The sequence below is a fragment of the Mytilus edulis genome, chromosome 7 (assembly GCF_963676685.1).
Source record: "Mytilus edulis chromosome 7, xbMytEdul2.2, whole genome shotgun sequence".
NCBI lineage: Eukaryota > Metazoa > Mollusca > Bivalvia > Mytilida > Mytilidae > Mytilus > Mytilus edulis.
Window position 1 is genome coordinate 54,262,452 of NC_092350.1, and position 72,089 is coordinate 54,334,540.

Below are 72,089 nucleotides of genomic sequence, written 5' to 3' on the forward strand. Positions count from 1 at the left end.
CAACGTACTGCTTGTCCCAGCATTAGTGTAAATGCCTCCAAATGAATGTAAATATATCAGGCTATAAAAGATATGTTGTATTGGAGCTACAGAGCTGTTCAAACTTAAAGTAGGTCGCATTTCAAATCATGTTTTTACCAATAAACAAAATCTTAAATTGAATCAACAAATGCATCATATGTATATGAGACATGCCAATAAAAGGTACTCGTCGTATACGACTGTTAAAAGATTACACACTAAAGCCGAGGGAAAACATCAATTATGAGAAGAAAACAACGGAACGACAGAATCACTGAACCGAGTCAAATACTTAATTGAAATATTTGTAATTTCAAACTTAATTAAGGAAATCTTCAATCGTTATAAATATTAAACATATTGATATATTGTTGGAAACTAATGGAGTACCTGTATAAGTAAAATCCCATCTTTTTATAAAACCGCAAAAATGGAAAATATTTTGGTCGTATATTGGTATTTCGTTGGCGTCGTCGTCCGTCGTCGTCGTCCGTCGTCGTCCGTCGTCGTCGTCCGTCGTCGTCGTCGTCGTCCGAAGACATTTGGTTTTCGCACTCTAACAGGCAGTTTATGTTATACTTCTATTCATATCTTTAGAAGGAATCAGGGGAATAAGACAGTTGAAATATGCGATGGATCATGGTTCAAATGTCAATACCCCCACAAAAAATTCAACCCCACCCCCCAAAAAAAAATCCCCTTCCCAACTAAATGTTCATTTCAAAATAACTGAAATGAAAATCATTAATATCTCAGTGTCGGTTTTTCAGACGTATGTATTTGCATTTTGTTTTGCTATATGTTGCCTCTCTTTTATAGACGCCAATGAGAAACATTTTTTAGCAATTATTATTAATTTTCTTAAATGAGAGACGTCCGATTTGGCGGTTTCAATAAATATAATCTTCGAATGAATTTGATTGGAAGTGTGCAACATGGTTCAAATTTCGATTACCCGAAAACTTTTATCATTAAAAAAAACCCTAAAATACATTTAAATGTGTAGTATGTTTGTGATGTAGGTCAGATACTTAATACAAATGTATGTATCATTTTTTTTTTAGTATGGAAAGTCTTCAGTCGTTACGAATATTAAACACATTCAAGTCTTTCAATAGAACGTACGATGTGAATGCCTTTTTATATGACATTATTCTTCCTTTTATTATTTAGATATTATTTTAAATGTATAAAAGCAGGCAAAAGATACCAAATACACACATGAGGAAAACATATTGACAACGCCTTTGCAACTCCCCCTGAAAAATCGTATTGCAAATTAAAGTTTATACCACAGAACATACTTTAAATAGTAAACTAAAGCAAAAATAACTCCACAAAAGTTGGAATTATTAAGGTTTTAAATACCCCCCCAAAAAAAACTTGTTACATTCATTTTTAATTAAAAGAGTATTACTGACAATTCAGAATTTTTAAGATGTTTTTATAACCGCGAAAATTGCCTCGATACTAGTGTCGCAAAAATTCGAAGTTTGCCTTATGGAATTAGATGGCATTACTATGTTTGAAGTAATTACTGAAAATGCAATGATTAAAATCGCATTTGAGTTGATCGTTTACAAATTGCAATGATAAACGCATGCATGCATTAATTTTTGAATTAATGGACCATGAATAATAAAATTGATGGTTTAAGACTACTATTGGATATATAACGGCGGTAAGTTTATATTGTTGGGAAAGCCGTGCACAGAGAGAAGCGACGATGTAATTGAACACACATGTCACGTGAGGAGTTCAACTTTAGTGTTGATAGGCTAGAGATACAGTAGATGAAACACTGGGAGCACTCGAACAACGAGGTTTCTGCATTATAGGTGATATAATGTTGATTGGTTGTTCTTAAGCGTTAAAAGGAAGACAACATGCATATTTAGGACAAGAAACAATAATGTAATGTGTATATAAACCAGCTTTTAACTAGACTAACACGCTAAACTAGATTGAAAAAAAATATAGTTCACAAAACTACAGTCCACAGGAGGACAATTTGGCCTACCCGGAAACATTATGACTCCGTGCCAGCCATTATTCACTTTTACTCATACAAGCCGTGTAGATAGAGGAGAATCAGCAAATACCAATTTAAATGTCGATCGGAGTTTGGATCTTTGACCTCCCGCACCCGCGGGATTAGACAATACTCCATTTAATAAAAAATCAAAAGAGAAGTGGATGTCAACATCAGATATTAAATAATCATCATCAGAACGCTCGATATTAAAAGTTTTTAGGGCAAAATACAGTCAATTGGGTATATAGTTTTCTATTAACATAATTCGAGTTGGAGCTATTGGCATGGGGTGCAATGTAAGAGAGCATTTTGGTTGATTTCATGATGATTAGTCTGATTAAAGATCCTAACTTAATCTTAGTGATAAACCTCACAGGTCTACTAACTATTGAGAAAAACAATAAGTCATAAATCGAAAATAAACTGACAACGACATGGCTAAAAATTGAAAAATAAGACAAACAGACAAACAATAGTACACATGGCACAAAATAGAAAACTAAAGAATCAGCAATACGAACCCCACCAAAAACTAGGGGTGATCTCAGGTGCTCCGGAAGGGTAAGCAGATCCTGCTCCACATGTGGCACCCGCCGTGTTGCTTATGTGATAACAAATCCGGTAAATAGTCTCATTCGGTAGGTCACGTTCATGAAAGGGAAGGGGATTGCAGTTACGACGTACGGAACATATCCGATATCATTTGTGAAACGGTTATTCCATAACGGTCAACCTACTCGTGATGGCGTCCGTAAAATTTACGAAGGGATGATTTCAACTTCACCATTTGGGACTCTTGGTTTAATAGGTTGCTTGTGAGCAGCAACCCTCTATCAAGAAATCATGATAGAAAATGCAAGCACGGGAATATCGTATCAATTGGGAGATATATACCCCGTATGCAGGTGCTGCTGGAATGTTGCTACTTAAAAATGGAAAGTTCACAATTGGAAAGCTGAAATCATCTCTTTTGTCGTTTTTGTTTTGTTTTCAACCGACCCTTATTGTCAATTTCTAGATGTAAGTGAAGATATGTTGCCGACTTAACTGTATCTGTAGCTTCCTTTATCTCTAGTTCAATTGGATAGATGCGTTCAACATAGTCACCAAATTTTGAATTATTTAGTGAAAGAACATCATCTATATACATGATATAGCGGAAAGTAGAGTTAAATGATATTGCTGACTTCTTATCTGTATTCCTAAGAAGTTTCTGTATGAATTTTGCCTCATAATAATAAAGAAACAAGTCGCCAAGTAGAGGGGCACAATTTGTTCCCATTGGAATACCGACAGTCTGTTGAAAAACACGTCCTTCAAACGTAACAAATATGTTGTCAATTAAGAAATCAAGCATCTTGATAATGTCAGTTTCAGAGAATTTTTGTTTGAAACAGAGTAATCCTTTACAAAGTAGGATTTATCCCTCCCTAAGACAAGATACTTGTATCTACGTTGGCCATTCCTTTTTATAAAACAAAGCAATACCAACTCTTTTAATGTGTCTTTGAGTTTGGAATGTGGAATACTTGTGTAAAGTGTAGAATGTCAAATGTTTAAATACTATTACAAGATGAAAGAGAGTTAGATTGTATGTACTCTAAAAGATCTTTGGAATTTTTAAGTATTCACATCTGATTCACGCCACCTCTAGAATAGGCAGTTCACAATAACAATAATAGTCAAGACATTGTAATGCAACTTTTTCTTTATCATTCCGACAAGTTGACTCCACATAATGATTTGATTCCAGCTTATAACACACAACTTAACTAATAATTCCGACTTAATTGCAACAAAATAACTTTACAAGGGGTGTACCATATGCGCTTCCATACAATACAGTGATGGACGATCAAGTTCTTCATCTTTGGTTGAAATTCCAAAGGAACATAGAACTTACCAATGATTATCCAGGATCCTAAGTTTAAGGTCAGGAGCCATTGGTTTATTATGAGTTACTGTTTATTATGTTTCCCTCCATTACAGTGGCGAAGAGAAATAAGTCTTACTCTACTTACGTCTATAGGATACTATCAAACATCGTCAAACACTTTTCTTGTGACCCCTGAAATCGTCGTTCTAACATAATTTCATACTTTATTATCTAAAATCATAGTCAAAATGTATCAATCGAGTAACATGTAAGTCAATACATATTGTGGCAATTAAACTGATGCTTATATCATTTTGGAATGACAGTCCACAAGTACAACACCAAATGAAAATAAAACCTTATAAATTTTGTTCAAGCGAAACGCCTTCTGAATTCACCTTTATAAGGAAGGTTCAACGCCACAAAAAGTTAATTAAAGGATAAAATCAGAGCTTTCAAATCCTGATTTCAGTTATGTTTTATAATTTTATTCAAAAGTTTGTTGATTGTAGATTTGTAGAACTACATGAATAAATGGAAATTTTGGAAAACGTAAATACGTCAGCAACTAAATCATAAGAACACTCATATAAAGATCCAGACAATCACAAAGCATATGATAAAACAAACACCAGCGAGGATTTCAATTAAAACATTGTTGGCTTAAATAACAGCATTAACTGAACTGTTAAATGGAGCAAATGCACTGTGTCACGGATATTTAAATCACACAGGACATGTTTAACCCCGCTACATTTTGTATGGTAAGATATCATTTAATCTATATAAATTATGTGCAAAAGTTTTGTGTTGCAACACACGAATAACAAACACTCACTTTCTCCCAATTTTATAAGATATTGGAATAGGTCAGTTAATTATCGTTTTTGAGAAGAGCTGTCGTGTAGTAGTTAGCGCATCAGACTACAAACACAAAGATCCCTAGTTCGATCCCCGTTCCGGAGTGAAAATTTCAGGGACTTGATTTTCGGTTCTCAATTGACACCATTTGCGAGTATGGTTTTGGTAAACGATGATCGTCCGTTGGAAGAGGACGCCAATTTGCTGACCTGTGTTACGAGAGAGCAATATCTCTTGCACCTAAAAGACACCCTTGTAGATTTCGAAAAAGAGCAAGCTTATGCCGCTACATAGCAGCATTTGCACCCGCAAAGTGGAAATAGATTAATATAAGTTGTAATAACTTGTATCCCAATCCATTATAAATACATACGGTTAACTAATTATCATGTTAGTTCTAGGTCGTTACAGAATGTCTAAAATATTTATGTATAGACACATAATACAAGAGTCTATTGCTAGAGTATTAGGACTGTACAATTTATTCAATAATGTGTAAATAGAACAAAAATGTATCCGTCTGTAAACGGAGGAAATGCCTGCTCCAAATCAGGAACAAGACCGTTGTTTTCCATTCGTTCGTATTTGAGTTTTTAATTTTGCAATACGAATAGGTATTATGCATTTTGAATTCTCACCGGGTGAGTGTTTTTGTGTTTTTACTTTCTAGTACAATATCAGGGTTGATATTCATGTTAAATTAAATGTTAGACTTTATCAGCTATCCACCATCATCAAAACACATTATGAATCATGTGCGGTACATTCATGGACATACACTTTTTGGTCTTTTAAAACATGCGTACCTTGAGTGCAATTAGCGTTAAAAGCCGACACGACGGAAACAAGCATCTTAAGAAAAGGTAAATAAGATTCGAATTTAATATGTATTAGTGATGCGACATGATCATTGAGTATGAACAAAAAACCCTCAAGTCTGTCAAATAAACTATGTTTAAAACATAAACGATACCATTCTTTTTGCACCAGATGCGTATTTCGACAATCGATGTCTCATCAGTGATGGATTCATGCTTTTTGAAAATCCGACAAGAACGAAGTGTATTTCTTAAACCGACAAGGAATCCGAGCTTTGCATGAGTGAATTACATTCATAATTTAAGAATTTTCCCCTAATTTGAAAAAAACGTTATTGAAACATTAAAGAAATATTCGTCTGAAACATTTATAATGTTTAAAAAGTTCTTTTATTGCAGCAGATATTTGAATAAGTCTGCATATATTAATTTTTTTTGCAGTCCGGATTCTGATGTCGTGGTAATTTTGAGCTAAGCATGCAGTATATAAAACTGAAAAGAGATATTTGTTGTGGTTTTCTGTGTTATGTTATAACCAAAGACAATTTTCCATCGTTTTCTTTTTATTTCTTGGTACTGTAGATTTTTCTCTATATGTTCTGTATTATTTCCATCTTTGATATTAAATCATGTTTTAAAAATTTACTTGTACTGACTGTATATAATTTTTGTAATCTTAAAAACAGCAATACAATACATATCCATCAACACACACTACATCGAAGCACTATGAACACATAGGTGTTCCAGAAGTGTCTACAGCTGATCAAGTGGACGTTTTCTCAAATAAACTTTATTCAGCAACTGAAGGTAGTTAAATTTTGTATCTTTCAATACATTATAACAAGCTTGTTTGACAGGATTGACTGTGTGCGCGATAAGGTGATTTTATAGCTCTCCCAAAATATGTTAACACCGCCATTTGTCCCGCGTGCTTGAAGATTAGAAGGTTGTAAATCAGTAGTTGATTTTGATTCCCATATGTTTAAAGCATCCCATATTTTTTCCCTATTAATCTGTTTTCTGTTCTGCTAAACAACTGCATAGAAAGGATTTTTTTCATTGTTTATTAATGTTAATGTCAAGTTTTGATTCATCTTTGGTCATCACAAGACACATATAGCACAATATCTTTTAACTCAGTAATGAATACTTTTTTCGCCTCATTTTCATACAAAAATTTAGATAAAACCATGTTGTCATTGGCATCATTCTCGCAGGTACATTAAATACTTGTGTACTTAATTACTGATAATGTCATGTCTTTATCAGTCCTTCATGTAAAACCAACTGACACAGTTCTCAGGTATGATTTATTTTCAGAACAAATACTTTACAATACTTTACAAATTAGCATTCAAAATTAAGACAATGAAAACGGTTTAATTTTGTAGCGCCATTTGCATGCCCTTTTTTCGAAATCTACAAGTTTGTCGGGATATTACATTATAAACATGGGCCAGCCAGTTATCGTCCCATTCCGACAGACTTTCAAGACCATACTCGCAAATGGCGTCAAGGGAGAGCCAAACATTCAGTCCCTGAATTGTTCTTCCCGGAACGGAAATCGAACAAGGAACCTTTGGTGTTTGTAGTCCACTGCGCTCACCACTACACTCCGCCTTTGATAACATAATCTGTACAAATTGATTTAAATTGTATAGTTCCGTATCAAGTAGGTGAAATACCTCATTAGTCATCTATTAGACTTTTAAAGAGGACTTCAAAATTGATATAAAACAAATGATTTTTTATTCAAGAGTTACACTCTGATTCCTTGCCAGGCAGTGGCTATCTTTTATTTGTCTTTTTTGTTGATCTCTCCTCATCTTTTTACATGTTTTAATAAGCTTTGGATTTATTAGATATGTTTGGCCTCGAGCATCACTGAAGAGACATTGATTGTCGAAATGCGCAACTTGAGCAGAACACATTGGAACCGTTTATGTTAAAACTCATATTCGGTGTTTTTATCGTTGCAGTATCCCAACGGTATCTAGTGTCGAGAATATAACAACATGAACTTTAATAAAAATTTTTCACCTGCATCCTTCCTGATTACTTTCAGATTTTTTTTATCATTATGATAATATTACAAACATTAAGTAATACAAACATCATGTTGTGTATTTTAGAAGAATCCCTACGGAAAATGATAAGCACACTATTTTCATAATTTTGTAGATCTGGAGATATGATAGCAAAATATTGTGAACCATGTACTGCACGCAGTATGACCCAAACAGCCTTCCAATGGTGTACCGAATGTGAAGAAACACTGTGTTCCGAATGTACAGAAGCCCATAAAGTCCAAAAAATGTCACGAAGTCACCATTTGGTTGAGATATGTAAATTACCGAAGAACATTCATCTATCCAATAATTGTTCAATGCATCAACATTTGCCTTTAGACTACTTTTGTGTAGATCATGATATTGTATGTTGTAAGGAATGTTTGCCAACAAATCACAGAGTATGCAAGAACGTCACATCAATTGATATTGCATCAAAGAGTTCTAAACAATCAGAGACGTTCCTGAATTTTAAAGAACAGTTGTGCTTTATATTAGAAGCTTTAGAAAGACTAAACACCAATCGAAAGGAAAATGGTAGTCGAATTGAACAAGAAGAAACACAAATTCGAAATCAAATAGCAAAAATAAAAGAAAATATCATCCAGCGTTTGGACTCTTTAGAAGAGTCACTCATTTATCAACTAACCGAACTAAAAAACAAAAATGTCACTGGTATTAAAAGACAGGAGAAAGATATAGGTGATTTGGTAGCATCTACAAATGCACAAAAAGAAGTGTTAGAATTTATAAGAGATCATGGTTCTGAAAAACAAGCATTTATTTCAATTTATTCATCTAAACCTATCTTGGATGTCATTGAAAACAAAGTTAAAGAGCTGACCGAATCGTTTGTAGACACTAGTCTTTGGTTCGTCGAAAGTGTCTCGATAGAAAATTTAACGGATCTTGGTTCAATAGAATGGAAGTACACGCCAAGTTCCGTTTCGATTGACACAAACAAGCAGCGGCAGTCACAGGCACCAGTCGTCCTGAAGCGTCAGGTTACCTCTATCACCCATCTCTTCGACATTGATTTGAAAGGAGAAAAATTGGAAGGAGCAACTGGCATCACAATATCCGACAATAACACATTAATTTTCTGTGATGTCATTACGAAAAAACTTTATTTTTGTGATGAAAACGACACCTATCTATCATCTATTTGCTGTCCATATGATCCATGGGATATATCAGCAATACCACAAACAACCACTGCTGTTGTGTCTTGTGCATATAATTCGTACATACTGTTCGCCGACATAAATGGACGAAAAATATCAAAACAGATTCAATTAAAACAAAAAGGAACTGATGGTGTTTCTGCAACAAAAGATGAGATATTTGTAGGAGCTAAAGGAAAGATACATGTCCTAGACTTATGTGGAAATTTCAAAAGAACAATAAATGCGCAAAAAGTTGATCATTGTCCTGGATTCATATCCGTTTGCTCAAATGGAAACATTTGTTATTCATTCAATCATGAAATTTACTGCATAACGTCAAATGGAAATACTGTTTTTACTTATACTTCTCCCGATCTTCGTCAATCACGTGATATTCAAATAGATGATGCTGACAACATATACGTCCTTGGACGCGATTCACAAAACATTCATAAACTCACATCTTCTGGAACACTTGAAGATATCTTATTGAAAGACAATCTGTGCAAGCCTTTTGCATTTTGTTACAATAAGAAAAGATTTAAGATTTACATTGCAAATAATGACGGTAAAACAATATCCGTATTCAAGACAAGCTAGTACCATTTTGAGTGAGTTTGAAAACTGAAGTTTTTGAATGTGTTAATACATTGCATAATCTGTGCTACAGCATTAGATTTTTTATTAAAAAAAAATCATCTAACACAGAAACTTGACTGAATATTTAACTTTGAAATATGATTTTCATAATAGACGAGACTTTTACCGGTATATATAACAGACACGCAGAAAAATTAAAAAGCGCAAAGAACAACACATATTGCTGATGCTAGAGAAACACAAATCCCTCTCAAATACGCTGCTGGAATGTTGCTTTAATTGCCCTTTTTTCTGACGTATACCCCACATCCCATTTTATCATTTCTTACTGACGAAGTCAAAAGGTAAAATTGAGAAAGGAAATGGTGAATATGTCAAAGCGACAACCACCCGACCATAGAGCAAACAACAGCCGAAGGCAACCAATGGGTCTTCAATGTAGCGAGAATTCCCGCACCCGTAGGTGTCCTTCAGCTGGCCCCTAAAATATGCATAATAGTACAGTGATAATGGACGTCATACTAAACTCCGAATTATACACAAGAAACTAAAATTTAAAATCATACAAGACTAACAAAGGCCAGAGGCTCCTGACTTGGGACAGGCGCAAAATTGCGGCGGGGTTAAACATGTTTATGAGATCTCAACCCTCCCCCTATACCTCTAGCCAATGTAGAAAAGTAAAAGAATAACAATACGCACATTTAAATTCAGTTCAAGAGAAGTCCGAGTCTGATGTCAAAAGATGTAACAAAAGAAAATAAATAAAATGACAATAATACATAAATAACAACAGACTACTAGCAGTTAACTGACATGCCAGCTCCAGACCTCAATTAAACTGATTGAAAGATTATGTCTTCATCATATGAATATCAGGTACAATCCCTCCCGTTGGGGGTTTAGTATCATACTATCATAAAATATATGAGAAGAACATAACCCGTGTCATGCCAACAACTGTTTTTTTAGAAATAAATGTGTTTAGTTCCGATGCAAAGACCCTATCAGTGAATCAATGTTAAAGCCAAAATATGCAATCTTTAATGACCTGACAACAGTATCGTAACTATATCCCCTTTTAATAAGTCTATTTAAAGGTTTTGTTAGTTTCTGAGGAGAATACTGACATTTTTGTGCTTTATAAAGAATATTTCCATAAAATTTTGGATGTGAAATACCTGAACGTATAAGATGTCTGCATGTTGAGTTATATTTACGAATTATTTCCTTATACCGGTGATAAAATTTAGTAAATGTTTTGACCAGTTTGTGATATCGAAAACCCTGGTGTAATAATTTTTCAGTAATACATAAATTTCTCTCGCTAAAATCTAATACATTGTTACATACACGAGCGAATCGTACAAGTTGGGATATATAAACACCATAAGATGGTGACAAGGGAACGTCACCATCTAAAAATGGATAATTAACAATAGGAAATGAAAAATCATCTCTTTTATCATAAATTTTTGTATTAAGCTTCCCGTTTATGATATAGATATCAAGATCGAGGAAAGGGCAGTGGTCATTGTTATCATTAGCTTTATTTAAAGTAAGTTCTACAGGATAAATTTCTTTAGTATACATACTGAAGTCGTCATTATTTAGAGCCAATATATCATCCAAATATCTAAAAGTATTGTTAAATTTTTGTATCAAATGTTGTTTTGATGGGTCTTTGCTAATTTTAGTCATAAATTGTAACTCATAACAATACAAAAACAGGTCCGCAATAAGTGGTGCACAGTTAGTCCCCATTGGAATTCCAATAACTTGACGATATACGGAATCTCCAAAACGAACAAAAATGTTATCAAGTAAAAATTCAAGTGCATAAATAGTATCAAAGCATGTCCAATTGACATAGTTCTTTTGTTTATTGCTACTAAAAAATGATCTAAAAGAGTTTGAACATATGTACTCGTATTCCGACTTTTTAAATGCCCAGTTAATTAGGGATGTGAATAAAAGGGACTACATACGAGCATTCTGTTCGTCGTTCCGTCCGTCTAACTACATACGATCATTCCGTTCGTCGTTCCGTCCGTCTATTTGTATGTCCGTTATGTGAGTTTTTTGCACTTTTTGCACTTTTCATATCAATTTGTGTGATATTTGGCACCGATTCAGAAAAGTTACACATCGAGTTTGAATTTCTTTGTTACCTGTATAAACTTGAAAAGCACTTTATGTTTGCACTTTATTTTTATGTAAAGGCCTACATTGGTTTGATATTTGGTTTTAAGCTGTATGATAAGACCTCGTTGAAGTTTCGTTCCAGTTGAGGGATGTTTGATAAAGTGTTGATAATAAAAAAAATAACAATTGCTTGGAAATTAAAGTTGTCCATATTATCTTCTGTAGTACATGAGACAGTTGATTACCTATTAGGCATACAGTTACAGATTTAAGGACACTGCATTGTATACGCAATACCCTTAGAATGTTTGTTCCTCAAACAGTCTAAACATGCGACTTGGTAGGTGTAAAAGTCGTATAATGCATCTCAAATGAGCGAAACAATATGGTTAAAATCCCGTCTAGCCCTCCCCTTTTTCCCAAATGCATCATATGTTAATGAGATAAGACAAATACTTAAGTAAGGCATTTGTCGCTTAGATTAAGGTTGACAAATCTTTCGTCGTTAAATATTTTATTCATATTCATATATTGGTACAAATGCAATTGAGTATTTTTGCCAAGTTTATAAAACAATACACAACGAAATCGTAATTAAGTTGAAAATACTCGTTCAACTTGAATATAAATAGATACCTTATTTTACAAATGATAACCTAGTCCCTGTGTAACATGTTTAATAAGTACTATACAATTGATAAAGAAGAGGTGTTATCAGTCCTTTTGTAAATAACCAAATTCGAGCTCAGGTAAGGTTTTTTTATGAGAACAACTACTTATGAAAATCAAAAACGACTTAAAACTAATAAAACTGAACACGGTTTTATTATTCAATTTTTAGAAATTTATGTTGTCATGTTTTTTTTATCAAGTATCTTAGAATCTAAAATTTGATGAGATTTTTTTTTCTTTTGAACCCTTCATCACCTTTTTTCTTTGCTTATTTCGTCAACAGAAAGATAATCCAATAGATTGTATTTCAGTGGTTAACATTGCGAAATATTATGCTATATCATTTATTTATGTATTTTTCTATCTTGATTGTTCATGTATTTATTTGTAATGTAATCCTGTCATGTTATTTTCGCGTTTTTTTAAACATTACTATTTAGCGCGAGGTTTGGCTAGCCACAACACCAGGTTCAACCCATGATTTGTTTCTTAAGGTCTGTACCAAGTCTGAAATATGGCAGTTGTTATCAAATAGTGCTATGAATGTTGCATTTGCGTTTGTTTTTGTTGCAGTTCAGTATTTCTGTTGTTCCGTATTTTTCTTGTTAGAGTTGATGTGTTTCCTCGCGTTTAGCTTGTAACCAAGATTTGTAACATAAATTGGATTCTTTCCTTTGATGTTTTAATGAAATAATTTGCTTAAAAAGAGTGTTGAGGGAAAACCATTGTATATTATATGCAAATTAATGTTGTACCATACTTTGCTAATTAAATATGAAACTCAACTAGAATGCAAAGGAAAGAAGGCGAAGCTTAGCTTAGGAACTACATACGAGCATTCCGTTCGTCGTTCAAAAAAAAGGGGGGGGAGTAACTATAGAAAAAGGAATAAATATCGGATACAAAAATTTGTGAAAAACTTAACATGATTCTTTTTGCGATCAGATAGGGGCAAACCTACGCCCCCTGGATCCGCCACTGTTTAGTGTTTAATCAATAAAATTGTGTTTACATTTAATAAATAATCTAATAATAGAATTTATAAAATAACGGGAGAAAAGCAGTTTGTACGAACACTTTAAATGTTTAAATATGCATTTTTCAATGACATGAACAACCAGTAAAATATTATTAATTTGTATGATACCTTGAAAACCAACAAAAAAACCCACTAAATCTTACCGTCATTAGAATAATTATTTAATCCTTGTCACTTGAATCTAATATTTTTTATCACTTTCTAATGCCATACGATCATAAACGGGGCGCAAAACTAAAAAATCGGGAAAGTCCGACTTTTCTTTACTTTCTACAATTTCTAGGGCTGTAGTAAATGAAATACGCCGCAGAAGATCTTACATGTACACTACGCGCAAGTGACTTGCACGAGCTTCCATTTCATTTGATAAAACTATAACGTGATCAATTTCCAATAATTTAGTTCAAGGTCTTCAAGCTGTCAATCATTTTATTTATATTACAAATTACCATGTGCCTTATTCATTAACATATTTAAAAATCATGCTTCGGATTCGTTTGTTTTAATATGTTAACTTATAAGAACCATGGTATATATAGTACTTATTTTCTCTCAATCGATTTATGATTTTGAACAGCAGTATACTACTGTTGCCTTTATTTGTTAGCCGTCGCTATGGCCATGGCTATGTTAGTCTTGAATGTTTTATTTCATTTTTAGTTCATTTATATGTATCGGTGTCTAGTGTGACGTCCATTTCTCTGGATCAGTATACATCGGAAAGCGGGTTTTCCTTGCTCCATCAAAGTTAGGTCCGTCTGATCTATATTTCATGCTGTATATACTTGAATTTTGCATGTTCATTGTGTGCATTCAGTTCTAAGAAACAAATTGTTGATGCGTTAAGCCTTTTTCAACTGATTTTTATAGTTTGTTCTTATGTAGTACTATTACAATTGTACACTACTGTCCCAGGTTAATGGAGGGTTGAACTAGACTGACACACTAAGCCGGTCGAGGGGAAGTCAATTCAAATCTCGAAGTCTTTGTTTTGACCTGGTTTTGGTTCGTGGACATAACGTTTCATCGGAACCAACGAGACAATAAAACTCAAATGTCGGGCCAAAGTAGGTGAGACATACATCAAAGGAAACAGATACCGTATGACATATGTAGGTCGATAGCAAGTCTTTAATATTGATATCAATGACTATAATCAGGAACCCCCAGGAATAAAAGTTTTGGTAGAAAAATAATCAAAACGAAAGCATCAAAACGTTTGAATAGTACATACACAAAAGATAGTTTTCAATTGACATAATTTCAGTAATAGCTGCAATGTTAAAGACAGTTGATTTTTTAATTTTACGTACCAGAATGAAACGTGTTGTAGTTCAATCAAATTTGATAAAAGACCTTTGCTAGATCGTAGTGACGAATACTTATAAAAATACTTTATTTCAAACCACGATCCACTCACACACAAAACACATACCAATATTCACACATAAACAATAACATTAAAGAGTATTTCATATAAACATATTTCTATTTGTTTCTTTTCAGGGTATTTCTTTTGCAACAAAGAGGTCATGCACTAAGTTGTTGGAAATAGATCTACAGAACGCAAGTTTAACATTACAAAAAGTGTCAGAAATGGATGAAAGTTAACCGAATGATAATAATAAGTTGATACATGAAGAATAAGACATATATTTTCATTACGTTTTCTACAACTGTCTTTATTTGGTAAACAACAATGCTAAAAATACTTTTACTTTTGATGTCCTTAAGTAACCAACAATATGTACACGTACACGCAGAAAAGTTTATTGCGATTATGGCACAGTCAAAAAGTCACATGTTACCAATGATTGCAATATCGAAGGAATTAGAGAAATTAAATCATTCAATAACATTTGCTGTAGCATCAAGGATGAACACTGACTTGATAAATGATGGATTTAATATTTCAACCGTTATTGCAAAGAGCCTTGATAAATTTTATTTCGAAGACATTATAAGAGAGATGGTAGAAACAATGATGTCAGGAGCTAAAATAACAGCATTGACCGAGTGGTTGAAAGGGACTAACGCACTCTGTCATGGATATTTAAATGACACGGCGCATGTGCACGAACTAGCTGCCCACCAATTTGATTATGCCATTGTGGACTATGCACCTACGCTTTGCTACTCTGTCATGGCGTACAAATTAAACCTGCCGTTTATTTCTTTAGGAGCCTTTATTGACCCTTCAGTGAACAGAGTGCCATTTAATCCATCATTCATGCCAACCCTGTTTTCTAGTTTTACTGATAAAATGACTTTCCGAGAAAGAATTATCAATACTGTTAGATATGTATTATTATTATTACGTCCATCAGTACCATCTTTTGAGACTTTATCAGAACGATATGTACCTGAAAAACAAAGAGTTTCTAATGAGAAAATAAAACAAATGTCCTTAATGTATATTGCTGATAATGATATGCTATTGGAATTTCCACATCCGGTTCCGTCAAATGTCGTCATGTGTGGTGGACTAGCTGCAGCACCTGCGATCAAGTTACCTGACAAACTAAATGATTTTGTTGAGAATTCATCAGATGGCATTGTAGTTGTTTCATATGGAAGCATTATTAAGACTCTTCCTTCGGAAACACTAAGCAAAATGATCGAAGCGTTTAATATGGTAACAAATTTGAATTTTGTAGTTGCCACAGGAAAAGAGGTCATGAATGTGAAAAATGTCTTGATGTTGCCATGGATACCACAAAATGACGTATTAGGACATTCGAAAACTAAATTATTTATTACTCATGGAGGTAAAAGTAGTGTATTTGAGGCTCTTCACCACGGCATTCCAATGATAGTGTTTCCCATTGGCGTGGATCAACCAGCAAACGCTGCCGTAATTACAGCAAAACATTATGGAATAACTATGGACTTTTACCATTTTACAATTCAAGACTTAGTAAAAAACATCAGAAATATTGCCTTCAATGACCAATTTAAATCGAACATAATGAGAGCCTCTACCATTTTTCATAGCCGCCCACAAACTCCGTCTGAACGAGCTGCATATTGGATCAATCTAGTTACCAAATATGGTAACGAACACTTCCGGCATTCTTCTTTAGATATGCCTTGGTATTCGTTCTACCTAGTAGATGTACTTATTACTTTTATAACAATAGGATTATCATCAGTGATATGTCTGCAATGGATTTGTTGCCGAGCTAAAAGAAAGCACAAGCAGGAGTAAAGAGAACAAATGAATATCATTGTCCAGAACACATTTTCGAAAGGTGCAAAATGATGAAATGATTTAAGATACATGGGAAATCAAATATTCAAGATATAGGGTCACAAAGAATAAGTTACTTTAGTTTAAGTAATTTATCGAAGAGAGCAAACTATTATTTTAAGTGTATCTAGTTATCTTTACATGTGTTTCGTATGTACTTGAAAAGATGTTGCGAACATTTTAAATTGGGTACATTTAAAATGTCCCAATGGCATAGATAATCCCTTTGTTTCATCTTTTTTTTTAACATTTTTCGGTATATAAAAAAAATCAGACGGTCTTAGATTCGCGACGGTCTTGTCAATTATCGTTATCACAAAGTTCGATAAATTAATCAATCTTGAATTGAGAATGCACTTACTTTCTTTTTCTTATGTTTAATGGAGAACTCACTCTGAAAAAGAAAGTATTCAACTTTTACAAGTATGCAACCTAATGTAAAATAATCTATACTCTTTATTATGTTTTTAATATAATTATATACTAGAACACACCCGCGAAATCGCGGGCATTCAGAGCGTAGTTTAAAGTATGTAAAGTGTTGTTGGAAGAATTTTGTGAAATATTGAATGACTGAAGAATTTCAGCAAAATTATCATAAATCATAGGTTATTGGGGACAGGAAAATGTTTTTTTTAATCCCTCCTCCTTTATTTCCAAAATTCCCAATGTGTGGTTTTCTATCAATTTCAATATGAATATTCATTTAGTATGTTATGAACATTTAAGTAAGGAGCCTGTACCTCAGTGGTTGTCGTTTGTTTATGCGTTACATATTTGTTTTTCGTTCATTTTTTGTACATAAATAAGGCCGCTAGTTTTCTCGTTTGAATTGATTTACATTTTCATTTCGGTGCCTTTTAAAACTGAGTATGCGGTATGGTCTTTTCTCGTTGTTGAAGGCCGTACGATGACCTATAGTTGTTAATTTCTGTGTCATTTTGGTCTCTTGTGGAGAGTTGTCAACATGGCAATCATATCACATTTTCTTTTTTTGTAATCAATGAATTTTGTAAAAGATTTAATGACTGGAGAATTTCAGAAAAGGTATCAAAAGTGCACATGAATAATTTTAGCGCTTATCTGTATATTATGAACATTCACTATATAAATAAAGTGTATTTACTTTCAATTCTAAGTTTTCTAATCGATCCATGGTGGTCATTGATATAGTATACAGACCCTCTCTATTTAATAAACTCTGTGACCACCGTGGATAGTAAACTTGAAAATGATAGCAGATAGAATTCTGAAAATACACTTTATTCGTAGTATATGTATGTTCAAAGTATACAGAAAAACGCAAACCGGAAGTATAATCTGACTTAAAATTTTGTCCAATGACGGGACAATATCCGGATGCCCTTTTTCTCGATTTTCTCCCAAAATAACTCAATCTGAATAATCATATGAATGGATGACAAATGCGACTATGCACTGTACCTATAGGACACATAGGCGTGTTGATTAATTTATTGTGGAAAGAAGAGAAGCGACACCCAAAATGAGGTCTTCTCGTTTAATAGTATAGATATACCATAAAATCAAGTACACGAACCTCGCAGTAAATAAATATGTTTTTTTCTTAATTTTCCTTTAACTTTCTGTATGACAACTTTTCATCTCATGATTCTTTTGTATCAGTAGTAAAGAAGTCATAAGAGAGACATCCTTGATCTTGTCTTGATAAAAGATAATTCATCATATCTATAATGTATTTCATATAACAAGGATATCTGCCTTTGGTGAGATTAAACGTTTTCAGAACCGTAAATACTCTATAAATAATATAAAAGAAAGTAAGTGTCTTTTGTAGCACCATTGTTACATGGTATCATTATATCATTTTCGATGAATATCAACATAAAGTTAATCAGGTTCAAACTTACCTCTAGGTGGTTAATTGAAAACTGGCAAATGTGAAACGATAGTAGATTATCGATGATCTAATCTCGTTTATCCATTAACAATATTGAGCCATACTTTAAACCATTATTTATTTCTGTGTCATTTTGTCTCTTGTGGAGAGTTGTCTTATTGACAATCATACCACATCTTCTTTTTCATATTATCATTTTTGCCATCAAAGGCGTAGATTTCTTGGTATTTTACTCCACGATGCTAACACTCATTGTAATCGTCGTAAATAGCATACTTTATATTGCCACGTGGATGACAATTTACAAGGAAAGTAAAGAATTGGTAAATACACTAGGACATGCTGCTCAGTCAGTTAAATGTGTCCACAAAACAGCAAGAAATATGTCACTGTTCGTCGCTGTATTTTTTATGCAATGGTTTCCACTGGCTATATTCTCTATTACTGCCCTAATTGGACACATACCGGAAGTAATTATGTACATGGCTATATCCTTCACTAATATTGGAGGAGTTCTGAATGGAATGGTTTTTATAATCATCAACAGACGAAAAGAACATCATAAATAAACACAGATTTGTTTTGTAGGAACTATTTTGAATCAGTGTAAAACATTACTTTACATTTGTATTTTAAATTGAAGCATGCAACACTAGAAAGATGATGCTCATGATAGGAAATTAAGTACTAAAAAATAAAAACAATACTTCAATAATTTGTAAAGACGTGTCTGCATCGATTTTCTAAATTACTCGTCATCTAGAATGCTTAATATTTAAATATTTGAAAGCCAAGGATGTATAAGAAGTGAAACAGCGGAAGAACCATTTGACCAAAAAGACCAAAAACAGACAATTTTAGAACAGCTTATTTAATTGCTTATTTTTTATTTAGATATATATTGTCAAAAGGCATATAACTCTATATTATAGATTACAAAACGGGCTGATTAATGTGCAAAATTAAATAAAAGGAAAACATATGATATACAGCAACAAACGAGTATAACCAAAATAACAGATTCCTGACTTGATATAAAAATAGGGGATGTGATATGATTGTAATTGAGACATATATCCTCTAAAAATCAAATGAAGCTATTTCAGGCAAACATACTGCTTTCAACAATAAGAAAAACCTATGCCGTACAGTCTGCTAAAAAAACATGAAATATATGAAAAACTATCGGTCATATTTATAACAAAACAATTTACGTGAGACGTGACCAAACGACAACCACTTAACCTATTAAACATGATTATATTAGAAGCTCTAAATTCCTCCCTAATATGGGACAGTGGTGTAACGGCATATCAAACAATAAAAATCAGTCGACAAAAAATGAACTAATCTGATCTATAGAAAGGAAAGCATGGAACAAAAACACAGATAGGACGCGGCAGGCTTAAAATCCATCCTTCATCCCTTCATCCCTAATAAAAAAGATAGAAAAGAAACACTAAGTACAAATCTGAGAGTTCTTAATTCGCTTAGTAGTTATGAAAGGTGCCAGGATTATAATTTAATACGCCAGACGCGTGTTTCGTCTACATAACACTCATCAGGGACGTTCGGATCGAAATAGTTTAATAGCTAAAAAAGTACAAAGTTGAAGACAAATTGAGAACCCCAAATTCCAAAAAGTTGTACCAAATACGGCTAAGGTTACCTATTCCTGGGATAAGAAAATCCTTAAATTCGAGTTAAACTGTGGTATGGACACTTTCTAAATTGCAATTCGAATCAATAATAATATCTAAATTGTAATCATTATAATTTTAATTTTAATTAAATTAAAATCTATTAGTTGATAATGCAAATTAAAAGTTAACGTTGTTCGGACAGTAAAATTCACATGCCCATTGCAATTCGTATTAGAATTTACGTTCGGACGTAAAACGTTTCGAATGCGAATTAAACTAATTCGAATTAGTTGATCAGCTGTTGATGCAAATCGAACTCGAATAACGTGTGAAGGCGGCATACATATTATTGTTATAATAATGTACAAATGCAAATGCAGGAATCTACAATCTGCAGTAACTGTGTATCTTTGCATTGCACAATGTCATGTTTATCTCTGACTGTTTATGACGTCTAAGTTACGATATCTTTACAATAAATCTATAGGAGGTTATTTGCGTACGGATTATTAATTTAGTCTTAGATGCATGATTCTTTTTATTTGTAAGTTAATTGCTTTGAACTAGCTGTAAGCAGCTCTGGGTACTCTCAAGATCTGTACCTAGTGTTATTGAGATGTACAAATACATTGTCGAAGGACGTATATGGTGACCCATAATTGTTAATGTCTGTGTAATATGGTCTCTTGTGAAGAGATGTCTCATTGGAAATCACACCACATCTTCTTTTTTGATGAACGCATAATGAAAACACGCATGAGAAATTATTTTATTCATATTTTATGTGTACCCGAAAGAAATTATAATTCTCTTTTGTCAGCCGGAAACTATAAAGATCTAAATGAATGATAACAAAAACCAAGTGCAATGGAATAACATGATCTTTCCCTAGCTCCTAACATATTCATATCTAAATGGTGACATCCACACACTCTTTTATCTTTTAAAAAACTAGTCATTCCTTACTTGTGTACAACCTAGAATATAAAATAGATCTAGAAGAATATACAAAGGGAGACAATACAGAAAGGACATAATTCACCCTGTTGAAAGCAAACGACAAGATACATTTGTTGTACAAAACAATAAACATACTACTATAGATAGAGTAAAACAAACCGTATCAGTACTCATGAATAACATTAAGTGCTATGGACAAGTAGGCCAGACTCTGATTGTCCTCTTCCATATAATTATTTTCACAAAATGGTAAATTTTCATGAAATGGTACATTTTCATAAAATGGTGATACAATATCGCTATCAAATTAAGAATATCGAATTTTTGTTTTTCGTCAGTGCAATTCATTATTAGCATGTGTCACCAATCAACTTTACAACCAGTATATATATAAACAACACAGAGAAAGAAGGCACATTCAAGCTTGTTTTTTTACCCGACATAAATTCAAAAAATATTTATTGCCATTGAAACCGGAAAATCTACGTGACTTTCGATATGATTTATATGAAAATGTTTTTTTCAAAAGTTTTAATTTGCATTTGCATTTGATTATGGACTTTCCGATTAGATTTTCCTCTAAGTTCAGTATTTTGTGATTTTAATTGTTTTTGCACTTACTCTATTTAATATGAAAGATATAATATTCTTGTAAGGAGGTGTTGAAAAGTGACTTTATAGATATATATTGTAATGTTAATTCGTGTTTATAAGTCAAAGACAGAATCGTGATAATGAGATCATGATCTCTGAAGTCGAAGAGGAACATTTTTCCAATTATATCATGTCTATGGATCATTGAAAACTCTGTTGTTTGACAATAACGTACATTTCAAATTCATGTTTTTTTTTCTTTTGATTTTTATGCCCCACCTACGATAGTAGAGGGGCATTATGTTTTCTGGTCTGTGCATCCGTCCGTCCGTCTGTTCGTTCGTCCGTTCGTGCGTCCGTCTGTCCCGCTTCAGGTTAAAGTTTTTGGTCAAGGTAGTTTTTGATGAAGCTGAAGTCGAATCAACTTGAAACTTAGTACACATGTTTCTTATGCTATGATCTTTCTAATTTTAAAGCCAAATTAAACTTTTGACCCCAATTTCACGGTCAACTAAACATAGAAAATGAAAGTGCGAGTTTCAGGTTAAAGTTTTTTGGTCAAGGTAGTTTTTGATGAAGTTGAAGTCAAATCAACTTGAAACTTAGTACACATGTTCCCTGTGGTATGATCTTTCTAATTTTAAAGCCAAATTAAATTTTTTACCAAATTTCACGGTCCATTGAACATGGAAAATTATAGTTGGAGTGGGGCATCCGTGTACTTTGGACACATTCTTGTTTCCTATGTTTTTGATGTATTGTATATATGTTAATATAAACTAACATGATTGATATCCTTGGAAAGTATTGAATTGAACACCAGCTTTATATTATCATGGAATCATTCAGCACTTGATGATAAGAGTTAAAACAACTTGGTTATGCTAATAAATAGGAGAAATATATTTAAAAAATAGGAAATTTATTTTTTCTTTTACTTCCTAAATTGACACGAGAAATGAAATAATTATAAATACTCGTCAAAACGGATTTTGCAGAGATGTACACCTTTCATCGATGCTAGACAATCATAACAGCAACCAATCGGTCTTTTAATGTGACGTTTCTGATAAACACCTGTTATTCTACTCACATGCATTTCCCCCCAGGGATTCAGGTTTTGTTTGACCATAATATGTAGCCTTCAAATATATATTTATTCCTGTGTTACATGTAATCCTAAAGCAAAAAGTAAAATCACAAAAATACTGAACTCAGAGGAAAATCAGATCGGAAAGTCCATAATCACAGAGCAAAATCAAATGACAAAACACATAAAACACGAATTGACAAACCCTGTCATATTCCTTACTTGGTACAAGCATTTTCAAATGTAGAAAATGGTGGATTTAACCTGGATCTATAGCGCTCAGTCTCATCAAATTCCGTTATATTTACAATGATGCGTGAACTAAACAGACATAATAAATAAAATAGTCAACATATGGGTACAGCAGTCATCATCGTGTAACAATTTTAAAAGGAACAATTTAACAGAACACAAAAACATCTATCTACAAACAATTTCATTGATTCGTGTGTCTGACGTCAGAAAATTTTATACGTCAAATATTTTTGTCGTTCAATGTTTATACAAACAATTTTAAAATTTCACATGGGCAATGTTAGCATACAGGGTTAAAAAATCAAAAGTATGTATGAATTAATTTCAGAAATAGACCGAGATTAAAAAGAGTCCAAAAGTTTTATAGAATTTATAAGAATCCACAAAAAATTCATTCCACTACGCGATTGAATAATTTTGACGTTTGTGGTTCAACGTATTTTCTAATTCATAATAGAAATATATCATAATGACATATTATAGAACAATAACATACTGACGGGATCTTTTAAAGTACAGAGTCACGTTATAAGAACAAAAGAAACACAAAAAGTCGCATATACAAAACAGACCAGTACAAACTTCTGTACACAATAAATCGTAGATCATGCTCCTTATAAGCACCGTCGTCTTGCTCATATTATTATAAACCCGGTAAATAGTCTAATTTGGTAGGTCACATTCGTGGTGAAAAGGGAAGTGAATCGTAGTTACGACATAAGGAACATATCCGATACCATCTATGAAACAGTTATTCCATAACAATCATAACTCGTGATGGTGTCCATAAAATTAACGAAGGGATTATTTCAACTTCACCATTTGGAACTCTTGGTTTAATAGCTTCCTTGTGAGCAGCAACCATCTATCAAGGAAATTAGGATAGGAAATACGAGCCCGGGAATATCGTATTAATCGGAAGATATATGGCGGCGCTGCTGGAATGTTGCTACATAGAAATGGAAAGTTCACAATTTCGAAGCTAAAATCATCTCTTTTGTCGTAAAGTTTTGTTTTCAACTAAACTACATAAGTGTCGTAACAAGCAACGGTATATTGTTGGGTCTTCTAAATGCTCCTCGAAAACCTCATTCTAAATTATTAGCATCTATTATTTCAGCAGTCAAAGCCGGGGTTCAAAGGTATTGCATTGTTTCATAAAAAAAGAATGCCTAACGTAGATATAACTATCTTGTCTAAGGGAGGGATAAATCCACGGGGGTGGGGGGTGGGGGGGGGGGGGGGTGTAACTTCCTATTATTGGGTATACGGGGATGTGCCGAAAATATGGGTCATAATTTTGCGAGATTTTATATAAAAATGACCCTCCTTTTTAATGACATCCTTTATTAAAATGCATTTACGTTTGATAACTGTATATTGATTTGGGGTATGTCATCTACATATCATATATAACGAAAACATATATGTGCACCAAACGATGTCAATTCATATATAAAAACTTAAGGGTAGCTGGTATATTTATGAATTATGAGTGATGATGAGTTAGTGCTTATATAAGCATGGGTCATATTTTAAATATTGAATATAAGTATAGGTCATTCTTTCTTAAATATTTATATAACTATAGGTACTGAATTTCAGTGAATGCTATATTAAAATGGGTACGTTTTTTGAGGCAAAAATGGCACACCCCTACCAAATAAATTTCGAAGTTACCCCCCCGTGGATAAATCCCACTTATAAAGAGTCACTATGATTCAAACAAAAAATTCTCTGAAACTGACATTATCAAGATGCTAGATGTCTTGATTGACAACATATTTGTTACGTTTGGCGGACGTGTTTTCAACAGACTGTCGGCTTTCTAATGGGAACCTATTGTTCCCCTCTTTTTGCTGACTTGTTTCTTTATTGATATGAGGCTGAATTCATTCAGGAACTTTTTCAGAAGAAAGATAAGAAGATAGTAATATACTTTAACTTTACTTTTCGCTATATAGATGATGTGTTCTTTAGATAATTCAAAATTTGGTAACTATGTTAACCGAATCTATCCCATCGATCTAGAAATACAGGATACAACAGATACAGGTAATTCTGCCTCATATCTTGACTTACATCTAGAAATTGACAATGAGGGTCGGTTGAAAACAAAACTTTACGACAAAAGAGATGATTTCAGCTACCTAGTTGTGAACTTTCCATTTCTATGTAGCAACATTCCAGGAGCGCCTGCATACGAAGTATTTATCTCCCAATTGCAACAATAATCCCGGGCTTGTATCTCCTATCATGATTTTCTTGATAACGGGTTGCAGCTCACAAGGAAGCTATTAAAGCAAGCGTTACAAATTGTGAAATTGAAATCTTCTCTTTCCTTAATTTTACGGATGCCATCAGGAGTTGTTTGATCGTTAAGGAATAGCCGTTTCACAGATGATATTGATTATGTTCCTTATGTCGTAACTACAATCCCCTTCCCTTTTCACGAATGTGTCCTACCGCATTTGTAATAACATGAGCAACATGATGGGTGCCACATGTGGATCAGGAGTTGGTATTACCAAAAAACTTACGACTAAGATTGTTCTTAAGTATACTGAAATGTTCATAACTCTCGATCAATTTTAGTCGTAAGTTTATTTGTGAAACCAACTGCTTACCCTTGGAGCACACAATATTACCCCCAGTTTTTTGGTGGGGTTCGTGTTGCTTAGTCTTTAGTTTTCTATGTTGTGTCTTGTGTATTATTATTTGTCTGTTTGCCTTTTCTTGTTTAGCCATGGCGTTGTCAGGTTTTTTTATCTACAAGTTTGGCTGTCCCTTTGATATATTTTGCCCCTCTTTTCAATTTTATTAATTTTGAGGAATATGTCTTTTAATGTTGACAAAAGCTCACACATATTATTTGGACCATGACTCTACGGTATGGGCTTTGCTCATTGTTGAAGGCCATACGTTGACCTATAGTTGTTAATTTCTGTGTCATGTCGGTCTCTTGAGGAGAGTTGTCTCTTTGGCAATCATATCACATCTTCTTTTTTTTTTATAGCTAAGGATAAAGAAGTTCTGCAGTTCAAGTTGTCGTGCCAAAAAAAAAAGGTTGTTTCTGATTGTTACCTCAATGAAAAAGCTTAATTCAGAGTAAATGTAAAGCCCAATAGATTTACTACAGTTGTAACTGGTACGTTATGTTCTACAAAACGCACTTAACTGAAATTGAAAAAGGAGGCATTCCAATTCCATTCAATTTCAAAATAATATGAACACCTATTGATATATGACGATTAGAATATCAATTTAGCTAAATTCTGCTAAAAAAACCCATCTCGAATGAAAGTGATTTTTTTTTTAATATTTGAACAAAAGCACGGTACCAAGTTAACATGACAGCGACTATAGTGTATGAGAGAGGCGGAGAAAACCAAAAGGGACATTCAAATTCATAAGTTAAAAACAAACTAATAACGCCATGGCCAAGAAGAAATAGGCCATCAGAAAATCAACAGTACACATCAAACAACATAGGAAAATTAAGACTGAGCAGCACGACCGCCACCAAACAAAAACTGAGGTTGATTTCATGTGCTCTGGAAGGGTAAGAAAATCTTGCTTCACATGTGACAACCATCAATATTTAAAAATAGAAAGCTTCTTTTGATAATTTTATTGGAGTGTAAATGATTTGACCGAAGCCTTTTTGTTATTAAGCTCGGAAGCACCCCTTTTTAAACTGTTCGCACTTTCAGTAAATAAATATAAGTAATCGCAACGAACCAACCGTCCTTCCGTCCGGAAGTCTCTAAGTTCAGGAATATGTCGTAAAATTTTGGCGTTTATGTTCATATTTGATTTGCAGTTTTTTAATTTGTGCCGTGCAGCAACGTCACTTTTGCGTTGAAATTAAAACACGAATAAATGAATGTAAATACGTCAATGATATATGACAACCCAATAAAAACATCTAGATTTCGGTTTTTTTTTCACCATCATTCAGTCAAAATGTTTTGAAAAACTTTAATTGTTCCAGTGACAGATTATGGTGTGCACTGCACTATATGCCATCATTGCTGTATCTGATTTTCACTGTGACCAATTAATAAGCATTCATTTTTTGTTGCTTATATATATACTGTGACCGATTTATCATCATTCTTTGTTGTTTCTAAACGCCATGTGATGAAAGGTAAAATACCTTCATCAAACCAATGTGTATTGACACAAAACATCTGTAAAGGTCGCAGCATTCTAACAACTGAATACATTTGTAATAGTTGTTCCCTTAACCAGTTAGTATTCCTCAACTTTGTACTTGTTTGGCTTTATAACTTTATTTATCTGAGCGTCACTGATGAGTCTTATGTAGACGAAACGCGCGTCTTGCTTATTTAATTTTAATCTTGGTACCTGTTTTAGCTAGCAAAACCCATTAGCAGATACTAGTTGACCTTTTTTCACCGATAATGTGACTTTATTTATCTGTTATAATCATGTTTAATCGGATTTGTATTTCCATTAATATAAAACGCATCAAATATTTTTAAGTTCGCCTAGAACAAGGAGTCTTGTAATTAATTTTCAACACTTGGTTTCCGTAATCCACCGCCCGTCGTCGTCGTACGTTATCGGTTTACTTTTATTACAATAATATTCTGAAACTATTACAACGATTGGAATCGAAATTTGTTACATTCATTCCCTAGGTAATGTCTGATTTTCTTATATGAATTGCCACGAAGGATATAAATAGAAAATAGGACCAAATTGTTAGACGACTCCCTGTTTGAGTCTCCCTTAAATTACAATTTGTACTTTTGCATTTTGCAATTTTACTTTTTACCTTGAAAACTATAATATAAAATAAAGGCATTCGTAAAAGCTTAATATAAAAAAATCCTAAATAGATATAGAAGACGTAGTATGAGTGCCAATGAGATAACTCTCCATCCAATTTACAATTTATAAAAGTAAACCATTATAGGTCAAGGTACAGTCGTCAGTCCAGAAAAAAAATCTTTTCCGAGGGTTAAGTGTTTACTTCTTGCACTTGAAACGTGACAATAATTGAATATTCTTCAGCTTTAGAATTTTCATTACTATGACATCATGTTATGCCATGACGTAAATGCGGAAATACCATCCATTGCATTTCGTGAAACTTTGTTTTATTACAAGTTTTTACATTACCAAGCTTTTATGCATTATCTATTTTGTTATTTTTAAGAATAGAAATATCAGTTATGGACATGGTTTTGGGATCTTGATTACCTTGAAACCATTGACCCTATGCATGTGCATTGGGCATGATAAGATCATATGGTATATCGAAATGAAATGGAAAGAATTATAACAGTCCCATCCGATTCAGATACTTGTTGATATGCAAATCACGATAGAATTATTTGGTTATTAAAGCGTTTATCAAAACACAATTTGTATGATGTGGGGAAACGCTTCATATTAAAAATGTTTGCATGGGTAACGCTTTTTTGTTTCTGTTGTGTCGTAGTTCTCCTCTTATATTTGATGTGTTTCCCTCAGTTTTAGTTTGTAACCTGGATTTGTTTTTTTCTCAATCGATTAATGAATTTCGTATACCACTGCTGCCTTTATTTACCACCCTGTGTAAGTTTAAAAAGAAGCATCCAATTTCTATAATTACATTTTTATTCTTCAACCATGAAATAAAAGCTTTAAGTGTATTGGTCAACGCATTATTGTTATTATTGTCACGTATAGCACGTGCAGTAATAGATGTTGTATTTTATTCAGAAATAAAATGTGATCTTGGACTAGTGTCTCGCGATTGTTGTTAGCCAATAAAAACAAATAGTATACTGAAATATATTTGAAATTTAATTATTTCATTTACATATATTTCCTGGCTTTAGTTGCCTTGCAGAAGGCGACAACAGGTTAAGTTGAACTTTGGCTTCTAGGGAAGGTAAAGTTTTCATGATTGGCCTTCAGCGTGTTTAGCAACTTTTACATTTGCTGTGCAGCGATTTTACACGAAAAAAAAGAAGCTGATGTAAATACGTCAATGAAATCGCTACCGAAGAAGTACCGATTACCAGGTTGTCTGCATGTTGATATCGTAAAATATCAGCTGCGAGACATAATATGAAGCTTTTTGTCGAGTAAGCGCAGCGAACGAGATCAAAAAGCCTTCATATTATGTCGAGCAGCTGATATTTTACAATATTAATATGCCGATAACCTGATAATCGATTTATGGGGCTGTATTTGCGTCTTTTGGAAGTATTGTCTTAGTTTCACCAGCAACCGGAAGTTGACTTGTTAAGTTCGGGTCAAACTTATCAACGTCGGTTCAAACATTTTGACGTCGCTGATAAGTCCGGGTCAAAGTTATTAAGGCCAGGTCAACGTATTTGACGTCACAAAGCCGTGATATGGAGTTGTATTAAGAGCTGAGCAGATTGATATAGACAGTTGGACGACCGATATCAACAGTTATTGGTCAGGTTATTTTCCAACATTATTGAAACAAATATGTTTTGTTTAACGTCAGTTTGTTTTATTACACATTACTTAACACTGAATGGCGAACAAGTTACTTCATGTACCTACATCAGACCAGTTTTTGAGAACAAATGACAAGGGTGCAGTTGCAGTATTTTGATACCTGAAAAAGTTTGGAATAGTTTCACATGTAATCAGTTTGAAAAATCAATCAGAAGATGACAGTTTAACATTGACTTTTTTTTTTTTTTTTTATCAATAATAGTTTTTTATTTAGCTGTTATAATTATGCTTATTTAAATTGAATTTTAATTAAACATTTTAAAGACTTTAGTTTTATCTGAAAAATGCATTACGTTTGTCATTAACATTTTAAATATTTTATAACACTGTTAAGGTTTTATAACATGAACGGTACCAATTGTGCTGCACCAGGTGCGCATTTCGACAACAAATGTTGTAAATGATGCTAAAATATTTGTAAATCAAAAGCTGATTAAAACACAAAGAGCTCTTATCCAAAAAAAGTCATAATAAGTATAGCCAAAAGCAGGGCATGATCAGAGCTTTGCATGAGGGAGATACATTCCTTAATTCAAAATAATTTGCAACATTTTGTTACAGTTATTGATTTTATTTTTGTGAAAACAATACACTCTATTTATTTTATTGACTTACAGACATACACTACAAGGACAAAGCTGAAGGAAATCAATTGAAGACATATTCAACCACGCTGATTTTGTTAGTCAATAAAATTTGCAATAGTATTAAGTTCGCACAGGGGGAAACGAACAAATTTGACTTCAAAGACGCATTTGAATTTGTTTTCCCACAATATGTCTGTAAGTCAAAGCTGAAGGAAATCAATTCAACCATGCTGAGGTGTACTAGTGACTTACAGACATACTGATGGAAAACAAATTCAAATGCGTCTTTGAAGTAAAATATGTTCGTTTCCCCCTGTGCGAACTTAATACTATTGCAAATTTAAAAATGAAGATTAAACTCTTTAATCATTTGCAAAGACTCAGTAGCTTAAGGAGATTTTAGATTATAAAAGCGTTATTAAAGAAAATATTAATTGATAAGATTTTTTACTGTTCACTGCAAGGTGAAATAGATTATGTTTAAAATATGACCTACATGGGTTATTTTTGTTTAAAATATTATTTTTATAGCGTTGGGTAGTTATCAATACTGCTTTCACTGTCGCTTCTTGAAACATGTCTATATACCTTTTAACTAATGAACCTTTATTCTTTGAAGATGATGCTTTGTCTGAAGATTTGAATGCTAAAAAATTCAAATTAAATCGTCAAACAAACAAACAAAATATTTTTGACGAAAATTATTCTTAAAACCTTTTTTCATTTCTTACCTTACTTTTTTCTCTCTATCACCCTACTGTTGGTTTTACCATTTTTCTAAGGTCTTTTTGCTGAGGTATATTTATAACCCAACAGACGTTGCATACGATGTTAATACTTCTGAGCGTTGCACCACGTGTCTTATAATGACACGTTTTTTTAAGAACCTTTCAAACGTTCGAGCTTATATTTAATATAACAAATGAAGGGCCAAGTGAGTTATTCTCATCACTTGGCGTCTTTCGTCCGTCGTCTGTCATCCGTCGCCGTTCGTCGTCCGTCGTCGTTAACTTTTCACATTTTGAACTTTTTCTAGAGAACCAGTGAATGGAATGGAACCAATCATAGTATGAAGGTTTCTTATGAGGTGATGACCAAGATGGCCGCTAGCGGGGGACTTAGTTTATCATAGGACCCTATAAGAAATACATACAAATGTTTTTTTTAAGAGAACCATCGTATGAAATGCAACCAAACATAGCATGAAAGTTCCATATGAGGTGCTGATGAAGTGTTGTTAATTTGTAGCCGATCCATCATCCAAAAAGGCCGCCATCGGGGTCTTAGTTTAACATAGGACCATATGGGAAATAAATACACATGTCTTCTTTTAGAGTACCACTGCATGGAATGAAACCAAACAGCATGAGTTTTTCTTATGAGGTGGTGACCAAGTCTGGTTACTTTGTAGTCGGTCCATCACCTAAGATGGTCATTAGCGGGGATCTTAGTTTGACATAGGACCCTACGGGGAATGCATACAAATGTCTCCTTATAGAGAACCACTGAATGAGATGAAACCAACCATAACATGAGAGTTTCTTATGAGGTGCTGACCAGGTGTTGTTACTTTGTAGCCGATCCATCATCCAAGATGGACGCCATCAGAGGACTTAGTTTAACATAGGACTTTATGACAAATACATACAAATGTCTTCTTTTAGAGGACCACTGAATGGAATGTAACCAAACATGAAAGTTCCTTATGAGGTGCTTACTAAGTGTTGTTACTTTGTAGCCGATCCATCATGCAAGGTGGCTGTCAGCGGAGGACCTAGTTTAACATAGGACTTTATGAGAAATACATACAAAAATCTTCTTTTAGAGAACCACAGGACGGAATGCAATGTTAAACCAAATTCAGCCTCAACCATTTTTTTAAGTATCTGTTATGATTGTTCTTTTTTTTTAATATGATTTCAAAACCCCAAGTAGAGTCAGGTGAGCTCTTGAAAGCCCCTAGTCATCGAAACAAAAAGATGTTTAGAGTAAAGATAAAATGATGGTATTACTTCTATATTATTTAAATAGATTCTCGGTTGCGTGCTTAGGAAGAAAACAAGTTCAAAATAAAGACAATCCTGTTATAAACGCTTTCTGTGATTAAGGTCGTAAAAATTCAAACTCCCACGGGAAAAAGACATGGTATAAGGACCGAAACTTTTTCTTGCAAAAGGCCACCTACTGACCCCTTAAATAGTTTTTGCAAGAGAAACAGGCAGAGATATTTTTTCAAGAAATGACATGTAAAATGTTGTGCTTGGCGTTGAATCTCTTTTTTAATCTAATACCAAACTTAAACTATATAAGAATACAAAATCAGTTATGAATTTGGTTTGCCTATCTTAGATAACTTGGTACCCGTGGATTCATCGTATCCCACATAAATATATCACATAGGTTTGCTACATGAGCACTCATGAAATCTTGAATGGCATACAATCTGTGTAGTGATTTCACTTCCGTAAAATCAATCAAAAAGGGCTACACGAATAAAAGAAGCTGATGTGAATAAGTTCTTGTAATGACAAACGAAAAAATAACAGCTATTGGTCAGATTATTTACAACATTATACAGTCAAAATCTTTTGAAAAATGTTAGTTTAGTTTATAACACATTGTGGTGACCACAACACTAATTGTCCTCTTTGTCTGTACCAAATCAGGAATACATTTATGACGATTGTTGTCCATTCGTTTGATGTCTTTAATCATTTGATTTTGCAATTTGATGAGGGACTTTCCGTTAAGAATTTTCTTCGGAGTTCAGTATGGTTTAATTGTTGGTGTATCTGATATATACTGTCACCGATTTATCAGCATCCATTGGTGTTTCTTAACACCAAGTTGCTAATAAGTTACCACATGTACCAATAGTAGACCAATTTTACTTACAAATAACAAAAGAACAGGTTGCAGCATAAGAATACCTGGATAAGTTTGGAATAATTTTATACATTTAATCTGTTTGTAAAAACTCGTTAGCAGTTACTAGTGGAACATTTGTATTTCTATAGTAGATAAATAAATTGATAAGTGCAAAAAGGTGATAAGGACATGATCTTGAAATACGTCAAAATCTCCGAAATCGTGATTTACATATTTTAAGGTTTTAGTATGAGCGGTCCCGATGAACGCAAACTACGAAGAGAGCCTCGGGTGCACATATTAAATAATATTTTTTTTAAAGAATAGGCTTGATTTGCCCATAATTGCAGTTTTTTTTTATTGTTTTTTGCAGAAACAATAAATGATTGGGATACAATGTAAAAAACAACACTTATAACCAAAAGTTATATATAGAGAAAAAAGATCCGAAATCATTATATGACTCCTTGTACATGTTGTAGGGGGTATTAACCATAAATGATGAAACGTCTTCTATTATATTATATTCTATTAGCAATGTCTCAATTTAAGCAAACCTTTCAAGTGAGCAAAAAGTAAAATAATATTAATACCGAACTCTGATAACATTTTATAAGGCCACATCCGTCCACTCATATCCTTGCAGCCTTTTGTTTAATCTAAAAAAAAATGTATTACGCTTGACATCAATTTTTTTTTATAGTTTATGACACTAATTGTAGTCTTCTTAATCTTCTTATGGAGTCCACTTCCATTAAAAAAGACAATATATTTATTGTATGGACTAACGTATCAAAAACAGCTGTTTAAAACACGTGCTTGAGTAAATATGTAATTGATTTAGCTCATTCAGATGTATTTGTGACTAATCGACACAGGTAACATATTGTCGGGAAACATTTGCAGATATGTCTCTGAATTCTTTTTTTCTTGTTCCCCCCGGTGCGACTGCAAGTTTTGAAATTAAGTTTAAAATCTCTAATTATTTGCTAACAATACGTTGCTCAAACAGATTTGAAGTTGAATAAGGGGCAAGTGTAAATTGCTAACATATTACTTTACACTTCAATTTTCAACAAGAACATTTATAGAATTGATAACTTGGTTTTTAATACAATGGCAAACAATTAAATGAAAATTGGATAAAACCGAAGTAAAAGGAGGAAAATGCTAACTGCCATTCGATCTTTGGTTTTCAGTGTTGGGTATTATTTTCAAAAATAAAGATAATCCTCGATTCGTTTGTCTGGAATAATGCATTGCAAGGTACCAGAAGTATTGATTCAAAAAGCATGCGAAACTACATTTTCATTATATAGCATAAGTGAATGTGTCTAATCCGCTTGATGTTTTTAAATATTTTATAGTGATGGCGTAGTTATCAATAATGCTTTAACTAAAGATAATGTAATTTATAAAAATATTTCCGTAAATCTTCTTATTATTTTCTTGAATGCACTTTATATTATGGGGACGAAGTCCCCTATTACAGTAGAAAATTCAATAAAAAAAAAAAAAAAAAAATCGGGAAAATTTCCCGAATTTTTCATTGTACTAATGAACTCAGAATCGTTAATTTTTTTTGTCGTGTTTTTTAATTTCCGGATCTGCGCAGAACACATAACTCTACTTCCTTCTTCCGGTCTTGTTGTCGTGAGACTTTGATTAGTCTAGTAAAATATAGGAACTCAAGGAACACAATACCAATATTTCATTTTTAATCATTCTTTGGTTGAATAAACGTTAGGCCTATCTGATGCATTGCGTTTCTTTGTTTACATTGAACATGACGTCATAACTTAAATAACGTCACAAGTAAAATCCCTAACAACAGAACCAAAATCGGAAACGTTACGGTATTTCCGTATCTTTTTTTAACAAATATTTAAAATACAAAAACAAATAATTTAAACAAACTTCGTCCCCATTCACAGGTAATGCCTGCCTCATATTCTTTTACATTGATGAGATGTCTTCATATATTTAAATAGAAAAGTTATAATTTAAAAAAAAAATAGGTTCAGGTAATAAAACAAGACAAATAAAAGATAGTTCATCGATTCATTTTGCGGAAAAAAGCAGTGTTAAGGTAGCACGTCAGGCATATGACATTTGGTATCCATTCGTTTGATGTGTATAGTCTTTTGATTTCGCCATTTGATTTTTTCTTTTTGAGGTAGCACGTCAGGCATATGACATTTGGTATCCATTCGTTTGATGTGTATAGTCTTTTGATTTCGCCATTTGATTAGAGACTTTTCTTTTTGAATTTTTCTCGGAGTTACAGTGTTTTCTAATTTTTCTTTTGGTGACTGAAATAGCAACTTAGATTTCATCCCTTGTGCATCAGGAATTAAAGGACATAGGTTTAACCCAATTCGGCTTTAATTATAACAGTTTTATAATTTTCTTTTTATTAAATGGTTAGGTGGTGGCGAATGCCGGGTGCATCTTTGTCTAAATCTGCGTTTAGTAGCTCTCCTCTGTCAAACTGAATTCTTTTCAAAAACTTGATGTTAACTCAGTGTTAACTTTCTTCTTTGGTCAGATTGGTCAATGATTTTAAGAACAGAATATGATCAATATCACTGTTATTATATATAATTATTATTGTGTTTTTTTTTCACTCTGAGGCGCATTAGAAATATTTACACAGATAATGATAAATATGTGCAATATGATTTAAGTGTCTAAATCAGTTATCGATACCGATGAAATATATGTAAATTGCCTTATTTCCGTTTTTGAGACATGTTGACTTTTTTAAACGACTAGAAAGATGAGTAAGGTTTTTTAGACAGTTACTATCGCAATTTGCAAGATTTATTATGGTTGATGATTTATGGGTTATGTCCTCACCTAAAAGGTGAAGGGATCATTTCCCACTATTTCTTAACGTTAGCCAGGTACTATTAGAAATATTATTTTTTCAATGTTTCGATTTGTGCCAGCATAACTAATGTGCAACGAATCCTTGAAGCTTCTAGTCTTATTAAAAAATGAACTACATTTGTTATTAAAATTTTAAATAGGACATGACACTATCTTAACTCTTATCAATCTGCACTTCCGTTTAAACAATAAAATATATCATTATATTAACTCAGGCAATCAGAAGAACAGCTTTTAAAGCACATAGTTGAATAGACCTCTAATTCATTTTATAAAGTTTTTACCTTTTTGGTTTATATTTAACATACAGACACAGTTTGCATACATTGGGGATCAAAATCAAAATGTGTCACTGAGTTTAATCTTTTTTCGTATCCCCCTGTGCAAGCTTAATACAACTGCGAGTTTTCCAATGAAGTTTAAAATTCTTAATTATGTTATAACATCAACTAAATTAAGGAGATTTCAAAGTACATAAGCGCCATTAAAGCAAATGTAAATTGATAACATTTTTATTATTCACTTCAATGTAAAATGGATTTTCCTTTCAGCATGACTATTTATAAAATAGATAATTTGTTTCCAAATACAATGGTTAAGGTCAAATGAAAATAGGATAAAACCGATGTAAGAGAGTAAAATGTAAACTGCTGTTTGATCTTTGGTTTTCAGTGTCGGTAATTATTTCCACTAATGAAGATAATACTGTTTTATTTTGTCTGTAATACTGCTTGCTAAGGAAGGCTTGATTCAAAAGTGTAACTTTATGAAATAGAATTGGTCTATACCGCTTAAAACTATGACCTTTATGTTTTTAATAGTTTAGTTAATGCTGGATTGTTATCAATAATGCTTTCACTATATATATAGTGTCGCCTCTAAAAACATTCTCCCAAGGGTAGCTGGAGAATAGAAATATGGTCACTTTGGCTTCCTCCAGCCTGAAGTAAACCCTTCACCAGCCGTCTTGTTGCTTTTTGGGATGAATAAGTACGCAGCAATGTGCGTACTGAATGTGAAGATACAATCCGATGCTTCTCTAGAGAGAGAGTGCTACGCGTTTTGCACTTTTGGAACCCTTGAAACCACTATTTGGTGGACCGTAGGTGGCCTGTTGCAAGCTAAATTTCACAATGGCAATTCTAATTCCCCATACCTTCTTCCCAAAATGTCTGTATTACATGACTTACCTCTGGCATGCATTGTTAATTTGTTATTGTCCCGGACATTCATGAAATATTTGTCGCTTAATTTACCAATCAATCTCACCGATTTGACTCCAATTCTCATATTTAATAAATATCCACGTTCAACATTAATCCAAATTATAAAAAGTCTAGACTAAACAATTTACAGAGAATGGGCTTAATAATAGATAACTTCGTTTCGAATGTATTTTAGTCTTGACGCCATCTAATTACAAAATGTAACTATCGAGTTGACATTAGCATACCTGCGATGTTCACATAAGCGATATAAACATACATATTATAGATATAAACAATTGCATTTTTGTAGGTCTTTTTAATTTCATTTTATGGATTAAAAATATATGTTAATCATCGTGTTTACCTGTAAAAGAATGATTGTTGTGGATCTAATCAGCCAATCAAATGATTTAGCTTTGTTTCACTTTTTAAAATGTTGACATTTTTTTCTTTAAATAACCGAACACGCACTATTCATGCGTCATCCGTCTCTAGCTAAAGCCTCGGTCACACCTTACCGGATAGCTCGAACGGACGCCTAACGGATAATTTTTTTTTCAATCCGTTCATGTCCGTAAGACGTTCGTTCTTATCCGTTAGGCGTCCGTCCATATCCGTTAAGCGTCCGTTTTATCCGTTGACGTCCGTTCTGTTCGGTGGAAAATTTTGAGCATGTTCAAAACTTTGAACGGACGTCCAACGGATAAAATGTTCGTTGAACGTCCGTTAGGCGTCCGTTTTGTACGGTACTCGTCCGTTTTGTATCCGTTACGTGTCCGTTATGCATCCGTTGGAGATCCGGTAGACCAATTCACCAACGGACGTCTACCGGACGCCTAACGGACGACTTACAGACGCCTAACGGATAAAACGGATGTGAAACGGACATTAACGGAAGGATAACGGATAAAACGGATGCCTACCGGATGTAAAACGGACAAATACCAATTAAAATTTCGCGTTAGAAATGCCAATAATTGGTATGTCAGATTTTCTTGAGTGTCATGAATATTTATTATTCGTGATGAATCTTGGAGTAAGAGCACGTCTTCGCTACCAAACAGCTCTTATTCAGGCCAGACTCAACTTAAATGTAGCAAATATAAACCTTATAGCTGTCGAAAGGAGAAGAAGGAGAAGACAAAGGAGATGGTGGACACGATCATGGCTTAGTCCTGAAAGACGATGCAGTTTTGGTCTATATGACCAACTCATGACCGAACTTAGGCGGGAGGATCGGCAGTCCTTTGTACACTTCCTTCAAATGCCCACAGAGATGTTCGACGAGATATTGCAAGTTGGACCTCGCATAGCCAAGCAGAATACTTTTTACAGAAATCCACTGGAACCAGGACTCAAGTTAGCAATTACACTTAGACACCTTGCTTCTGGAGCAAAATATCGTAGCATGCAGTACGGATGAAGAGTTCCGTATAACACATTATCCGTTTTCATACCAGAGGTACGTAATATAAACAAATTCAGAAAATCAACTTAAACTCTATAAGACTGAATTACCACACTGCTTCTACCTTGATTTTTTTTAATCAGAGTAGCTCTATATTTGCACACATATCATGCTAAACAAGACGCAATACAAAATAAAATCAACTAACCCTGTTAACTAAAGTGACCCTCGTGTGTAAAAACGTAAAAAAGAATCGGATAAATTGTTCTATTTGTTTGGTACGTGTGACCTTGATACCTGTCCTACTGACCACACTTTCCCAGAAGCAAATATTATAACATATATACATGTACTAGATACAATCATTTTAAGGTCACGTGTATGTGGTTTATTGCCTTTAATTTTCAGATGGTTTATTGCTTTTAATTTTCAGATGGTTTATTGCCTTACATTTTTAGATGGTTTATTGCCTTTAATTTTCAGATTATTTTGTTCATCCGTTTTATCCGTTACGCTTCCGTTACGTGTCCGTTTTATCCGGTACTCGTCCGTTGGATGTACGTTCGACGTCCGTTCTGTCCGGTACGTATCCGTTTCACGTACGTGCAATGTCCGTTGTGTGTCCGTTAGGCATTCGTTACATGTCCGTTAGTAAACCAACGGACTCCCAACGGATAAAAATTTTGTCAACGGATAACTTTTTTTTATCCGTTAGGAGTCCGTTCGAGCTATCCGGTAAGGTGTGACCGAGGCTTAAGGGGTTTAATTCACATGCAAACTGATTCAATCAGGTCAATGTTTTTAACGTTATGTGACAACATTGTACCTTACGCTGCTTAAAGCGAATTATTATTTTACTATTCCACTTTCATTTATGATCGAATAAAAAAATCATACCTTAGAAATATCTCGTAGCTAGTACCACTTTAAAACATTCCAATACATCTTCAAATCAATTCTTTAAATGTTTTTCATTAAGTTCATACAGCTGAAAACCATTTTAGATTTCCTAAGGGAATTAAGAACATTAAAACTTTATTCTTTCAAGAGGAGGCTTTGTCTGAAGATTAAAAAGCGTAACATCTAGTGCAAATATAACATGCATGTCCTGAACGAGGACAAGTGTTCACAATAAATACAAAAGATACATGTAGGTCCTGTAAAAGTGTCAACCCAGGATGAAAAGGTCGGATAAATTTGGACTGCTACTGGAAAACAAGGAGTTTATTTTTTATTGGGACAGAATTTTTAGATTGCAACATGCAATCTACTGATCCCTGCAAGAGTAGTTGGAGGAATAAGAAAATGAAAAAAATCCACAATGCTTTTCAACATAAAAATGGTAACATACGCTATAAATTTATTACTTTGGGATTTCATAAGGCATATTTCGTTAATAGTGACAAACAAAAAGGTAAAACATGCTACACAGAAGAACAAGTGGTCAGTATGCTGAAGTTTCTTATCGACAACATATTTGTTGAGTTTGAAGGTAGACTTTTCCAACAAATTGTCGGCATTCCTATGGGAACAAACTGTGCGCCTCTTCTTGCCGACCTCTTCTTATTTTCATATAAATCGGAGTTCTTCCACACATTTGTCAAATACAAGAGGATCAAAGAAGCCAGATTATTTAATTTCACTTTCAGATATATTGATGATGTTCTTTCCATAAACAATCCGAACTTTTCTGATTAGGTTCCATTAATATATCCCCTAGAACTAGAAATTAAAGAAACAAAAGACACGGCTTCCTCCGCCTCATTTTCAGACTTTTATCTCGAATTTGACTCACATAGTCATCTCATTACCAGAATCTATGACAAACGAGACGATTTTAATTTTGAAATTATAAAATCCCCCCACCTTAGTAGCAATATACCAACTTCACCTGCATATGGGATATATATTTCCCAACTTTTTCGATATTCAAGAGCTTGCAGCTCCTACTCAGACTTTGTAAAACGTCATCAGTGTCTGAGTAGAAAGTTTATGAACCAGGGGTATGTCAAAGAACGTCTCGTCCTTTTTCTAAAAAAAAGTTCATCGAAAGGTACCAAGACCTTGTTGAAGAAATTCCGTATCAACTTCACAAATAATACATGATGGTCTTGATGTATAGATTCTGCGTACTGATGTTGTTTATCATCTTAACAACGTGTTTTATTGTTCTTTCATTTGTCTTTGTTCTATTATTAATATAACTTTTAATGTTGGATTGTTTTATGTGATATCCGTTAAACGTGGCTCGGTACTTATACATCCCGTCAATGTGTTTGTATTGTTTTTTATATTTTGGTGGTGTGTTTTGTATATGCGACTTTTTGTATTTCTTTGGTTCTTATAACGTGACTCTGTACTTTAAAAGATCCCGTCAGTATGATATAGTTCTATTTTATGTCATTGTGATATATTTCTATTGAATTACAAAATACGGTGAACCCCAAACGTCAACATCATTCAATTGCGTAGTAGAATTAACTATTTGTGGATTCTTATAAATTCTATATAACTTTTGGACTATTTTAAATGTCGTTCTATTTCTGAAATTTATTCTTATATACTTTTGATTTTTTAACCCTACAATGCGTACATTGCCTATGTAAAATTAAAAATTGTTTGTATGTACATTAAACGACAAATATATGTGACGTATAAAATTTTCTAACGTCATACACGCAAATCAATAAATGTGTTTGTAGATGTTTTTGTGTTCTGTTAAATTGTTCCTTTTAAAATTGTTACACGATGATGACTGCTGTACCCATATTTTGACTATTTTATTTATTGTGTCTGTTTAGTTAACGTATTATTGTAAATATAACGGAATTTGATGAAACTGTCATAAAATTTGATGAAACTGTCATAAAAGTGAGAGGGTTAGCGCTATAAAACCAGGTTTAATCCACCATTTTCTACATTTGAAAATACCTGTACCAAGTCAGGAATATGACATTTCTTGTCCATTCGTTTTTTATGTGTTTTGCCATTTTTGCCATGTGATTTTTGACTTTCCGAATTGAATTTCGTCTAAGTTCAGTTTTTTTGTGATTTTACTTTTTAACACTCTCTAAACACGATGCATCGAATTAAACATCTTTATTCCGACAAGACATGGCTGCGAACTTGATAAAGGAGTTAGATGCCCATATATACATATTAAAGGTTTTCTACGTATCTATCGGGAAGTCAATCTGTATTTCTTACAATTTATTTCAGTCTTTTTAAAATTATTTGTTTCGCCACTTTTTGAAATCTCTTATAGAAAATGAAATATCAACATGATCTTTGGAAAAAATATATCTGGGATTAATGGTCTTTGCTATGCGTCTTTAAAGTCAAAATTTGAAAGTTTGAAGTCAATTGGTGTAGCTATGTCCTTTTAAAATGTATGTTCGAACCTCGGCGATAGGTCTTGGTTATGGTGCTCCCCGGAAACTCGCGCGTTACTAGAGATAGATAATACCTTTACTGTCATTAAAATGTGATCAATAGCAACATGCTTCGAAGATGTATTTGTTTATTCCTAATGTTTGATTTACTAGTTTTGGTTGTTAGAAAAGAAGTCCAAACCAGATTCTATAAATATGTTTGAAGGGTTGTTGGATAAAACAATCAATCCACAATTTTTACCAAACATTTGAGCAAGTAAATTTATTTCAATAGTATCGTTCTATCAATTATTTCTCCAATTTATATCCGAAAATTTCGTCCATGGGCACATATATGAAATAGGTAATTTTTGTACATGGTCAGGTGAAATAAAAAAATTTCAGCTTCCATTTTTTATTTTATATACTTCAGTCAAGTAAATTCATCAATCAATCAAATGTAAAGGAATTTACAGTATTGAGAAATAAAGTTTACAAAATTGTATAAATCACTACATCCAAGGTAATGGCAGAACCAGAGCAGATGAATATCGACAGTCAAAACTTAAGATATATTGAATGAATTGTGGTAACCAAACGTCAAGTGGGAAATTTTACATTATTGTTTAGGACGAGAGTGAGTTAACAATAATTACTAGAGGAAGTATTGCAATAGAGGCAGTCAAGATGAATATTGGGGAAATCAGGGTATATTAAATTAGATTAATAGGTGAACGAATCATTTTCACACATTTTATATTTTTTTCTGGAAACTATTAGACACATTCTCTCCTTTGCATTGTTAAAATTTTAGCAAACCTTCCAAGTCATCGAATCGAAGCGGGTGCGAATCTTGAAGACTCTAGTTTTATCTGAAAAATGAATTACGAGTGACATTAAAATCTTAAAACGTTTATGACACTATAGTCTTCTCAACCTGTGAAGTAAGTACACTTCCGTTAAAATAATACAATGTATGCATTATATTGTCTTAGGCAATCAAAAGAATAGTTTTACCAAATCACGTGGTTGTATAGGCTTTTACTTCATTTCCTTCAGCAGCTTCCGTTTTGGTTTAGTTTTGACATTCAGACACAGTTTATATACTTTGGGGAAACAAGTCACAAAATGTCACTGACTTTAATTTTTCTGTATCCCCCTGTGCGAACTTAATACGACTGCGAGTTTTCCAATAAAGTTTAGAATCAATTTCTAACATCAAATAGATTAAGGAGATTTAAATTACATAAGCGGCATTTTGCAAAAGTAAATTGATAACATTCCTATCATACACTTCAATGTAAAACAGATTTTCTTTTCAACATAAGTATTTACAAAATTGAAAAGTTGTGTCTATTTACAATGATTGAAAATCAAATGAAGATAGGTTAAAACCGTTGCAAATGGAGTAAAAATCATTCAAAATTAATGAAGAAAATTCTGCTTTTGCATCTCGAAAATAATGCTCGCGACCGTAAGGTTTGATGCAAAAAACATATGAAAGTGTTTCTCTAATTGAATTTTATTAAATATAATAACTGAATGTGTCTATTCCGCTTAAAACTACAGACTACATGTTTCTTAATAGTTTAGTAATAGCGCTAGATTGTTATCAATAATGCTTCCACCATATATATTGTCGCTTCTAAAACATTCAACCACAGGGTGACTGAGGAATAGAAATATGACCTTCCTGAAACCTGTTGTAAAATCCTCACTAGAGTGAGGCATCCGGTTGGTTGTTCGCGATGTACAAGTAAAAAGCCACGTGCTGTCAGAAAGGAAAAATGAAATGCGATGCTTCTTGTATAGAGAGTTCCACGTTTATTGTACGTTTAGATACCATTGTCACAACTTTGTGAAGGACTGGGTGCCTTGTTGCAAGGATAAGTTTCTGTTCCCTATCCAATATTCCCACGTGTTCCTGTGGCAGTCCAAATTCCGCCGCCCTTCATCTAATAATGCCTCTATTACAGGACATACGTTTTGTATTTATTGTTAATTTGGTATTGTCCCGAACATGCATACAATATTTGCCGCAAGAAGTCAATCAACCAACACTCAATCTTAAGACATTCTTTTAAATCTTCTTATCAATTCTTTAAAATAATTTCATTTGGCGCATACAGCATTGAAACATTATTCTTTGAAGATGATGCCTTGTGTGAAGATTTTCAAAATGCTAGACTATTTAAATCAATGCATCAATCAAACAAACAAATAAAACATTTTGACAGAAATCGTGACAAAACTTTTTTTTTTTTAACCTACCTTTTTTTTTGCTTTATTACTTTGGTTTTGATTGTTTTTTTTCTTTTTTTGAAATATAATTCAGAAGATAGTCTATCACGCAGTATAATTGTTCATTTTAATATTATTTCATACAATTTATTTTGTTCTTTATATATTTATATGCATAGAAGTGTTATTATTTATCAGCAAAATATTCATTTTTAAGATATAAACAGAAATCAGATTCATATTCAAATTCACAATCAGTGATACGACACTCATGTGTTCACATTACACAAGTAGCATAGGATTTTAATTCATATCAATATGAATTCATCATCTGAAAGTGCAACTATTAATTTTTATCGAAACAAATTGTATTTTCTTAGAATAAGAGAAAAGAGAAAATAAAAATAAAAAACTTCAGTGTAAATCTAATTGATTATTTGATCGCTGGTTGCGCAACACCCAGTGGCAAATATAGCATGTATGTACAGGACGATGAATCAATGAATATAATACATGTAGGTAGGTCATGTAATATTGTTCATCCGGGATGAAGGTCGGATAAATTTGGACTGCTATTGGAAAACAAGGAGGTCATTTTGTATTGGGACATAATTTTTTTTATTGCAAAGGGCCACCTACGAAACCCTGCAATAGTAGTTGAATTGTTATGAACGGTCAGAGAGTGTGACACTCTCTTTACACGAGGCATAGAAATAAACATCTTCATTCCAACAACATGGACAAGGCATGTCTGCGTACTTGATAAATGGTTTAGGTCTTCTACATACATATCGGGAAGTCAATCTGTATTTCTCACGATTTTGCGCAAATCTCCTAAACAAAATGAAAACCGCATAAAAATCAACACCATCTTTTAAAAATATATATCTAGAATTGATGGACCTCGCTTTGAGTCTTTAAAGTCAACATTGGAAGGTTTAAAGTCCATTGGCGTATCTATGTCATATTTTAAAATGTTCGTCCGAAACTCAGCGACGGGTCTTGGGCCGCACAAGTATACAGAGGGTGTGGTTCACACGTTTCCTTAATTTTATGGCATTTGAATTTTATCAACAGCACCATTCTTATCAGACGGGACTGCGTATTAGTACATCCCGCATAGTCAAATAGACGAGTTATCAAGGGTTTAAATTTAGGTTGGAAAAGACCAAAACGACCATATTTCTATTTTAAAAAAAATATACTGGAAGTCCAAAGTCAGTATAAGACTAACAGATACATTTTCCTGCTTTTTGCTAAAGAAATTCCCTGAACATGAATTTGTATTTCATGGTGAATATTCATCAGTCCTAATGCGAATTGTAATAAGTATGGACGGGGTGTTTACGTTTCACTCATTTTCGTTTTTAAGTTTCACACAAAGAAGAAGCTGGCAAACTTTAAAGGACGATCCAACGATCAACCTAGGTTTCAATCATGCGGGATCTCATCTCTGTTTGCTGTAATTTAAGTTTAGCATCCTGAATTTGCTTTTGGTTGCTTGTGGAAAAACAGGCAGTTGGCTTGATCTAAAGTTATTCTATCTTTTATGTTATTTCCTTCAGAAAGTCAATTTGAAACATCGCCACTCTCATTGTTAGTGTAAGATTATATATAATGAATTGTTATACACAATTTTCATTCGAACGTCACTGATATGTGTTTTAATTTGTAGACGAAACGTGCGTATGGGGTAAATATAAAATTTTAATCCTGTATCTGTGGTGAGTTTATTAACGATATCTTTTATTTGGTTTATTTACCCGAAATTCCTTGTATGTGTTTCATACAAGTAATTAAGAGAAAAGATATAATTAAATATTTAGTCTTATTAGTTTAAGGCAGTCTAATAGAATATTAGATCTGTACGTTTTATATTTTGTCTTTTTGTAAGTGTTTTGTACTTTTACTTAATCTAACGAGTTACGTCCTTTCATCCTGTCGTTTCTCCACTGACAGATGTTAGATGAAGGTTAAGCTCTGACACATATGTTGAACATTTTGATCGTCAAATTCTGTTTATGTACATGTATGTCATAAGCCAAGAGCCTGTGATTTAATGGTTGTTATAAATTTTTTGTCTGCAATATTTGTTTTAGCTTTATTAGTTTCGTATAAATCCGTCTGCTGGTTTTCTCGTTTGGATTATCTCACATTTTACCTTATGTGGCATTTCATGGCTTACTATATGGTACAGTATGGGTTTTGCGCATTGTCTAAAAGCGTCTTGGCTGAGTTGTCTCTATGGACGATACCCCTCTTGTCTCCATCATTTTTAATATACTTTTTTATATTTCTTTATCAATTAATACGCCAACTATTGTAGGACTGCCCGAGTTGTTTGCATAGACGATCCAGTTTTTCATCAGGTCTAGCTAGCTTGTCCTCGGACGTGACTCGCTTTCGTTTCTAAGTTTTCGAAGAGATTCCAGGCGGGTTATATATACTTAGTTTATGCAGTATGTCATGTACATTCTAAATTTTAGAAGTATATAATAGAATAAGTACCAATTCATCAGCTTTCGATGGCATTACATTTTTATGATTTATTAGAAAACAAGAATATCAAACATTAAAAGAAAAGTTACTCCATGTCAAAGTGATCAAATTAAATCATCTCAAATAAGATTATGATGCTTTGTTGTAAAATTTAAATATTGGATTGTTACAAAGACAATTTGAAACATGGCAATATTAATTTTACAAACATGCACAATTCAAAATAAACACACTTCATAACTATGTTATATACTAAGATATTTAAAAACAATATATAATGAAGTACAATATTCTCAATCATAATGTTTTAAAATTTGTTGAAATGCTATTTCAAGGTGTAAGCTGAAAAATAAGGCCCAGTCTCTCAAAAATTTGATTTGTTAAAACTTCGAGGTTATAGTCGACACTGATTGGCTAGTTGTAATTGTTGCCATGGAATCTGCTTTTAGCGGTCTTTTCTTTCTCCGCCGTTTTAGAATAATGAAAACCAGTCCATTCAGAACTCCTCCAATGTTATTCAAGGAGATAACCATGTACAATATTACTTCCGGTACATGTCCAAGTAGAGCTGTAATAGAATATACAGCCAAAGAAAACCATTGTATCAAAAATACAGAGACGAAGAGCGACATATTTCTGGCAGAGTTGTGGATACTTTTAATAGCTTGAGCTTCATGTCCCAAAACGTTAGCCAGTGATTTAGTCTCCTTGTAAATTTTTATCCAAGTAGCAATGTAGAGGATAACGTTAACGACGACGACGACAAATGTCAAAATAGTCAGGTAGTAGACCCATAGATCTGCACCTTTAATGGCATCAAAATGGCAGCTGCAAATAAAGAAAATTTTTAAGAAACTTAAATCAACCTCCATATAACACTAATTGCTTATTGCAAGTAGTCATTTGTAGAGGCAAACAATACATTTAATCAAATCGTTTTTTTAAACATACACTGGGAAACAGTATTTAACTGGAATTCTATTCTATTAGACCCCATTGGTAATAAAAACTTTGGAAAAATGCAACCAAAAAGCACTATTAGATAACGATTGAATGAAGCAAAAAAATGTACGAATGATAAAATGAGTTTCCGCGGGTGCATGGTGAATTGCATACATTTGAAAAAGAAAAATAATAGAATTGTATGTTTCAAGAGAAAAAAGAATTGTATGTATCAGAAGAAATGTTTTTCAGCATACTTGTATTTATGCACGTCACGAGTACAAAGAAATCTTAAGTTATATCATTACGACAACAATCCAATACCGAAAACAACCAAATGACATACAGTCTTTGAAAATGAGGCGAAGGATACCAAAGTTACATCCAAACATGTCGAAAACTGACAAAGCCATCGTAAAAAAACACAACGACAAACGGGCAGACAACAGTACACAACACATCACATAGAAAACTACAGACTAAGCAATTCGAACCCCAAAAACAACTGGGATGATCTCAGGTGCTTCGGAAGGGTAAGAAGCTCCTGCTTCACAACTGATTTAACAGTTACCATGCATTTATATACAATGTGTCAGGATCTTAATGGTTTCATGTCTTTAAAAAGTTGTGAATCAATTTACAGAAACAATCAGAGGTCTGCCATTGACATTCAATTCTCCAAATAACAAAACATATTTTTTCAAAGATATTTTGTTTTTGACATTCAACATCTACTGAAGAAGTTTCTGATTTATTACAGTCAGAATACATTCGTCTTGACTATTTCTTCTTCTTGAACAGGCATATAAATATAAAACAAAACACGAACACAATTGAATACACTAGTAGAGGAAAGGCACTAAACCCGACAATTACGGTATACATATATAACATTAAGACAAGTTATCATCACAACGTCTATAATACCAAACAAATAATTTCATTCTTTATTATCATAAAATCACATTACTCTCAGATAAAAGCTTGATTAATAAAAGAAAGAATGAGTTAGGCATACAAGTATAAAGATAAATATCTTTTAACAAATAATAGGAAATAAAAGCATATATAAAGAGTATGTGTTACTTACAAACCCCTGGTAGGACCAAACTTCCAAGAATTGATGCAGCCAAGTGTTCTAATTCTATAACAAGTAAAATATAGACGGAATGTTAAGAGTAAATGATAATTTTATATTTACTTACAATGCCCCAGTAGGACCAAGCTTTCCAAGAATTGCCGCAGACAAGTAAACTATAAACGGAATGCCAAAAGTAAATGATAACAGCCGCCAGTCATATTTTCCAAAACTAATATCTTTCTTCATGTATATCATGCTAAAAGCGTTTATAGAAACGATGTTTACCATGAACATTTGAGCGGATATGAACTCTCCAATAACAAAGGCGTAAAATACACATAGCCCACGCGGTCGCACGTGGTCCTTGGTGATTAAAATGTGTAAATGATCTAAGGAATGAGCTAGATTAAAAAGTCCATCGCATAAAGCCATGTATACTACAAAACGCTCGCTTTTGGTTCTGTTAAAAAATCGTCGATTTGAAGATCGGAAAGAGAATGTTATTACAATCACCGAAAAGGCAAGACTAATACTTATACACGATAGTGCTGTCAAATGTAATGAAATAAAACGATTGTTGTCCAAGCCGTAAATAGGCAGGTCGTACCCATCCCTTGGTGCAGGGGTTGTTGTTGTCTTGTTTTGGCCGCTATTATCGAAAGAAGTCAAGAACGTGGCAGTGCTAGACATCGAAGAGTTTTCAATAATTTCTTAAGCTTATACCAGAAATTAATGTCTGTTAAAGTAATTTCTGATTAATATAGAAATTAAGAGCAATCAGTTGATCTTGAAATAATGACTGTGAGCTGAAAATTTATCAGTTTTGAATTAATTTGATCATGTTAATCTCAAATCAATAACAGACTGACAAATAAGAAATCACTTTATTTAGTCTGACGTTTATTAGAACCAATTTACGCAAGTCTTCATAATTGTTAACTACAAGTTTTTGTTTACAAATACAAACGACTTGCCTATAGCTATTTCCGGTTACATTTTTTCGGGTTCATCCATTTGGATACTTCAATATTCATTCAAGAAAAGAGACTCGTCACCTTAAACTATGATAGCAGTCTTAATTTTTATGTAAAATTTTTGTAAGTTAAATGTATGGGCTTTGCTCATTGTTGAAGGCCGTACGGTGACATACAGTTGATACTGTCTGTGTCATTTTGGTATCGTGTGGACAGTTGTCTCATTGGCAATCATACCACACCTTCTTTTTTATACTTATATATCAAAACATTCTCCTCTCGAAACTTTGTTGTCAAAAACATGAAAAACTTGTCCTATTCTTTATCTTTCATTCTGCAGGCAAAATAAACTGTCATCATTGTTTTTTGATATAACTTATGATTGACTGAAATTTGTATGGCTATCAACTCATTGACATAGGATTGTCATATGACCGGACGTCATCAACGGTTTCTCCCTTTTCTCCATAAAAATGGCATTTAGAACTAAATAATAAGGAATAACTTTAATATTTTTCTGTCTATTCGTAGAAAGAACTTTAAAAAATGTGGTGGACACTTTAAGATAACCAGCTGTACAGCGTATTGTTTAGTGTGCACCACTTTATTTTTAATGGTATTTCGAATAGATCGATAGTTCACTACATTTTTCAACTATTTTTGGCTAAAGAAGGTGCTATCTTTTATTATTACGTTGTTTGTCTTAAATAAATTCACTTAGGAATAACTGTGTTCTCGGTTCACTATATATATGCTAACTTGCTTGAATTGTTAGTCTGTCTAGCTATATTTTTGTACTAAATTATAATATCTGAATTTAAAATAAAATTACTGACAGTATGAATATTCTTGACACTGATTGCTTCCACACCTCCGTAGTTATGGCATACCAAATATCGATTTCAATACAATACCTCTCATACAGATAAGTGCAATTAAAATGACAAGATATAGCCATTTCATCTTTGAAATTTATTTCTAAAAAAGAAAAAACTTCCACAAACTACTTTGATGTTTTAAATCAAATTTGTCAAGAATGTAATAATTACACATGTATCTGCCCTAAAAATAGGAGTCTAAATAATCTTTTTAACAAAAGTGAAAAAAACACCAAACTTAAACATTCTTCAAGTAGAATGGAAAAATCTATTGGTAATTTTTCTAAAACTAGTATAAGTGATTTGAACAAGATAAATGCAATCATCAGTATGACTAATGCTGGAAATTTTACAGTGAATGACAATCTTTGTGTAGCCGTTACAGAATCTGATAATGTTACTTATGAATCTAATGATGAGGTAATTAATTTGCAATGTACTGATATGAATGTTTTATGCAATCCCCCTGAGGCCTTATCACCTGTTGATCTAAAGCTTTGTTTTTCTTTTGGATTAAGTGTATTATTGATAGCATGTTTATATGCCTTATTTAATAATAATTGTTATGAATTATTACCTAATTTACAAGAAACATCTGAAGAAAAGGATAATGTTTATGACTTTTCTTCAACAAAGGGTATAAAAATATGTTCACATAATGTCAACAGACTTGAACACAAGCTGGATGAAATCAAATACAATTTAATGTTTTCTGAAAATCCTCCTGACATATACTGTTGTTGTGAAACATTTTTGGACATTAACACCCAGGATAATTTTATACAAATTCCTGGGTTCATTTTAAACAGAAAAGATAGACTATTACGAGGTGGAGGTGGTTTGGTTGCTTATTTTTCAGAAAAAGTAACATTTAATAGAAAAGCTGAATTTGAAATAAGTGACATTGAAACAATGTGGTTTGAAATAAAACCAGTTCACAAAAAATCATTTTTATTATGTTCAGTATACAGACCTCCTAATTCACTAATTAATTGGATTGATGAATTTGAAAAAGAAATTACAACTGCTATTAATCATAATTCAGATATTATTTTAGTTGGTGATTTTAATATAGATTTTTTAAAACCTAATAAACAACCACAAAAATGGCTAAGTTTATTAGAAACTTACAACCTCAACCAGATAATTCAAGAGGCAACAAGAGTTACACCTGATTCTAGTACACTGATTGATCATGTTTATGTCACCAATAAAGATTTGATACTAGAATCACATGTTGCTAAATTTTCAATAAGTGATCATTATCCAGTTTGTTTAACTAGAAAAGAAAAAAATTCCACTTATATCAAAAAAGATATTCATACTACCATTTCTTACAGAAATTTTAAAAATTTCAATGAGGCTAATTTTCTAAGTGACTTAGCTATTGCACCTTTTGATAAAATTGAACATGAAAGTCACCCAAATACATGTATTCAGATGTGGTATGACATATTTAATGCAGTTCTAGATAAGCATGCACCAATTGTTACTAAACGAGTAAAAAGAGACAGACAACCTGAATGGTTCAATAATGAAATTGCATATGCCAGAAAAATGAGAGAAAAATACCATAAATTAGAAATGTGGTCCGAGTTCAAATTTTGGCGAAACAGGACAAAGCACATAATCGATGAATCAAAAAGAAATTTTTATTCAAAGATGGTAAAAGATTCAAAAGCATCTAAAGATTTGTGGAAATGTATTCACAGTCTTAACCCATCCCAACAAGAAAAGCCATATGAACTTTTAAATGAAGATGGTATTAAAACTAATAATGTCCGGGACATTTGTAATGTTTTTAATAAGTTTTTTACATCTTGTGTTGAAAACCTGAGGACTGACAGATGTATGAGCAAAAATAATGATTATGCAAAATTAAATAATTTTGTACAAAAGAAATTTACTAAGTCAGAACAAGTAAAATTTTCAATTCCACCAGTCACAATAAATGGTCTATTTAATGAGATGATCAAACTTGACATTAATAAATCCACCGGATCTGATAACATAGGACCAAAAATTTTAAAATTGAGTGCTCCTTTCATAACTTCATCTTTAACTTACATTTTTAACAGAATAATAGATACAAGTACATTTCCCTGTGTTTTAAAGAATGCAAGAGTAACCCCTGTTTTTAAAGCTGGTGAAAAATTCATGGCAACAAATTATAGACCAATTTCTGTACTTCCAGTTTTATCAAAACTTTTAGAAAAGCATGTTTCAAAACATTTGTTTGACTATCTTAAAAGATTAGATCTTTTACACCCAGCACAGTCTGGGTTTCGACAAGAACACTCTTGCCAAACTGCCCTTATCAATATCATAGATAAATGGATACAGGATATGAATGATGGTAATATCAACTTAGCAGTCCTGTTGGATTTTAAGAAAGCTTTTGATGTAGTAGATCATGATATCCTCTGTAAAAAACTTGAAATTTATGGATTTGATAATACTGCTGTTTCTTTTTTTCAATCGTATTTGAATGAAAGAACTCAACAAGTACAAATTGGTAATGCTCATTCTGAAAAACTTCATATCAAGTATGGTGTTCCCCAAGGCTCCATATTAGGCCCCCTTCTGTTTATATTATACATCAACGACCTTCCTATTTATATGAAAAATTGTTGCACTGATTTATATGCCGATGATTCAACCTTACATCTTTCTGGTAATTGTTATCAAACTCTTCAGTCAAAGGTACAAGAAGATTTACATGGTGTAGAGGCATGGTGCAATGATAACAATATGTTCATCAATAAAAATAAAACAAAATATATGATTATTGGAACGAAGCAAAGAGCAATGCCACATTACAATGAGAGTTGTTTAACTATTAACAATCAAGTGATACAATCTTCCACATGCGAAAGTCTTTTAGGCATTAAAATTGACCCTTCCCTCACATGGACAACCCAAATTGACTTGATCTGCTCAAAAATATCATCTAGACTATATCTACTATTAAAGATTAAAAAATTTCTAAATCTAGACTGCAGAAAATTATTCTATAATGGTTATATCTTGCCACTTATTGATTATTGTTGTATAGTGTGGAGTAGTTGTAGCAGTGAGGGTTTAAAAAGGATATTAAAATTACAAAAGAGGGCTGCTAGATTAATACTAGAAACAGACCCATTCGCTCCTTCTGCACCCTTATTCAAACACTTAAACTGGATGACAGTTGAACAGAGAATAAAATATCATAAGTTAGTGATGACATTTAAGTGTATTAATAATGATGCCCCATCATATCTTACTAACAAGTTTCATTATGTTTCAGACAGAAATCCGTACCCCTTGAGAAATGCTGTTCAAGGAAACCTCATACTCCCTAAACCAAAAACAGAATTATTCAAAAAATCTTTTATGTATTCTGGACCATACTTGTGGAATAATTTGCCAATACCGTTAAGAAATATTACAAATATTAATTCTTTCAAATACAAAATAGCAGATCATTTATTGAAATCAACCTAACTGTATAAATAATATAAAAAACTGATCATGTCATCATGTTTATTTTTTCATCACATTTTATCAAGTTGTATTGAACATTATTATCACACTTGACTTTTTATGCTAATGTATGTATGCAATGTACTAGTATATGTTTGTGTTTTGTTTGATTTTTCATTACGAGGGCCTCAGGGAAGATTAGTTATATAGCTAACTGTGTAACCCTCTTAAAATAAAGTATTGTTGTTGTTGTTGTTGTTGTTATAATTTTAAATCATTTATAAATAATAAATGCGTTTCAAAGTTACAAAAAACAAAACAAATATTCGAATGGGAGCAAGAAAAAAAACCAAGAAATTGGCGAAAAATGTAAAAAATCTGTTAGTTTCTTTCACATTCCATATAAGGAATGTTTTCCATTATACGTTTTATATGCAGCATATACAACCTTAAGCGTTATTATTTAACGTGAACTCAACTGATCGGTAAATGATCGGTGATGAGAACTTGACTGGTCCTTGAATGATTGTTCATCGATTCCAGACAGCTGATTATAATTATCTGATTTTGGTCTCAAATACTGTTTATTAAGACAAAATTAACAGCTTCAAAGTGAAATTGACTGTTTTATGCTTTTCGATGTATCTTTCTTTTTAAAAAGCTGCCCTCCAGAATTTTTCAGTTATTTTTGTCGTTGTGCGATTATGTACATCGAGGGCCATTAATATTACTATAAAAGTAAATGTAATAAGAATACAGTGGATCTTATTGTCCTTTAATTTTACTGTTTATTTAATTCTGAAGGAAGCGATATAGCTTACATTGTAGCTTCTTCTCATACATTGTACGTCATCTGAATCATGAATTGTAATGTATTAAGATAATTAAAAAAGCAAGTAGTTCATTTCAGCAGCTTTGCACAAACACAAAACGATCACTTTTTAAAGTAATACAAGTTATCAGAGGAGATTCTGATCGATTAAAGGGTGAAAAATATCAGATCTTAAAATCCAAGGCTTGAATTAAATGTATGTAAATATCAATTTGAGTACGAGGTCAGGAAACTAAAGACAATTTGAAGGTTATATGAATACGGATTCAATGAGATTAAATTATTGACTTGAGAATCAATATTTCATCAGCGATATTCGTCAGCTTTTTCTGACAAACTGGGGACAAACTGATAGCCTATACATATTATTTTCTGCAAAATTCAACTTTGATAAATACTTGAAGCAGAAAGAAATCAGAGTTTACAGATATTTGAAATTAGTAGAAAACGACTTCAGTTGTATCCCTTGTAACCCTTTGTCCAAAAGCTCTCGACCAAACAGAAACAGGCTATCGTGAAAATTATAAAACAAAACGGAAAAGAGTTAATGTTTCTGAGGTATCCTTTACTTCAAAAAGTAGTAAGAGACATGAAATCAGTACATTTTCGACAACTTGAAAGTTAAAAAGTAAGCCTTAATGTTTGACTCAAATATGACCAGCGGTACTCCCATAACATATGTAAATTTCTGCAAACATTGATACGCTCTAACGATTTAGAGCTTTACAGATTGTGTTGACGCCTGTCTGTTTTCAAAGACTATATGATGTATTTTCTTTATTTTTGTGATTGAACTGTTGTCGTAATGACGTTAACATCTCATATCCTGTTATAGCTTACTTACAATCCAACAACGAATCACTCTTCATAGTGAAATGAGGTTTCTCTACATTTTGTGTTATTTTCACATTTCCTGATCGTGTGAGAAAAAAGTTTACTTTCCGTCACAAATATATGTTCTCGTCAAACATGCAAATGATTAGTCGAAATTTTATTATGACGTAAAAATTTCTTGGTGTCTTCTGTATTTTCCTATTGTGACGTCATGAAAAAAGGTGACCATTCCTAATGAAGTCACATATAAAGAACACAACTTATTGAAAATCTTTGAAAACGAAGGAATAAAATCATTAGAGAAACAGATTCCGACCCTATAACTTGTGTATTAAGATATTTTTATACTCTTGACAATAACATTTTAATTATATAAAAAGATCGACAAATCTCGCGCTTTAAAAGAATAAACTGTCTCGAGTGGAGAAATATCGTAACACACTTGTTGCAGTGTAGGAATCTATATTTCTCTTTCGAAAACGCTTGCGGAACTTTTCAAAATGTTGACCATCATATTTCATCAAATATCAATATTGTGCTTTTGATTGTTATGATTCTGGTTCATCTGAATGTTTTGAATATATTGCATTTACTCCATTTAGTTACATGAAAGCACACTGTTAATGACGGCTGTTGTTTTCAACAAACTGATTTCGTAAATTAAAGTGTTATGAAATTTACTGATGAAATGGATACGTTGCAAGTTTTAAAGTTAAAAACAAAATATGTATCAACCGGATTTAACATTTTGATAATTAAGTCCTACAAGGGTTTATTTATCATTTTATTTTTATTTAATTAAAAGATCTAAACAGGAAAGTTGTTCTGTGACTGATATTATGTCATGGAATTGTCGAACCGTTACACTGCCCAACTGGCATGCGCTAAATTGAAGTTAACATATATAAATTGTTTGCTAAAAAACAAATACTATTACAGAATCACTTTAAATGGCAGACATAATTATAGGCGGTTATGAAGACGAACAACGAAGCGATGTTGAAGTACAAGCTTTGGTAGATAACAATCCAGAGGTAAATAAATTACTATGATGTTTTGTAATAAAGTGGTAATAATTTCTGAAGTTCTCATTTGTTTAATTATTTTGTTCCTGAAAACAACTTTGTAAACCGTCATCGGTGTCCGCGCAAAAATTTAATAAGCCATTGGTTGGCAGAAAAATGTCTCTTTTGTTTTCTCAAAAAGATCATTAAGACATGATAACAATTCAGTGTTTACTGCACAAATTATACAAGATGGTCTTGAGCAATAGAGATTTAGGTACTTATGATATGTATTCTTTTATTTTATGTTAGTTTGACCATTATTTGTCCCTGTGCCATAATGTTTCTTTTTGTGGTATGATATTTGTTTGACTGTTTGTTATTGTGCATTCATGATGCAGGAAGATTCTAAAGTGCGATTAAGAAAATACGTTTTTTTTCAGTATTGTTTACCTATTTATTTAAATCAATTGAATCAAATTGTTTTTAAAGAGAGGTTGTATAAAGAGTCCTGAAATGGTTATTTTTGAAAACTGTTCATGGACAGCTATTTGTCTGTTGTTGTTTTTGTGTAGTATGATTGCTGTCTAATTAACATCACATTTCTTTTATTTCGATCAAATCAAGATGAGAACAGATGTGCAGAGAGCTAGACATGGAATCGATCCTGGACATATGACATCGCTTACCTACCGAAGACAAATTGTAGCAGGGACCAATTTCATTGTTAAGGTTAGAAAATTAAAAATTATTGCACTGAAATAAGAAATTGTATATTTTATTTCTGATAATTGTTACATTTAAGAAGATTTTTTTTGTATAAGGCTATATTGAAAAGCGTAGTTTGTTACGCGTGAAATACAATGTTTCTATCTATTCGAACAATAGCATTTTTTTCCCATGGATGTCGTTTTTATCTTTTTCTTTAGAACTTTCAATTGTTTATTTTGATAGATAGTTTCTGCAAATACTATCCCTCCTCAGAATTTTTTAAAAACAAATAGCACAGGAATTGCAATGAGAACACAGTATCGTTATTTGTTATTGTTTTAATGTTTAACATTACTTTTTGGAATGATACACAATGCGACGACTACTATTTTGAAGTTAATACCGTGTGTTAATAAGTTTCAAATGTTCCTTTTAAAATGAAGATTAAGGGTCAGATACGATCAAGATGTCGGGACATAATCCTGACATCTACAGAAATTTGTAGGGTGTATACCTTATTGTTGTTTATGTATGCAGTTTTGTCAATTGATCTATATATTGAAGTTTGTAGGCTTTATATGGCATTGTGTAATGGTTGTTTTATATTGTTTCTTATTTATTCCTGGCCATTGTTATATTATAGTTCGTTTCTGTGTGTGTTACATTTTAATGTTGTTTTTCTTGTGTCGTAGTTCTCCTCTTATATTTGATGCGTTTCCCTCAGCTTTAGTTGGTAACCCAGATTGTTTTTTTTTCTCAATCGATTTATGAATTTCGAACAACGGTATACTACTGTTGCCCTTATTTAGCTAGTTTCGTATTTTTCATCAAAGATTTTATGTTAAATGTAGCCTTACATGGGATGAATGTACCAAAAACGACCTAAAACAAAATATATGTTTACTATTTAAATGAGGATGTAAAGTATAAACAATATGTTTATAAACTGCAGATAATTATTGCAAACACAAATAATAATTATTACCTTAGACGTGTACTTCTTAATCATTGATTAAAAATCTTCGTATCATTAACAGATTTAATTATAAATTTTGCAGGTGTTTACAGAGAATAATGAATATTTGCTGCTATTTATATTTCAATCTCTACCCTACACAAAGGAACAGCCGAAGTTGACAAGTCTTCGAGTAACCTCAGCAATTGAAACATTCTGAAAAGGAGATATAAAAAGATACTTTAGTTTTCTGATAATTTTGGATTGATATTTTATATTTCATTTTATCTCAAATTGTTTTAATACTGTCGTTTTTCAACAATGATATTGAATTTTTCTTTCTTTTTCTGTGATCAGCATTTCAAAAAGATAAAAAAAAACATTAAATAAATTATATATATATATATATATATATATATATATATATATATATATAACAAGTCAAAAAGGGTACAACATCACCATTAAATAACTATAAAATACACAAATATTAGATATTTCGGATAACAGATATCCTTCTTCGGTAATTGCACAATGACAAATGAATCATGTCAATTCAAATTGAGACTCTATCAAAATCTTGATTTATACAATTTAAGCGAACGCTGGAACAATTTTAAAATTTCCAAACACACCGCAAAGACTACAGAAATATGCCAAAAATAAAAATAGTTATTTACGATGTGAAATGGCACAACTCTAGATTTCCAAAGGTTGTGACAGTTGAGATGTTATAACTGCATTGAGGGCAGTCCTCAAACAAAAAAATCAAAAATGTCCTAACCGATCAAGGATGGTATAAATTAGACAACGGTAGGGCAATTACAACAGAAACTACATATTTAAGCCTCCCAAACGAATATCAGTATAATACTGATTGAAAAAATAAGTATTGTATAATGAGGTAAAATAATTGAACGTGGCAACGTACTTATACATCATCCCGAATCAATGAAAACCTGTACTTTACAGTTCGAAATTATTTTTAAAATAACAGTTTAAATTACAGGTTTTCATTGATTCGGGATGATGTATAAGTACGTTGCCACGTTCAATTATTTTACCTCATTATACAATACTTATTTTTTCAATCAGTATTATACTGATATTCATTTGGGAGGCTTAAATATGTAGTTTCTGTTGTAATTGCCCTACCGTTGTCTAATTTATACCATCCTTGATCGGTTAGGACATTTTTGATTTTTTTGTTTGAGGACTGCCCTCAATGCAGTTATAACATCTCAACTGTCACAACCTTTGGAAATCTAGAGTTGTGCCATTTCACATCGTAAATAACTATTTTTATTTTTGGCATATTTCTGTAGTCTTTGCGGTGTGTTTGGAAATTTTAAAATTGTTCCAGCGTTCGCTTAAATTGTATAAATCAAGATTTTGATAGAGTCTCAATTTGAATTGACATGATTCATTTGTCATTGTGCAATTACCGAAGAAGGATATCTGTTATCCGAAATATCTAATATTTGTGTATTTTATAGTTATTTAATGGTGATGTTGTACCCTTTTTGACTTGTTATATATTATATTTTGTAGTGTACAGAATCATATTACATGATCCATCGCCCTGTAAGATTGATCGTTGACTATTTATTCAGTCATTTTATATATATATATATATATATATATCAATGAACTGAATTCTCTTTAGAGACGACCAAAATAGCATATTTATCAAAATCAGAACCACATGTAAACGATAAAAAGATGTTACAACCGTATACGTACCTTCGATTCAAATAATAAAACAGGATCATAATGTTCCTACTGGTATCAAAGTTCTTCACCGATTGGCTATTGGTACTTTTTACGAATGGTGCATGTATCTTACAGCAGACATATCGAACAAATGGTTGAAATAACTTGCAACAATATAGTTTTTACTGGACTAGATGCACATGTCAAGAAATAATTTCTCTCAAGAGATATTTAATGCTTAAAAATTTAACTCAAGCGATAAAGAGCTAGCATATATCTGAAAATTATGTATTTGATAGCCCTGCTAAATCAAGGAATTATAGCTATGTAAATAACAGACATATCAGTGCCTTTCAGATTGCCTTAGTCTTATGAAAGCAATCGAAGGATTCGAAAATTCCAAAGTATCTTTATTGTAATGCCAGAGCCGAATAATGGGGCTCTCGGACTGAAACTTACAAATTACGTGCAGGGTATTGACCCATACATACCTAAATAAAAAGTTCAGACAAATACGGCAATATCTTATGTAACATGACAATAACAAAAAACGGCGAAAATACTAAATGAAATCAACAAAATGCTACAAATAAATAAATAAATAAAATTGTTCGAAATACAACCAACAGAAACTAAAGTTAAGCCATCTACGGATGAGGGTAAAACATATCATGTAGAAGAAGGCATAACTTACCAAAGAAAAAAAATGAGAATAGAATGACAAATCGACAATATACAACATATTTTGAGTATTCAGTTCTAGTACTTCGCGCCTATAAAACAATTATTAATTGTTAGATATGCAGTCATGTAATCAGACAGCAGTACTCCTATTTAATAAAATGGCCCTCCTTTAAGCAAATCTCTTTGTCGATTAAACTGCTGGAATTCATATTAGTGCATCTTTAGTAATGAAACAGTAGACACAGAATTTAAACATATTTTCAAGGATTTTTGGTTTAATTTCTATAATGTATTAAGAAAGAAACGTTGGTTTACAGACACTGCTTGTAGTCATAGTAGGCACGGTACTTGTCTATCCCAAATTCATGTATTTGGTTTTCATGTTATATTTGTTATTCTCGTGGTGTTTTGTCTGATGCTTGGTCCGTTTCTGTGTGTGTTACGTTTCGGTGTTATGTCGTTGTTCTCCTCTTATATTTAATGCGTTTCCCTCGGTTTTAGTTTGTTACCCCGATTTTGTTTTTTGTCCATGGATTTATGAGTTTTGAACAGCGGTATACTACTGTTGCCTTTACCTGTAGTAGGTACCCATAATTTAAGGAACTTTGTTTCCAAACATAATACCCAGAATGAGATGCAAGAGAGGGGCGAAAGATACCAGAGGGACAGTTAAACTCATAGATCGAAAAAAAGTGACAACGCCATGGCCAAAAAAGAAAAAAAAAGACAAACGGACAAACAACAGTACACAACACACACCATAGATAACTAAAGAGCAAGCAACACGAACTCCACCAAAATCAGAAGTTGATCTAGGGTGCTGCGGAAGGGTAAGCACATCCAACTCCAAATGTGACACCCGTCGTGTTGCTCATTTTTTCAAAAACCCGGGGCAAATGACAAAAAATGGATATTAAAATCCATTAGTTAAAAACCAAATGAAAACGTCATGACAAAAAATGATAAAACAACAGTATGCAAAACTATACATAGGAAACGATACACGAACCTCACTAAGGCTTATGTAATCCCAAAAGCTAGGGTACGCAGAACTTATATAAAAAAACCATATCAATTGATGCGCCAGTTAAAACCATTAGATGAAAATATCATGCAGTGCAATATCAAATTTTAAACGATATTTGATCTCCACCATTACTCAAATAACATTTGCAATACAAAAGCTCATTCATACAAGTTGAATTAAATGTATGTGATATTTTTATTTATGGAAAAAGTTTTAAAACCGGATCTTTAAGAATATTTCACAAAATTAGATTGGAACAAAAACTTTGTTTTATTATTTTTGTAATTTTGTTTTCAATATGCAGGTTTTAACATTACAATTTCAGCACCACCTGACTAGGGTGTAACAGGGTTATAAGAAATATAACAATATAAGACTAATTGTTTATACCAAGATAAGAAAAAACAATTAAACATACATCATTTGACAAACTTTTTTTTCTCCTCTGATATTTAAATATATCTATATGATTGTTGTGGTTCGTTGATTAGATTTCTACACATAACATATCATGTGGCACAATTAAATGTTTTAAAATGAAATAATTAGATAAAACATGACGCTTTGACATTTTTGATGTGAAATGATCTAAGGTTATGTTTACACTGTCAATGTGAAACATATTTTCTTACACAAGTTTCACTGTTTACGTCTTTGCAAAAGCGTTATTTTAAGACTTGCATTCGTTTAACCAAACACAAGTTCCCTTGATTAATTGAATGGTCTTTTGAAAAAATCTGGTTGTCGATTTATTTGCTGCAACTCGTATGGAATTTTCTCTTATTAAAAGGGAAATATGATAGATATAAATACTTGAAGAATTTCAATGAAGTTTAAGATTACAGTTGTAAATATTCCTCTTGTCAAAATCTCTGTAGGTTGTGGCAATACATGTTTAAACAGTTTGAAAGTATTCCTATGGACACCAATTGCGTTCTGTGCATAATCTTTCTGCTTTAAATAATCATGCAATTTCTAATTTTACTGGTCAGATAAACATAAAACAGCTTTCAGGGTATCTTTTTAGATTTCGATATTCCATTTTGACACGGAAAATTCTATACATAAAATAAAAAAGAGACAGTTGTTCGTTCGAGATGGTTAATTTTCAATCTTTGAATGGTAATTTGCAATTGACCTCTCCTTCCACAGTGCATGTTTTACGGTTTTGCCCTTGTCTGTAGATTTCAATGAACCAAACTTATGCGTAACTGATGAATTATTAATACAGTGATTTTGTTTTTATAACATTTTCAAATTATTCCATTGATTCGGTAAAAAATGTTAAGCTCTACCGTAAAATTCACGTCCTAATTTTTAGATTTTCATGAAGCCAAAAATTAAAGACCCGATCCGTGTCTATCAAAGGCACCATGTGTATAATGTAATACGTCAGACACACGTTTCGTCTACATAAGAATCATCAGTGGCGCTCTGATCAAAATACAAAATGTAGTTATAAAAACAAACAAGTGCAAAGTTGAAAAGCACCGAGGATCCAAAATCCCAAAAAGTTGTGCCAAATACGGCTAAAGTAATATATGCATTGGATAAGAAAATCCTTAGTATATCAAAAAATCATATTTTTGGAACAGGAATGGAGTAGGTCTGGTAAGGGCCGATTTTAGCCTCAAATTTCAGGTTCATCTGAGGAAAGATCTAGAAAACTTTTTAAACACTTAAGTGTCTATTTCAGTTGATTCAATTAGATTATGTGAAAGATTTTAACTGAGTTCCTCATTAAAAACGCTCCTATTTGAGCTTACATATGAAAATTTTTCGTTCCATATTGTTAATTTTCATTTTGTGGATTGTGATGTAACTTTGGCACCATCGTACGGTGTTCATATGTCACAACTATGTCCGTGTCTGGTATGATGTTTTAGATTTTAACGAACTTAATTTATGTATCACTGGTAAATTATTAAGCCGGGGATGTCATTTCCACAATCTACTAAAAAACTTTATTAAATTCTTTCATAAATATAAAGATTTGGTTTTGAAGTTTGGGTGTACCTGTAGAAAAAACGTATTTCAAACGGAATAACACATCCTCATTTTTATGGAAATCATGATTACCGTGCCAGGAAATTTAAAAAAGAACCTCAAAAGAGGATAGTTCCTTTAAATAAACGTATTATCTGTTATTAGATTATTGAATGGTTTTTTTATTGGTATTAATATTTATTTTGTTACCAATAAATAAAAAAGCAAACTAAACACTATTGTTATATACATAATTATACCTATTCATTGATAGACAATACGTCGATACCTGTATCTTGGCATTGCACAAGGTCATGATTTTCTCTGAATGTTTATGACGTCTATATGCTAAATTCATTGTATATTAGATGTGTACTAATTGATATTTTAGTCTTAAATGCCTGATCTTTTATTAGTTGTTAGTGGCTTTCAACTACCTGCCAGTAATTGCGAGTACTTTCAGATGTGTACAAAGTGTTTTTATGTTGTTTGGATATACTTGAACCCGGCCACATCCACTCTGTGTAGCAGTTCTATTTTTATCCATCTGATTTGTTCTTATTTTATAATGTTACACCACTATCCGATTTTAGATGAGGGTTGGAATCTCGCTAAAATGTTTAACCCCGACACATTCTGTATGTATGTGCCTGTCCCAAGTCAGGAGCCTGTAATTCAGTGCAATATACCTTGATCATAATTTTTTTTAGAAAGAGAGTAACGCTCTCTAAGTAAATTTGATGTCGGTTTTCATATAAAAGTGACGGTGTGTCAATAAAAGAAAAAATGGAGAATCCTCCCAATTCAGATCTTGAGGCATTATTACTAGCACACTTCTTAAATTTACAAAACTTATTGTGAATTTTTTCAGGACTATCATCTTTAAAACTGAGTTTATCCAAAGGAGAATTATTTTTTCTAGCTAACAATTGCATTATAGTATGATTTGTACACATCCATATACCAAATTTCATGTTATATGTAAGAATAGGACGAACCAAAGAATCAAATAAATGAACAGATAAATGTGCAGGTAATTCGTATAGACTACTTGTATAACTTTTGAGTACATACATTTTAGGGCTTTTTTTGAATGTGCTTCAGCAGATGACAATAAGTTTTCATTTTGTGAGAGCAAGTTGCCTAAGAACATATATTTGTAAAAAATGTCCTTAGCAGTCGTGCTCGTTTTGTTGTCACTTTAACTCATTCCTCATTTCCATTCTCAATTTTGTTGTAGTCGAGCTCTTAACTAGGAAATTTGAGACAACAGTAACGTATTACTCTTTTTGCAATGCTTATCGATTTGCGTGAGGTGTGAACTGAGCTTGATTTTACAAAAGATAAAATTAATTAGTTGATCTGTAATTATATTTGATTTAAACTATTTATAAAAGACACTCGCTATTTGCTAGAAATAAATTTTGACTGTGAAGACAGTTAATTTCTGTCGCTTTCTCAAAAATCAAAAGAAAAGTGATGAACAAAACTACTTATGGGTAAACGTTAGATTAAACGTTAGATTCTTTAAATCTAATATTAATATTTCCAAGCACTGAATATGAGTTTACCAAAAAAGATTATCTATATTTGAGACATTAAGAAAAGATAGTGTGAATAGTTATAAATGTTATATGACAGTTGATTAAATAATCTGTCAAAAAAGGGTGTGTATTTTTTCCATATTACTTGTAATAAGAGAGAAGTCGTTATTAAAATCAAAATATATTTTATTGGCAAAGTAAGATCATGGCTTCTTTCGGTTACAAACCCACAAACAAAGGGTCTTTGGGCAACCGTAAATTAGATGCAAATAAAATATATCAATAAAATTCAAAATTCAAATAAAAAACTAAAATGAAATGAAATTTTGAAATAATGGGGTGCTGACTTGAACCCTGGCAACAGATGTTCAAAATCAACATGAGAAACTACGTTTGAGGTGGAAATGAAGATTACATGGATTAATGTTCTAAATTAAATATTAATACAGTGATAAATCAAGTTCATCGGTACTGGTGCAGCCTATAAAGTTCGACCTAGTGATAAACTCTGCTAAAAGACTGTCATAACATTATTTATCGGTACACTATGGCTGTTAATCCGTTATCACTCGTCAGATGGACGTCATACTGTGGTTAATAGTTATCAAAAGTACCAGGATTATAATTTCATACGCCAGACGCGCGTTTCGTCTACATAAGACTCATCAGTGACGCTCAGATCAAAATAGTTCAAAAAGCCAAATAAATACAAAGTTGAAGAGCATTGAGGACCCAAAATTCAAAAAAGTTGTGCCAAATACGGCTAAGGTAATCTACTCTTGGGGTAAGAAAATCCTTAGTTTTTCGAAAAATTCAAAGTTTTGTAAACAGAAAATTTATAAAAATGACCATATAATTGATATTCATGTCAACACCGTAGTAATTGTGTTTATAGACTGATGAAGAGTTGTAAATCCAGAAGCTGTGACAGGAATTCTATGTTGAGGTTAAGAACAAGCCGAAATCTGTAAAATAAGACATAAAACAGCAGTATCGAAAAACTAAAAGAGGAGGGATGGGTGGGTTTACATTAATTATGCTTACAATAAACTCAACAATCTGACCTTAGATAAATTCAGTTACTTCCTAGCAGACCGTGCATTCAAACTATTGAGAGGAGTGCTCTAGCTGTTAAAATTGATATGCCGTGTAATCGAATTAAGACATGCGCGTTACATTGACCTGTGCATGAACTGTCGCAAGTCTTGCCTTCCTCTGATAACACGATTTAACGGTCAAGCCCTTTCAATCGAATTATTTTCCGTCTTAAAGAAATAGAATAATTGATTTCAATTTTTTTGTCGTGCTTAAAAATAATGTGAATACATTTTATAAATCAAATAATTGAATACGACACAATTCACGGGAGTTGACCATGTGTATGCCGTTTAACGTTAGAATTAAAAAAAGACACGATCTTTTAGAGGCGGCACGTCATACGTGTAGTGGTCCGAATACCTATTAACTGCTTGTATTTCAGTATAAAACGATTTCCAAATGAATGTGTCTAATGCACGTCAAATTTTTAACCATGATAGAAAGTAACTTCGTGCAACTAGACTTTTCTAGGTTTGTTTGATTTCATTTTGTATATTAAAAAAATCGTTTATCATAGTTTTTATCTGTATAAGAATGGATTTTTGTGAATCAATTATTCAACAAAATGGTTCACCTTTGTTTCACTTTTAATGTTGACTCTCTTTTCCGAACACGATTAATACAATTATGCTTCACAAATATCTAACTAATTGGTTAAATTGACGGTAACATGAATACGGATTAAATGAGATCGAAATTTTGCACTATTAAACTTGGTGTTATAACTAGTTACCATGGTTATGACAGTGGCATTTTTTTCTTTTATATTGGTATATAGCTACTATATTGAAAAAAATACATCAGCGAAAGTGAAAGACAAGTATACAAAACAAGAATATGTCCATAGTACACGGATGCCCCACTCGCACTATCATTTTCTTTGTTTAGTTTAAATGGGATAAAAACTTTAATTTGGCATTTAAAATAGAAAGATCATATCACAGGGAACATGTATACTAAGTTTCAAGTTGATCAAAAACTACCTTGACAAAAAACTTTAACTTGAAATTTCCACTATCATTTCAGTGAACCGTAAAATTGGGATCAACAATCTAATTTGGCATTAAATTAGAAAGATCATATCATAGGACACATGTGTACTAAATTTCAAGTTGATTGGACCTCAACTTCATCAAAAACTACCTTAACCAAAAACTTTAACCTGAAGCAGGACAAACAGAAGGAGAACAGAACGGACGGACGAACGAACGGACCCACAAACCAGAAAATATAATGCCCCTCTACTATCGTAGGTGAGGCATAGAAATTACCATAGTCTAGCACAATAAAACAATGGATTCCTATATAAATACCGGACAATAACTTTTACAAAACAGTAAAGTAACACGTTATTAACATGACAAGCATAATCAGTACCCATAACATGTATTTCAATACAATCATGCATTATTCGTGAAGTTGATACAGAATATTTATTAACAAGGTCTTGGTATATTCCATGACAAGACCGACGAGAACCAATGCCAACCACTGAATTACATGCTTTTGACTTGTGACATGAACATATATAATTTGGCGAGGCTACACCAAAACATTCCCTTCGCATGAAATAGTGGTGTAACATTACACCATAAGAACTTTGAAATTCAGTTGAAAAATTTGTAATCATCAGACCGACACAAAGCATAGAATTTCTAACCAAAACAAAGACCGGACGTTGCAGGGTAAACACACATTCTACAACAAAAAAAAAGACACTAAATAAAAATCATAGAATACTCGCACTCATTTACAGCTAGTTCAGGCAAAAAACAACTGACTTAAAATCTATATCTTAAAGTCAAAAAACAATCCTTTCACTTCCAGACTCCAATGTATTTAGTGTCAATGCGTCATTGTTTACAATAATGCATAGCATGTTAAGTATTAGATGATACTGCTTGCCATACTACAGTTCTTTCCTCGTAAATGTTTATAACGGACCGATTGCTTACAGAAATAGTTATAGATAGGATATACCTATTAAAGGAGTTTTCAACACTGTCTTTTCTGTAACACGTAACAGTTATATAACCATATTCAAAATGTGAGAAACAAATGAAATCACGTCTTAACGCATAAAAAGTCAATTGACTTAACAGTATTTTTCAACATTCGCCAAGGAACTTACGCATACAGGAGAAAATCTGTTCTGCAAATATCATGCAATCATGTATCCCGTTTACTTTATAAAAAAGTGCACTATAATAGGAAAGCTATAACAATCAGTTTCAAAGAGAGGACACAGTTTTTTGGTTTGATAACGATTTATCTCTGCATTCAAACGGGGAGATACACTTTTTATTTGGCCATTTTTTTTTCGAAAACTACCACGTTCACCTATTTTTTTTTACTTCAAAAGACCTACACCAGTTTTCTAAATATGAAAACATGGCAATACATTGTGAACCTAAATTAGATCCCCTGAACATGACTGAGATTTTAAAGTTGTACATCAAAATAATTGGAAATAATTCATCGAGAACATGTTTCTTAAAATACATTATTTTCTTTACATACAATGAAACTGTTAAGATCATGCGAGGCATATAACTATATAAGTCCATCAGCTAGTTTTCAAAAGTGCTCTAGTTAAAGAGTTTGTGTTACACCCCAAGGTACCGCGATTTTTATTGATAGAATTCAACTTCATTATCTTATTGATAAAATACAAGGTGTTATACTAAAAAAAAAGGTCCAAAGAGGTTTAAAAACGTGCCTTTTAATAGACATTTCATTTATTAATCACGACATAGTAATTTTATTTAAAATTTTTAATATAAAGCGATTAAAAAAAAAATAAAAGTATAAACAACCAAACCAGATATAAAACTATCATATTTAATGTAACACTTTAGATTTTTGTTTTAATTTTTGTTTTATTTACATTACAAACAATTTTTTTGGGTTAACATTAAGGCATATTTTCTCATGTCATAAAGAAATTCTTTATACAATTACCTGTTTCTGTAAATTAAACTTTAGAACTGATCAGTATGCAATGTTTAAACTATTTGCAGTATTTATATATTGTCTAAAATATGAATTATTTAATAAAACATATGTACGTGCAAATGCTCGTGAAATACCGGAAATCATCAAATTACCCTCTTCGATTCAGTCGTCAATGTATTTGCACAAAAAGCATTTTAAGCTTATCGATTTGCACCTGAAAATAAACATTGATTTGTCGATTTATTTTTGTTTTTGGGAGACAAATTATTTTATAAAGTAAATGTGTAACGAAATATTTATGAACAAATACAAATTAATCAGAAAGGGGTGCACTCTATCGAATTCAATAAATGTGCGCTTGATAATATTTTGTGTTTTAGCTATGTGGTGATTGAGTTAAGATTGTTAAGTTATTCAATCGACAAATATCGCTTTGAACGAAGGATAAATAGTCAGTTGGGGAATTCGTTCAGACTTTTTACTTTCTTAGGTTTCTTAGAGATACAAAAAAAAGTTGGCATTGTTGGTTTCATTTTAAATAAAGGTTCTGTTGTTAAACTTTTGTTGTTAAAGGCACATGAAAGAGCTTCAATATCATTAAAATGTCGAAATTTGGTAGGAATGGATAATCCTGAAGCATCCGTACAAAGAGAACTTGGAAAAACTCGAAAAAGCGAGATGAAACTGATGTTTTAAAATTGTGTCAGACACTGCACAGCTGGCCGAAATCCAATTGAAACATCTGAGTAGTTATCTGGCTTGTCCTCGGGTTTTGTTGCTTCTTCAAAATTAATGTGCGACCTTCTAAACGCGTATGAAAAGGAAAAGTTTGATTCAGAAATTTCCATCACTGAAAAAATCAACCGATATCTTCAAACCAATCAAAATCATTGCTTACAATATCAAAAAAGAAAATGAAAGGAAAGCAGTTTGAATAGCTGATAAGAACAACAAAACATTGAAAGCAGATAGACATCTGTTTGGTCGCCTGCTCTGTCATCGCCCAGACAAGACAGTTGGATATGTGAGAGTTACTCCAGTTTGAACTAGATCCTCTTCCATTCTTTGTGTTGGAATGGAGTAAACAATCCTATAAATGTACGCTAGAAGGTATTGATTTATTTGTATCACATCACAAAATAGATGTTGAAAATGAAGTATTGACAAGTGTAGAATGCTCCAAGCTTCTAAGCATCAGGAAGAAGCCGACAAAAAATTTAAAAACACGCAGCCTACAAAGGTGACGATTCCATTGTTATAAAATATTCTGACACTAATGACCTGCTATTTTCATCCCATTCTATCCCGTATTGGTGAAACCTTTGAAGAGGTAGGCACAGAGTTGTCAAAACACTCGAGAAATTTTTGTGTTCTATATATGGCTACGAAATTGATAACATCGATGAATTAAGATTCAGAATTTTTGGAAATGCAAAAAACATTCATTTTCATCTACTGCTCCCAACAAAAGAGGGACGAAAGATACCAAAGGGACAGTCAAACTAATAAATCTAAAACAAACTGACAACGCCATGGCTAGAAATGAAAAAGAAAAACAGAAAAACATTAGTACACATGACACAATATAGAAAACTAAAGAATAAACAACACGAACCCCACCAAAAACTAGGGGTAACAAAAGATGCAATGTTAAAGCACATGAAACAAATCAACTTTCAGGCAAAGATTTTGAAATCTGCTCTTAAACACAACACTGTTCCGTCACCAAACAACCATGGTTGGATTGCTAAGAACGATTTGATCAGTATCAATTGGCTAGACCAACCGCCAGCGTTAGACGCTTTATTAATTATCAAAACTGTTCATGTAAAGCTGGTTGTGCCAACAAAAGATTTTCATGTGTTCGACAAGGTTTATCCTGAACAGATAGCTGTACATGCTCGAAAGCTGGTAGCAATAAGGATTATCATATATTATATATTATATTGCTAACGATGACAACGAAGGTGATGGATTTTATGATCATGATGATAATTCGGTAGATGCAGGTGACCAAACTGATGATGATTCTATATATCAAATATCTTCTGACCTCAAAATGTGGTGATTCTCTTTTTAAAAAAAATTGTAATAGATCTAGAAACCCCGACAGTTTTTGTTTTTTTTTAATAATATGTGAGTTATTTCATGAATGTGATGTATAAATACGTGACAGAATCGTGCATATCTGGTTGCCTTTGCTTGTATTTGTCGTTGATTTTATGTTTTTGTTTCTTGCCTTTGAGTGTTTTGCATCAGCCTTAAGTTCCTTTATGCTCTATGTTTGAATGTAAAGAACATACCTTTTTATCAAGAAAACTAGTACGTATGCTTTTGTTCATTCAAAATCATGAATTACGGAGATAACCTTCCCCTTTTTTCTTGGTTCTCTACGATTTGAAAATTGTATAAAAATTAGCCTGCGTTTTAATAAGATATGATTTGTTCCATTCAATAAAAAAATAGTACTGAATCCTTGGTTATTTTTTCATATTTCTGTGTATATGTGTAAAACATTTTTTTGATATACTCTTTAATAAGTCCCCTTTTGACCCCTTTTGGACACTTTTTCAAAAGTATAACACCTCTTAAAATATTCTTCAGACAATACTTTTTATATTTATTTGAAATACTATAACACAAAAGTGACAATACATGATAAACTACTCACTGATGAAAACCATCTGTATTATATTTATAGATTATTGTTGATCATCTCAACGAGATTGATCTTCTCGTTTGAGCCGTTATGGCGAAAGCGAGAAAAACAATCGAATTGAGATGACCAATGATAATCTGTTTATCGCTATTTCATCTACATGTATGACGACGCTGTCAAATCCATCAGC

At 32.5% G+C, this 72,089-nt stretch overlaps 4 protein-coding genes across 4 annotated transcripts; 3 read left to right on the forward strand and 1 right to left on the reverse strand.

Annotated features, from left to right (window-relative positions):
* The first annotated feature begins 6,880 nt into the window (after positions 1–6,880).
* On the forward strand, positions 6,881–9,511 carry LOC139481793 (uncharacterized). Its single transcript, XM_071265302.1, has 2 exons — positions 6,881–6,917; positions 7,796–9,511. Exon 2 carries the CDS (start codon positions 7,806–7,808, stop codon positions 9,447–9,449), a length of 1,644 nt encoding a protein of 547 aa, XP_071121403.1. The 5' UTR covers positions 6,881–6,917; positions 7,796–7,805; the 3' UTR covers positions 9,450–9,511.
* Positions 9,512–12,277: 2,766 nt separating this feature from the next.
* LOC139481794 (UDP-glucuronosyltransferase 2C1-like) lies at positions 12,278–17,383 on the forward strand. The gene is made up of 2 exons (XM_071265303.1): positions 12,278–12,343; positions 14,812–17,383. The coding sequence occupies exon 2, from the start codon at positions 15,005–15,007 to the stop codon at positions 16,511–16,513; it is 1,509 nt and encodes a 502-aa protein (XP_071121404.1). The 5' UTR covers positions 12,278–12,343; positions 14,812–15,004; the 3' UTR covers positions 16,514–17,383.
* Positions 17,384–46,777: 29,394 nt separating this feature from the next.
* Positions 46,778–49,542, reverse strand: LOC139483221 (adenosine receptor A3-like). The gene is made up of 2 exons (XM_071267253.1): positions 48,708–49,542; positions 46,778–47,415 (listed from the first exon to the last, which is right to left on the reverse strand). Exons 1-2 carry the CDS (start codon positions 49,271–49,273, stop codon positions 46,941–46,943), a joined length of 1,041 nt encoding a protein of 346 aa, XP_071123354.1. The 5' UTR covers positions 49,274–49,542; the 3' UTR covers positions 46,778–46,940.
* A 6,943-nt stretch (positions 49,543–56,485) lies between these two features.
* LOC139483514 (cystatin-A-like) lies at positions 56,486–58,571 on the forward strand. The gene is made up of 3 exons (XM_071267535.1): positions 56,486–56,597; positions 57,195–57,299; positions 58,337–58,571. The coding sequence occupies exons 1-3, from the start codon at positions 56,514–56,516 to the stop codon at positions 58,451–58,453; spliced, it is 306 nt and encodes a 101-aa protein (XP_071123636.1). The 5' UTR covers positions 56,486–56,513; the 3' UTR covers positions 58,454–58,571.
* Positions 58,572–72,089: the final 13,518 nt, after the last annotated feature.

Coding starts and splice junctions, on each gene's coding strand:
- LOC139483514 (XM_071267535.1), top strand. CDS start 56,514: ATGGCAGACATAATTATAGGCGGTTATGAAGACGAACAACGAAGCGAT. Junction 56,598..57,194: donor TGGTAGATAACAATCCAGAG/GTAAATAAATTA, acceptor GATCAAATCAAG/ATGAGAACAGATGTGCAGAG. Junction 57,300..58,336: donor GGACCAATTTCATTGTTAAG/GTTAGAAAATTA, acceptor TAAATTTTGCAG/GTGTTTACAGAGAATAATGA.
- LOC139481793 (XM_071265302.1), top strand. CDS start 7,806: ATGATAGCAAAATATTGTGAACCATGTACTGCACGCAGTATGACCCAA.
- LOC139481794 (XM_071265303.1), top strand. CDS start 15,005: ATGCTAAAAATACTTTTACTTTTGATGTCCTTAAGTAACCAACAATAT.
- LOC139483221 (XM_071267253.1), bottom strand. CDS start 49,273: ATGTCTAGCACTGCCACGTTCTTGACTTCTTTCGATAATAGCGGCCAA. Junction 47,416..48,707: donor CTTGGTCCTACTGGGGCATT/GTAAGTAAATAT, acceptor GGTTGATTTAAG/TTTCTTAAAAATTTTCTTTA.